The sequence below is a fragment of the Ochotona curzoniae genome, unplaced genomic scaffold (assembly GCF_017591425.1).
Source record: "Ochotona curzoniae isolate NIBS_2020 unplaced genomic scaffold, NIBS_Ocur_1.0 contig_1889, whole genome shotgun sequence".
Lineage (NCBI taxonomy): Eukaryota > Metazoa > Chordata > Mammalia > Lagomorpha > Ochotonidae > Ochotona > Ochotona curzoniae.
Window position 1 is genome coordinate 31230 of NW_024465243.1, and position 72089 is coordinate 103318.

At 44.9% G+C, this 72089-nt stretch overlaps 2 pseudogenes; both read left to right on the plus strand.

The window, feature by feature from the left end:
- The first annotated feature begins 6645 nt into the window (after positions 1-6645).
- On the plus strand, positions 6646-7543 carry LOC121149138 (annotated as a pseudogene).
- A 27185-nt stretch (positions 7544-34728) lies between these two features.
- LOC121149117 lies at positions 34729-35844 on the plus strand (annotated as a pseudogene).
- Positions 35845-72089: the final 36245 nt, after the last annotated feature.

Below are 72089 nucleotides of genomic sequence, written 5' to 3' on the forward strand. Positions count from 1 at the left end.
TGATGCTATAGGTTAAGCTACCACCTGGGATTCTGGAATCACTCATGCTCACTGGTTTGAGTGCTGGCTGCTCCACTTTCAATTTAGCTCCCTGCTAATGCACCGGGGAAAACAGTGAAGGATGGCCTTGGGCCCCTGCACCCACATAGGAGACCCAGATGGAATTCTGTGCTCCTAATTTTGACCTTGCCCAGACCCAGCTGGGAATTCCCATCTAGGGAATAAAGCAGTGGATGGAAGATCTTTGTCACTGTCTCTCTCTGTAACTCTCTCACAAATATATAAACATTGTTAGAAAAAAAAAAAAAAACAGCTCTGAATGCTTTTCTTTGCCTGCTGGGTGCACCTCTTTCAGGCTGAAGGGATAAATCTTTAAAGTATCAAGATACAAAGATGTCAGTTACCAGGCTAGTCCCAGGGCTACAAACTAACAATCAAGATAATGAAGCAGAACTAACATCCTCCTTCATCCTCTCTCCCTTCCTGCCTCCCTTCCTGCCTTGCTCTCTTTTCTGTGAAGGCAGTGGAGGGTGGTGGCAGGGCAGGACATAGCCACACTGTCTAAATTTCTCTGTGCTCTCCCAGACAGAGCTAGTGGCCATGACAGGCCACATGGAGGAGAGGATTTCTAGGAGCACTTCTGATTTATTACTTACCCCATCAACATCATTTTTTTTTTATTTGAGAACATTTGTTTATTTATTTGAGAGGCAGAGAAAGAAACAGACACATATCTGCTGCTTCATTCCCCCAGGAGACACTAGAATACCCAATCCCAGGCCAGGCTGGGAAGCTGGGCGCTCAACCCAGGTCTCCCACAGGAGCTCCATCTGGGTCAAGGTCCTCTGTGTACTGTATCCCTCCTCCACTGCCTCCCATGGGCAACAGGAGGAAGCTAGAACAGGAAGCTGGTATGGCCAGGACTCTAGCCAGGGATGTGCTCAGGCAGTGCTTCTCTGTTGGTCCACAGGAGCTATCTGCCCCACTTTGCATTGTCTTAAGGAGGTGAGGCTGCAGGGCAGTGCCCCTTGTTGGGCAGGTGTAAAGAGAATGGGTCCAGATTTGACTTTAAAGAGCTATGGGCTTGGTCCCAGCATGATGGCCTAGTGCCTGAAGTTCTCAGCTTGAAAGCTCTGGGATCCCATATAGGCAGGGTTCTAATCCTGGCGGCTCCACTTTCCTTCCAGCTCTCTGCTAGTAGCCTGGGAGAGCCATCAAGGATGGCCCAAGGGCCTTGGAACAATGCACCCACATGAAACACTTGGACAAAATCCTGGCCCCTGGCTGTGGATAGGCGCAGTACCAGCCATTGCAGTCACATTGGGAGTAAGTCATTGGATGAAGGGTCCTTCTCTCTGTATATATGACTTTGCAATAAAAATCTAATTAAAAATTTAAAAAGAAAGATGTGGACTGAAAACACCTGGAAGCCTGGAAGCCTGCTCTGTCTTTGGCTGTCTTCAAGAAAACCCTACAGCTTGCACTGCTTGAGAAAGCCCCTCCACATTGGTCATTGGTGCCTCTCTTCAACAACTGGGAAAGAGCTTCTTTCTTTCTTTCTCTTTCTCCCCTTCTTTATTTTCTTTCTTTCTTTCTTTTTATTAGAAAGATGGATATACAGAGAGGAGGAGAGACAGCAAGGAAAATCTTCTGTCCAACGGTTAACTCCCCAAGTGGCCACAATGACTGGAACTGAGCTGATGCAAAACCATGACACAGGAGACTCTACTGGGTATCCCACACAGGTGCAAGGGCCCAAGGCTTTGGGCCATCCTGGACTGCTTTCCCAGGACACCTGCAAGGAGGTGGATGGGAAGCAGGCTTCCGGGATTAGAACCAGCACCCATATGGGATCCTGGTGTGTGCAAGGCAAGGATTTCAGCCACTAGGCCATCTTACTAGGCCCCAATTTCTTTGTTGAGCACCCAAACCTGCTTTCTTAACCACATTTTCTGACATGACAAATGCCCTTGAACGTCAATCTGATGATGACAGAAAGAGATTTATTAGTAGGTCATGCTTGCCTGGACCAGATTGTGGTGTTGCCATCCCATAGAAGCATGGGTTCGAGGCCCGACTGCTCTACTTCTGATCCAGCTCCCTGCTGATGCACCTGGCAAAGCCACTGAGGATGATCCAAGTGCTTGCTCCCCTGTACCCACGTGGGAGGTCCAAACGAGGCTCCTGGCTTTTGCCCCAACTCTAGCAGTCATTTAGGCAGTAAACTAGTGCACAGAAGCTATCTCCCCTGTAACACAGCTTTTCAGATAATTTTTTGTTGTTTTAAAAAATAATTTATATATATATATATAATTTATAATTTTAGAATATTAAATATGTATTTTATTCAGTGATAATATAGAAAATATTTATATTTTTGTTTATATAATTTAGATATGTTATTTGTAGATAGTATAGAAAATATTTCAGAAAATCCTCTCTTGTGAGTATTTATAAATTTTTTTGAAAAATTATGCTGTATGGCTTGCAGAAATGCCTTTTAGATGTGACATTTCTCCTTTTCTTAGTGACTCTTACTAGTTTGTATTAATTTTAACATTTTCTAAGATTTTTTTTTATTGCAAACTCATATATACATAGAGAAGGAGAGACAGAGAGGAAGATCTTCCATCTGACGATTCATTCCCCAGTGACCGCAATGGCCAGAACTGAGAGACTCTGAACTAAGAGAGAGGAGCTTCTTCTGGGTCTCCCACTCAGGTTCAGGGTCTCAAGGTTGTGGGGCGTGCTTGACTGCTTTCCCAGGCCCCAAGCAGGGAACTGGATGGGAACAGGGGCTGCTGGGATTAGAAACTGTACACATGTGATAACCGAGCATGTTCAAAGCCAGGACTTTAGATGCTAGGTCACTGTGCAGGGCCTTTAACCTGCTTTAAAAGCTGGTTTCCTTGTTTTTTTTCTGTGGAGAGTTTTTCAACCAGCGGTTCACTGATGCTTGCCTCCAAACTTACTTCCCTATACTGCATATTCAGGATTGTTGATTGTTTGGGTTTTTTTTTGTTGTTGTTTATTTGTATGTTTGTTCAAGATTTATTATTGGGTTTGTGCAATGACCTAGTTGCTAAAGTCCTTACCTCAAATGCTGTGGGATCCAGTATGGACACTGGTTCTAATCCCGGTGGCCCCGCCTCTCATCCAGCTCCCTGCTTGTGGCCTGGGAAAACAGTTGAGGTGAGCCTAAAGCTTTGGGACCCTGCACCCACGTGGGAGACCTGGATGATGCGTATGGCTCCTGGTTTCAGGTTGGCTCAGCTCTGACAGTTGCAGTCGCTTGAGGGGTGAATCATCAGATGGAAGATTGTCCTTCTTTCTCTCCTCCTTTCTATATGTGAGATTTTACAATAGAAATAAATAAATCTTTAAAAAATTGCAAGGAATAATTCAACAGGATTCCTCTCCCCTTTAAAGAGAGGCAATCTTTGCCCACTCCCATCACCACTTTTATGATCTTTATCTTGTCTCTGTGTCTTTTACCTATTGTGTGTCTTCTCCCACTTCACGCTGATTCATGCTGTATTTGCTATAGTATGTGTAAGAGGATTTTTTTTAAGATTTATTTTTATTAAGTTTTTATTGGAAAGGCAGATATACAGAGAGCAGAGACAGAGAGGAAGATCTTCCGTCCTATGATTCACTCCCAAAGTGAGCGCAATGGTTGATATTATGCCGATCCGAAGCCAGGAGCCTCTTCTGGGTCTCCCACGCGGGTGCAGGGTTCCAAAGCTTTGAGCCATCCTGGACTGCTTTCCCAGGCCACAGGCAGGGAGCTGGAAGGGAAGCGGGGTGCTGGGATAGAACCGGTGCCCACATGGAATCCTGGGCGTGCAAGGCTAGGACCTTAACCACTGCACCACCGTGCTGGGCCCGTATAAGAGGATTTTAATTTTACAAATGGATTAATACTAGAGTGCCAATTATTTACACGGATGTATAACAGGGCATGATAGCCTAGTGGCTAAATCCTCTCTTTGCAGGGACTGGGATCCCATATGGCCACCAAGTTGAATTTCAGCTGTTCAACCTCCCATCCAGCTTTCTGCTTTTGGCCTGGGAAAGCAGTCAAGGACAGCCCAAAGCCTTGAGACCCTGAACCCGAGTAGGAGACCTGGAAGAAGCTCCTGGCTCCTGGCTTCAGATCGGCTCAGCTCTAGCTGTTGTGACCTGTTGGGGAGTGAACCAGCAAATGGAAGATCTTCCTCTCTGTCTGTCTTTCTTTCTCTAAATCTGACTTTGCAACAACAACTAATTAAGTAAATCTAAAAATACAAAAGGATGTAAGACAACTGAAAAATGACTTATTGATACGAATGAGTGATAGTGCTGCACAGGACAACTGGCCCTAGCTGCAGGCACAAATGTGCTAATGATGTCTTTAAAAGTGGCTTCAGTAACTGATTTTTTTAAATGCTTTTTTCCTTTTTCTTGAAAGACACATTTTACAGGGAGAAGGACAGACAAATGTTCCATCTGGTGACACACTCCTCAAATGGCCACAGTGGGTAGAGCTGAGCCAGTCCAAAGCCAGGGGCCTCTTGAGGTCTCTCACGTGGGTGTATGGACCCAAGCACTTGGGCCATCCTCACCTGATTTCCCAGGCCATAAACAGGGAGTCCAAGTGGAAGTGGAGGATCCTGGGCACAAATCAATGCTTCTATGTGATACTAGCACCACAGGTGGAAATTTAGCCTACAGCATGGAACTAACTCAGAAATGACACTTCTGTTTCTATCTTTGATACCTGCATGGTTAAGATGGATGCATGCCCATGGAGGCCTCTGATTTGGGTGAGGCTAGGCTCCTCCTCACAATGGTCACAAATCTCTCCTTCTGCTACTTAAATGTATCATGACATTGTAAGTAGAGACAATGTTGCCAAATCCAGCACCCTAGTGTTAAGATATATGTAACAGTTTTGGAAACAGCTTGATAGCTTAGCAGTTAAAGTCCTCACCCACCTTAAACGGAGATGAGTTTCCTATATTATAAGATATTGATGTTTCCATAGATTGGATTCCAGAATGTGTTGACTTTTGCTTTCTGTTTTAAAATATCTTACCCCTGGGTCTTGCACAGTAGCATGGCAGGCAAAGTCCTGGTCTTGGACTTGAATACACCTGGAATCCATAAGGATGCCAGATCTAATCATGGCAGCCCCACTTCCCATCCAGCTCCCTGATTGTGGCATGGGAAGGCATGGGACCCTGCACCTGTGTGAAAGACCCGGAAGAGGCTCCTGGCTCCTGGCTTAGAGTTGGCACATCTCCGGTCATTGTGGTCATTTGGGAAGTGAACCATGGAATAAAGATCTTCTGCCCTGACTCTCACCCTTTCCATATAACAGACTTTGCAATAAAAATAAGTAAATCTTTTTAAAAAGTAAAATATCTTACCCCTAAATAGTTCAGAAAATCCTTCATCTTGTGTTTGGAATATGCTGTTTAGATTGCAGAACTGTCTTATACATGTGGCATTTCTCCTTTTCTTAGTGACTTTTACTAATCTGCATGAATTTTACTAATCTGTTAAAGGTTTTTTTTTTATGGCAAACTCAGGTATATATAGAGAAGGAGAGACAGAGAGGAAGATCTTCCATCTGATGATTCACTCCCCAAGTGACTACAATGGCCATAACTGAGCCAATCTGAAAGTAGGAGCCAGGACCTTCCTCTGGGTCTCACATGCAGGTACAGGGTCCCAAGGGTATGGGCTGTCCTGAACTGCTTTCCCAGGTCATAAGCACAGAACTCCTGCTGCCGTGATTACAACTGGTACCCATACCGCATTCTGGCATATGCAAGGCCAACACTTTAGCTGCTAGGCCACTGTGCCTGGCACTCCCTTTGCAATCTAACATCAGTACCACATTAGGATATTCCAAATTTCCCTTCTTTCAGGAAATACAGTGTATATTTAGGTATATTTGTAAATTTACATAAGTTGTTAGATAGAAAAATGCCAAAAGTTGGTGAATCTAAACCAAATATTTCAGGGAAATTGTTTGGAATATGAGTTAGCCTTGGCCACTATGTTAATATTTAGAGTTACCTTTTACAAGGTATTCACAGGAGAAATGGATCAAGTTCCATGCTTGAAAAGGCACTTAAGGTGACATATATGTTTCAAAATCTAATCTCAGTTCATGCCTAGCAGTTTGCCTAATTTTAATAAAAAAAAGAATGTCTTTTTGATTAAATTTAAAAAACCCCTTCATTCTAAATGCCAATTTACTTCACAGAAGCTGCTGTATTAAACTGTGCTCATGGAGTGTATATTTTGAGGCTACTACTTTGCATATCTGGTATTATTACACTGCCATCCTCAACTGCTTTCCCGGGCCACAGGCAGGGAGCTGGAAGGGAAGTGGAGCTGCTGGGATAGAACCGGCGCCCATATGGGATCCCGGGCGTTCAAGGCGAGGACCTTAACCACTTGCGCCACCGCGCCGGGCCCCCATGGCAGACTTTTAATAAGCTCTGCACTTTGGATTGGTACAGATACGGCCATTGAGGTTACTTGGGCAATGAATCATTGGATGGAAACTCTTCCTCTCTGTCTTTCCTCCTCTCTGTTATGCTGAATTTGCAATCTTCAAAAACAGCAACAAAAAAAATCTACAACGTGAAGATGGTAAGAACAGTATGGTGTTGGGTGGCATTCTGCACACTCTGGCAGAGGTGACGGGGCACTGCTGCTCCAGTAGTGGCAGCAGCATGGAGGAGGAGAAGGAGCATGCAGGGTGCTAAGGCTGGGAGCTCTCCCAGGGCCCGCCCAGCAGCAATGGCAGAAGCAGGGGCACCTGAGTGCAGGCTGGGCAGCCAGAGAGAGCTGCAAGGTTGGGGTTAGCCCCAGTGTGCTTGCGCACACCAGAAGAGGGCACGATGGCAAGGCCAAGCTAAAGGATCAGTGGCAGCTACACTAGGCCTCAAGCTGGCCATTCTCAGCGTGCTGCTCTGCATGAGCCTGTCTGGCCATGTGCTGTTTGCACTGCTGGTCATGAAGCGCAGGCTGCACCACACCGCATACTGCCTGCTGCTGGACCTGTGACTGGCAGACAGGCTGGGCATGCTCACCTGCCTCCTGGCAGTTGTGCATGCTGCACGCAGGGCTGTGGCCACGAAAGGGGGCACTGCTGGGCATGCTGGCACCAGGCTGCTCTCCTTCCTGATAGCATTCTTCTACTTCCATGCTGCCTTCCTACTCCTCGGCCTGGGTGTCACCCGCTACATGGGCATGACACACCACCACTTCTAAGCTGAGCTGGCTGGCCGTGTACCACCATGCTGGTGTGTGCCTCCTGGGCACTGGTACTGGCCACAGCCTTCCTACCTTTACTGGACCAGGTGGCAACTAGGTCAATGTGCTGTGTGCCCTGGAACAACGGCCCGATGGCATCCCTGGCAGTTGGTTTCCTACACCACCCGCACTCATGGGCATCCTGGTGGCGGGGTCTGGCTGTGGTATGTACTGCCTGCTTGTGCTGGAGGAGTTCAAGGCTGAGAAGTGGCTCTGCAGGATGTTCTAAACCATCATGCTGCTCTTTGTGCTTCTCTGGGGCCCCTACTTTGTGGCCAGCTACCTGCGGGTCCTGGTGAAGCCCTGCGCCCCAGGCCTACCTGATGGCCTCGTGGGGCTCACCTTCCTCAGGCCAGCATTAACCCTGTCTTGTGCTTCCTGTTCAACAGGGAGCTCAGGGACTCCTGTTGCACCCAGTTCCCCTGGTGTCAGAGCCCCCAGGTGGCACAGCCCACCTCCCATGGGACTTGAATGGCAGCGGGCTGTGGGGGCTCCATGACACCTGAGCGCTGGCACATTTGCAGCTCTGCCAACCTCTTTGGCCTGGGCAATGCTTCTGCCAGTATTTTCAGTTTTGAAGCTGCTTTCAAGATGAACAAACACCTGCATAGAAATGCAACTGTCTCAAGGCTATCCTGAAGTCCATGGCCCTGTGGCCTTGGACCATTGCCAGTCATGGCCCTTCACCCACAGGCCTCGACCATGGTCTCAGACTTTTGCCCACTCTGCAGAGCTTGACCTGGGTCTCCAACATCTGCAGTCTGTGAACTCCAGCTGCCAGACACAGACTGGCCTGCTCTTCTTCATCAAGTCGCTGTCACTGCCTGCAGCAGGTGGGTGTTGCTGAGCAGATCCAGGACAGGGACAGGTGTCACGCCACCTCCGGTAGAAGCCGGTTTGAGAAATCGCCGGACCGAGGCGTAAGCTTCAAGGAAGGATGCCTCCCGGAATCGGCTGCATCTCTAGTGGTCTTGGCGTTTCTAACTGTACTCTCTTTGCTCATATCTCTATGACTGGAATAATACTATTTATGTGCGGCAAAGGCTCGATGTTTCTTTATAAATCTATGAAGCCTTCTGACAGGAGATTGGATAAGAATAGCAAACAGTCTGAGATAAAAACTATTAAGTTGTTAGTTTTAGTGAATCTATTTAGGATTAATTTTGAGAATTTCTAGAAGAGAGATTATAGTAGAAAATTATAGCTTAAGAAGCCATATAAGAAGAAAAACAAGAAATATAGGCAAGTTAATATTAAAACCAGTGTAAGGCACAAAACACAATGAGGGCTAACTACTTAATGATTAAAACTGCAACTGGTGCCAAACTGCGTCCACAAGAAATAGCAACTGCAGTCTGTCACCGGGCTGTTAGAGAACAATCTTTGCTCAACACACCTGTTTACCTCCCTGGAATAATTGCTTGTAGAATTGTAACCACACGCATAAACAAAGAAAAATGTTCTTTTGCAATAATCTATTGTATATAAGCTGATGCCTTGCTTTTGCAAAATACACTCAGATGCAACTTCCTTGAGTTGTCGTGTCTGTTTGTCACTCGCCGAATCCTTGCCCACCGTTCCCGGGGTCCTGTTCCCGTCGGACTGATTGCTCCTGGCCGAGCCCGTCCGTCGCAGGTGGCGCCCGAACAGGGACTTGAAAATTCCTCAGGAAAGGTAAGCTTTCTTCTCTTCTTTTACTTCTTATTATTTTCAGGCAAGGATAGGACCTCGTCGAGAGCACTGCAGGCTCCCTGATAAAGGATCATCAGGTTTAGAGGACGAGAAGGTAAAGCATCGTGAGGCATTCACAATCCAGGAGCAAAGAATTGTTCTTGTCATTTTTAGGACACATGCTCAAAAATAGAAGGAGTAAGGTGTCCAAGAAAGTGTGTATAAATGCCTCACCAGCAGTCATTCAAGGAATGACATATGCTGCAGCTATGAGAGGACAACATTCAGGCGCATATATTCAGAATTTGAAGAAAGAAAAAGGCTCCCAAAAAAGGGGGGTCACCTGTGTTGTATGTAGACAAACAGGTCATATAAGTAAGCATTGCCCCCATATAGAAATTAAAAAGGGGTCAAACCCAATGGGGGGCAAGGGCATCCCAAGAGGATTATGCCCTAGGTGTAAGAAAGGCCGGCATTGGAAAAATGAATACAGGTTCAAGTTCCATAAGGATGGAACTCCTCTAACTGAGAAGGAAAAGCCAAAAGACGAGGAGGGGGGCATCCCCTCAACCCTGTAAAAAAAAAAAAAAGAAAAAAAAAAGAAAAACCTTTTAAAACTATAAAAATAGAAGAAAAATCTATAACAGGGTTGTTAGACACTGGAGCAGATAGATCATGTATATCAGGAAAAGATTGGCCCAATACTTGGCCAATTATTAATACATCTTCAACTTTAGTAGGATTAGGATTAGCAACTAATGTGGCACAAAGCTCTAAAATATTGAAGTGGGAATGTGAAGGTAAATCAGGAAAATTTCAACCTTATATTATTATGTCTTTACCTTTTTCCTTATGGGGAAGAGATATCATGCATGATATGGAAATAAAACTAACCACAGAAGATTTGGATGATAGACAAAATTTTTTCTAGGGGCCACTGATGAGTTATATGCAGATAAAATAATATGGAAAGATGACCAGCCAGTGTGGGTTGATCAGTGGCCCCTAACAGAAGAAAAAATACAAGCTGTAGATCAATTAGTGTCTGAACAAGTAAAATTAGGGCACTTAGAAGAATCTAATAGCCCATGGAATACACCTATTTTTACTATTAAGAAAAAATCAGGAAAATGGCGATTGTTACAAGACTTAAGAGCAATTAATAGTACCATGTATGATATGGGAGCATTACAGCCTGGCCTCCCTTCTCCAGTAGCAATTCCTGAGAATTACTTTATCATTATTATAGATTTGCAGGACTGTTTCTTTACCATTAAATTAAATCCTCAAGATTGTCAAAGGTTTGCTTTTAGCATTCCCTCTAGTAACTTTAAAAGACCATTTCGAAGGTATCAATGGAAAGTTCTACCCCAGGGGATGAAGAATAGTCCTACTCTGTGTCAAAAATTTGTAGATAAAGCACTGACTCTTTCAACGAAATAAGAAAATCTTTTGTAAAGGAAATTCAGCTTTTGTGAGGACTAAATCACAGCTTCCAAAGCTTGGCCTCATCTTTTACAATTGTTCTTTTGTTTCTGGTTTGAGATGTTTCTGAACTGATGTGCGGCATCACTGAGAGTGCTCGCCCAAGGTTCACTTCTGCTTTGTCCATCCAGTAAGGCAATTGCTTTTGCAGATCAGGCCATCCTTTGGAGGCAGGGTTAGAATGTGTTGATGCAAAAGTTACTGGCTGTCCTGTCCCTTTTCAGTGAAGGCTCCAAGAGTAGCAGCCTGATGCACCCTGACCAAGAAGGCAGGTGTCTTTAGCAGTGAATGAGGGACCAGGAACCTGACTGTAGTGGAGGCATGTTTGAATATGTCTGCTGCCTGATTCTCCCCTGTGTATTGTTGGGAAGGCTTGGGGCTTTTTCTGGTATGAGGTAAAGAATTTTGGTTTGTTTGTTTTAGTGTGTGTATCTTGAGAATGTTGGTGCTCTGTTAGGCCTAATAACATTCATAGCTCCAATTTGGTTTTAGGCAAAGTTAGATGTGCAATAACTGATATTCTCTCAGCACTGATCCATTAGCACATTCGCTCACTAATGAGCTGTCCTGGATATTATTCCTCCCTTAGTATAACTTGAAGCTTATGTTGTTTTTTTTTTTTTAAAGATTTATTTTTATTATTTTCTCATTGGAAAGAGAGAGGAGAGACAGAGAGGAAGATCTTCCGTCCGATGATTCACTCCCCAAAGTGAGCGCAACGGTCGATGCTATGCCGATCCGAAGCCAGGAGACTCTTCCGGGTCTCCCACGCGGGTGCAGGGTCCCAAAGCCTTTGGCCATCCTCTGCTGCTTTCCCGGGCCACAGGCAGGGAGCTGGAAGGGAAGCGGGGCTGCCGGGATTAGAACCGGCGCCCATATGGAATCCCGGGCGTACACGGTGAGGACCTTAACCACTTGCGCCACCGCGCCGGGCCCGAAGCTTATGTTTTGAAGCCTGCATTCTTCCAATCTGCAAAATCCAAGTCAAGCAAATCCATAGCGGGTGACCGATGCATTCAACTACTTCCTCCCGGAGATGACAGATCAGACTGAGAGGTCATCCACGCAGTGTATTAGTTGGAGCTCAGGCACAGAGTGACAGCAGCTTACCTGCTTAAAAAATTCCTTTAAAATTTGGCCATGTAAGTTGGATGGCTCAGTTACCTTGTGCTTAATGCCATCTGTCAGGCTTGGTGTTGTCTGTCCAACTGATGGTCTTCCTATTTTCAGTGCAAGAGGTCTCCACTCTCTGGGTTTAGCAGATAGGTCTAGTAAGCGATTCTCAAGTCAATCACGCTAAGCTATTTTCAATCAGCAGGAGTCACTGAGCAGGGCGCAGGAGTGGGTGCCACAGGGTCACAAGCCTGTATGATTTGCTTGACAAACTTCAAATGCTGTGTTAACTTATAAGATCCATCAAGTGTCTTTACTGGAAGAAAGTAAGTATTGTATGAGACATACAATTGTATGTTGACAGTTGCATTGAGGCCATCAGGTTAGATTCCCTTTGCTTTGTCTCTTATGGACTACTTCCTCAATCGTTGAGTTTTGAGAGGCATAATTTTTAGCCCTCTTTCACTTATCCTGAGAGATCAATATGTTTTCCTTTCCTCTTAAGGAAATTCACCAGGACTACCGGTTGTGCATCATCTACGTCAAGTTCCAATCCTCATTTAATAACTAGATGTTTCAAACAAGGTTGTTGTTTGCCTCTGGAACTTATAGGAAAGGTCATTTAACTTGCCCTAACACTAATTTAATCTTTGCATCTTCAAATATTGGGACCTGAAATCTTTCCCATTTTACCTTAACAATATAGGTCCAGGCAACCTTGGGATTCACAGGATTATGACATTTTTTGATTAGTATATCATTTGCCCAAAATTCATTGCTATGTTCTCTTTAATGCTCCTCAATCGAGGAGGAAGCTTGAGATTCAACACAAAGTTCTGAGCGCTACTTTTTGCATTTCTTTTGTCCTTGGAATATGGAGGCAAGGGTGGTAGGGGTCATTTTTGAAACTCATCAGCAGACTGACAATCTCTGCAGGCATGCTCTTTTGCAGAGGCGGGCTCCAGATCAGTTCCTACTGCTTTAGATGTTTCAGAATCTGCCTGCAGGGTGTTAGGTTTCATAATAATCAATGAACAGACTGTCCAAACTTTGGTGTCATTTATCCATGCTGTTGGACTCTTAAAGCCAGCAATGTTTTTCTGCCACACCTTAGAGTTTAACACACATTTGTCAGTTGGCTGAAACTGCTGACAGTGCTCACTTACAAGTGAAAAGAGTTCCGCATAAGTATGGCGAGAGATTTTTACACTGAGCACCTCTCAAATGCCCCCTGTAAAATGTCTATGTCTGTTCGCTGACTGCAGATGAGTTTCCCATGGTTTGCCAAGAGTCACTTACTTTGAGCATTCAAACTGTAGTCTCAAGAGTCTCCTGATTTTTCCTCCAGTAGCTTCTTGGTTTTCCTCTGCTGGTAGAGCCTCACATTCAGGTGCAAAATGTTGTAAATCAGAATGCAGAGTCTTCAACGTTTCAGGGAAAGTGGAATTATTATGAAGCATTGTGGCAGCTATCTCACAGGAGAGTGTACCAAACGCAATGAAAAACAAGGTTATAGTTACAGTGAATACACCAAACATCATGCTGTGTGCACAAGAGTTGGCTGAACGTCATGCCACCTGCACAACAGCAGGGTGGTCACTGGAAGCAATCTGTTAATTCTAAAAGCAAGAATATCTCTGCAGACCAAGCAAAACTGAATGAGGTCAGCATGCCTTAGAACAGGAAGTAACATTAGACAGGCCAAAGGCTCTCAGCTGGACAAAAGTCTCACCTGAACTGGCACTTTTGCCGAGTTCATGGTTGATCCTGTTGCTGTTGTCTTAGCTGATTAAATATCAATAAATACTAGTATCTGTCATAAAGTTAATAAATGTGCAATATCATTTGCACATGTGAAATGGTACACTGTAACACACAAAATGAAACTTTCAGATTCTGCAAGGATTGACAGGTTAATACCTTTTCTGAGACAACAGTACTGCAACATTTTTAAGGCCAGAGATAATTCAGTGCTTGAGACAAATGCCAGATGTTATAATGGACCAAGACCAATGGACCAAGACCAATGTAGGCTTCTGTCTCAAAAACTAAACATCTGTGCAGCATACTCCAGTGAACATGCTTCAAAACATGGTAACAAGGTCACAAGGTTTGCATTTATTTTAAAGGTCATCTAAAAACTGCACTTTGGTTCCAAAAGCATTAATTTCAGTAGTGATTCTGCAGGAAGATAAACTTTTATCCATAGAGAATCAGGCTACGATGTCTAGTTTTATATATATATTCTATTGAATTGCTACTCTCCCACAACTTTTTGAATTTTTCAACATAATGATGTACAAAAATAATCTGATGATGGCCTCAGTCAATGAATGTAGCTTATTTTCATGACATGCTGTTTTTGAATTGCAGCCATAATATTAAGTTGAATGTCCTCATTTTCCTGTGCCAGTCAAGAGGTGTCTGCTCAAGAAAATGCCCACTCCAAAGGATGTGATGGATATGAAGGCTGCTGCAAGACTACAGTGTGATCATCCCAGAGAGTGTGAACAGCCACAAGGAGCCTGTGACAGGGCAAGGTGTGACGACTGTGGAGCCACCCAGTCTGTGAGCAGAGCATGGTGAGACAACTGTGGAGCCAGCAGCCTATGAAAATTCTTTGTGCACAGGTTGGTGCATGGTGCTTCAGATCTATGATTCCAAATTCATTTTTTTAAAAGATTTATTTTTATTATGTTTTTATTGGAAAAGCAGATATACAGTGAGGAGAAAAGACAGAGAGGAAGATCTTCTGTCCGATGTTTCACTCCCCAAGTGAGATCAGTGGCTGATGCTATGCCAATCCAAAGCCAGGATCCAGGAAATTCTTCTGGGTCTCCCACGCAGGTACAGGGTCCCAAAGCTTTGGGCCGTCCTTGAGTGCTTTCCCAGGACACAAGCAGGAAGCTGGATGGGAGCTGGAGCTGCCAGAATTAGAACTGGCGCCCATATGGGATCCCAGCACATTGAAGGATGTCGGGGTCCCTTGGCCAGCAAGTCAAACCCAGACACTCATTGTCTTTGTGGAACCTTTATTTTAGAGATGACACAGCAAAACCGGTGCGCAGCAGCCGCGCGGCAGCCACATCGCGAGGTGCTCAGCAGCTACATCTTGGCGAAGTGTGCTCTCTCTCCCTCTCTCTCTCTCATTTCTCTGGCTCCCTTATATTGGGTAACACAGCCAATCAGCATAAAGGTCACCTCTGCACACAGTAGGCAGTCCAATCCTCACACAGATCATGCACTGTCCAAGTGCCATCCACGCACCCCTGGGCCAATCACAGCAGACTTCCTGAGACTTGTTTTTTCTACCACAGCAGGAAGCAGCAGTTCGGCGCCCGTCCATCTAGGGTGTGGGCTGCAGGCGCTCTACAGCTCCCCACAGAAGGTGAGGACTTTAGCCACTAGGCCACACCACTGGGCCCCCAAATTCATTTTTTTAAGCCCCAGTGAGAAAGTATTTATCTTCACCACTGCAATGGCTCTCAGTTACAAAGGTTGCATGCACATATTATGCCTTTTGTCTGTAAAGTGTTATTATATTACATGATCAGAACTGAGACCTGAAGGTGTGAACATCTGATCAAGTGCTACAGTTCCTAAGTGTTCAAGATGCAGTTTGAACAAACATATCCTCATTGTTTAGTCCCGACTTGTTCCCACACCCTCGCACGGAGCTAATTAAAGAAACTGAGTGTGGTTTAAGAGTTGGAACTCAAGTTCTTAGTGTCAAGTCTCCATTCTCTGAGGGACCAAGGACATCATGATAGAGGGAGTCCCGGGATAGAACATTCTTTAGTAACGAAGAGGGTCTCTGTAGGAAATAGTTAGGCTTACTGCTTGTACCAGATAAAACACTTTTGTTCACTGCACGTGAAATAGGCACAATTTCTCCTAGGTTTGAATATCTGAAGTTGTAAGACAGAGTAGCTGAGTCAGAATGTTTCTAGTGTTCCTTGTTTAGGAGAAATGTTGGGGCCACTCATAAAGTGACGGGTATGGCAGGACTTGGTAGAGTGAACTACTGGGCTGCCTACATGAGGTATTCCCAAGGTGTGCTGTGGGCAGCGTCAGGCCCAGTGAGATGCTCGGTTTCCTGCATGATGTGCTCCTGAGGTGTGGTGTGAGCAGCGTCAGGCCTTGCTGCAGAAGCTTCATTTCCTTATATCTGTCTCATACCCTTAGGCTGATTTCTGTCTTACCTAAAATTGTATATGCAACTTCATGAATGTGTGTATCAGATTATGCCCCTTTTTCTGTTTATTTGAGTTACAGAGCTAAATGAGAGAGAGCTGCTGTGTGCTGGCCCACACCCCAAATCCTCACAGTAGCTGAGGCTGAGTGAAGAGCCACACCTGGGCTCCCTGTTGTTTTGGGGGCCTGATCGTCTGGCCCTTCACTTGTTGCCTCTCCAGGTCTTCCTCAGCCGTGAACTGGAAGCTCAGACTGTTACTTGGATGGGATGCAGTGCTCCAAGTGTTGTCTTAACCACTAGGTCAGATGATTGATTCACTGTTTGTTAGTAAAATGAGAGTAGATTTTCATTGAGGTTGTGATTCATCTTGGTGAGATATCCTAAATTCATTAATTGGATTGCCTTACAAAAGTATGATACTTTGCTGCCAGTGCCGTGGTGTAGCAGACTAAGCTTTCCTCTGCCACTAGCATCCCATGCGGGCTATGGTTAAGTCCTGGTAGCTCTACTTCCATGAGAGTTTCCTGCTAACATATTGGGAAAGCAGCAGAAGACAGCTCAAGTGCCTGGGACCCTGCACACATGTGGGATACTCACATGCAGCTCCTGGCTCCTGGCTTCAACTGACCCAACACCAGCGATGCGACTCTGGGGAGTGCACCAGCAGATCAAAGATCTCCCTCTCACTGTCTCCTTCTCTCTTTCTGTAACTCTAATATCTTTCAAATAAAAATAATAAAATTAAAAAGAAATATGGTATATGAAAATGTACAATATATAACAATAATTTGTTTAATATTTTTAGAGTCAAACAAAGACACATTATGTCTTGGCATTTTTTTATTAAAAGGTACTTTTGTTTGGCAGGGAAAGAGATCATTCCAACTCACTTTTTGCTACTTAAGGAACACAGTGCCTGGGCTGGCCCTGAGACAGAAGCCTGTAAGGCAGGAGGGTCCTCCATGTAGGAGGAGTGATGCAGCTTCTGCCATAATCACCCTCTACTCCCCACGGTGTGCAGCAGGTGGGAAACTGGAGTCAAGGGATACCAGCAGTCTGTTATGCAATGTGAGCGGCCAAGGCTATGCCTGAAGGTTAGGCTAAAAATCTACTTTGGAAAACTCTTTTAATTGGAAAGTTTGGATAGTTTTCAGTAATTTATATAAGAATGTTATTTTCACAGCCAAGACAATTTAATTAAGCATGAATGAATTCCAAGAGGATGGCCAGCTGGTGGTGTGCGGACAGAGTGAACACAAGGTCCTGGTCCCTGGGGCCAAGGTGGCTGGGCAGAAATGCAAGCGTGGAGTGTGAGCAATATAAGTCATGGGCTAGAGGATCTCTCAGGAGGCTGCAGTGGGTTTCGGTCCTATGTACACAAGGGATTAGCAGAAACCACTTTAAGTATCCTTTGTAGGGCAGGTTTGGAAGAGGCATATTCTTTTAAGCTTTCTTTACTTTGGAAGAATTTTATTTCGTTTTCAAACAAAGAGGAAAACTTTGCTGGGTACATTATCCTGGGACGACATTTTTTTTTTTTTTAAGGATCTGGAATATGTTACCTCATTCTCTTCTGACCTGTAGTTTCCTGTGAGAGGTCTGCTGTGAATTTCACCAGCATTTTTTTTTTAATGTGTCAGTTTTTTTCATATTTAAATGTAAAGATGTTTTTCCTTATGTTCAATTGAAGAGAGCTAGATTATCTTGTGTCGTGGTGAAGATCACTTTTGGTGAAGCCTGTTGGGAGATCTGTGCCCCTCCTGGATGTTGTTTCATAAATCTATGTACAAATTAGGCAAATTTTGCCTTACTATTTTATTTAATACATTTTTTAAGATTTATTTTTGTATTGAAAAGTCAGATATACAGAGAGGAAGACAGACAGAGAGGAATATTTCCCATCTGATGATTCACTCCCCAAGTGAGCACAACAGCTGCTGCTATGCTGATCTGAAGCCAGGATCCAGGAACTTCTTCCGGGTCTCCCACGTGGGAACAGTGTCCCAAGGCTTTGGGCCATACTCAGCTGCTTTCCCAGCCACAAACAGAAAGCTGGAGGGGAAGTAGAGCTGCTGGGATTAGAACCAGCACCCATATGGGATCCCCGGCGCGTTCAAGGTGAGGAATTTAGCCGCTAGGCCATGCCACCAGCCCCTATTTTATACATTTTTAAACCCAGCTTCTCCTACTGCACCTTCTGGGACTCCCATAACTCCCACCTCCAGCTGTGGCCTCGTGTCCGTCTTGGCCTTTTAACAGTGTCTTTCAATTCTTGAGTATGTGTTTTAGCTTCACCCAGCTCTGCTTTCAGCTTTTTGTTTGTTTTTCCCCCTGGTGACAGGAAATAGCTTCCAATTCAGAGATCTTTCATCTGCTTCCTTCGTTCTGTTTTGGAGACTCTTCCTTTTCACTCTCTGTCAATGTCAGTGTTTTCTTTTTATTTCCTCTCTGCTTTCTTTATTTACCTTTGGGTGACCAAGTACCCCCTCTCCCCTCCCCCCAAGAATGCCCTGGTAAGTCAGATTTATCCAGGTCACAGCAGATGCGTGGTCACTCACTACTACGACACGATTCTCCCAATCCAAACCATAAGCAGAGAGTTTGATCAGAAGTGGAGCATGGACCTTCTCTCCCCCAGTCACAAACCATAAAAACATATTGTTCTTGGCCAGGGTTGACCTGGGGGGCAGGGTGGTAGGACTTTTGGCCTGACTCCACGGAGCTGGCACTTGAGGCTGAGCCATGCCATCTTGTGTTACATGCACTGAAACAGAATGTTAACATTTCACCAGTGACAGTCACAGCAGCATTTGATTATAAATGAGAGGCAAGGCAAAGCAACCCAAGGCAAGGCAAGGCAAGGCAACTGACCTGGCCGTCGGGACCAGCACCCCTTGCCAAAGTGCAGCAATCCAGAAACAGCCTGCAAGGGGAGGGAGGAAATGACACACATTTCCCTGCCTATCTCAGATTCATCACCTGGCTGCATCTAGTGGGCTGTCCCTTTGTTCCTTGGTGCTGGCTGTTGGGCTGCCCCTGGTGGCAGCCTTGCTGTAGCTGTAGAATGCTCCTGAGCCTGCAAAGGGAAGCAGGTGGGTGGAGAGCTTGGTGCAGGGTGTGACAAAGTCCCCAAGCTGCAGGCAGGAGAGTCCCTGCCCTGTAACTGGTTGGAGATTGGGCCTGGAGGCTTGCATGTGAGCAGGCAGGCAGCAGCAGGGGGTGGGTAGATACCAGTCAGCTTGTTCCTGAATGTAACCAGGCTTGAGAACCTCTAGAGTACATGGGGTCGACCAGCACACCCTTTATCACTGCCACCATAGTAGAGGACCGGATGGAGCTGTTGACCATAGTGTAAGGCTTGGCAATTCCTGTCGCTGCTTAATGAACCTGTGGAAATCATTCCTTCTTGCTGTCCTCAACCCCTTTCCCCCATTGGGGAACCATCAAATGTGTTTGTTTTTCACACTCCTGGGGTCGACCAGGTGGCCACAAGAGCATGCCCTGTCACAGATGGATGTGTTTCTGGGGGTTTGTGACTGGGGCCCTTATCTGAGGGTGGCTGTGTTCCCCGTGTCCCCTGGGAGGACATTTATTCACCTGCAGTTGCCATTCTGGATCTGCAGGTAGGTGCTGACACATAGTTTCCTGGCAACTATTACTAGAAGAGCTGCTCCCCGCCCCCCCGGGTGTGCATCTGGGGAGCAGGGGAAGCATGATGGCTGCTGGTGGCTTGGTGCTGCACGGTGTCTCCCCTGCCCATTCGCCGAGCTGCCTGCCTGCCTGGGTTCGTGCAGCAGCTTTGGTGCATGTCCAGGTTTAGCCCTGCGATGGTGCTGCCATCTCTGGCTTATGGATTGTCCTGAGAGCAGCAGGGGTGAGGATTGGCACTGGGTCCTATACTCACGTTTGCCCTCTGCTGCAGGCTGTCCATTCCGTAGCGGTGGCCGACAGTACACTCTCAGAACTGTGAGACTGAGCTGCTTGTTCTGTCTTGTGGGTTCCTTTTTCCCTTGCCTCGGTGTGGTGGGAAAGGCCAGGGGTGTGGAAACCATCATGATCTCTGCTTTCTCTGCCTTCTGCTGCATTGGAGGTGCGTGGGCCAGCCCCACCCGTGGTGGTGTGGGGCACTTGTCTGCCAGAGTCTGGGTCTGTTGGACTCTGTGTGGTTCTCCTGTGGCAGTCTTCTTTGTTCATCTTTCGGGTGCCTGAAACCGAATGGTGGTGTCGCTCCTTTGCTCCCCCAGTGTCCTTTCCCTGGTGTGCCACTGCAGCCTGCTGGTGTGTGCTGCCTGCTCAGTGGAGTCTTTGTAAGGTTGAGGTGGTAAGGAAAAGGAGGTATGGGTGTAGCACCTTGCCTTTTGGGGAAGGGAGGCTGCTGCTGCCTGTGTTTTGCCTGGCTTTGTGTCCCTGTGTGTCCGTGGGGGCAGGGTGGCTTCCTTACCTCTGCTGCAGACCCCTCCACCGTCTTCAGACTTGACCTCTAGGCTGGTGTTCCCCTGTCGGCCGGGTGAGAAGTGCATGGTGAGGTTGGTGGAGTGACATACTTTCATTGAGAAAAGTCTTCTCTAGTGATCCAAGGGATGTGCCATATCCCCCGCCTTCTGCTGTTTCTCCTTCCTCCTGTATGTGTTGGTAGCCACACTGCTGACAGCGTGGATGGCTTGGGTTGTGTGTTAGGTGGTAATGGTTGCTTATGCCCTCTGCCCGCCCCTCTGGTGGGGTGCATGGTGGTTATGTCTGGGCTCTTCTGGCCCCTTGCTGCTGGGGGCTGGATGCTGTCTCTTGCGCCTCTTCCTTGCCACAGCCTGTGCCTCCCCCATCTGTGTTGGGGAGGGTCCCACTGGACTGGGTGTCCCGGTGCCTACAGACCTGATGGAGAGGGACCCTGTGGTCACTTGCATGTGCCCATGTGAGTGTCTCTGGTGTGATGCCTTCTGTGTGCTGCCTGGGGATTTGGGGTGTGTGGGGCTTGTTCCATGCTGCTCCTATGGCCCTGGTGCAGGGTGGTTCTCTGCCTGCTTCATGCCCTGGGCTGCTGTGGCCATTGGCCAGGCATCACTGGTAATGAAGTGTGGTGGTAGGACCTTGGGTTTGGGCCTCTTGGGTCTCCACTTGGCCGTATCGGCCTTGGGAGTGTTCTCACAAGGTTGTGGCCTTCTGGACTGGGGAAATGGACATTGGTGGATGGAGGCCAGGAGGTGACTAGTATGTGGGCCTTGGTGGTGTCCCAGTGGAGGAGCCTCAGGTGCATGTCAGGGAGTTTGTGCGGTTGCTGGAAGTGTGCTCCGGTGTCCCAGGTGTCATGGGACCACCCTAGTGTGTGGTGGCATCCCATGTCCATTTTCCTGGTGGACCTTGCTTTCATTGGCTCAAGATGCATTCTCTTGTGGTTCCCCTTTATGCTCTGGTGCCTCTCCCTCACGGCCCAATGCGCCCCCCCCCACAGGTACCCCCTCACCTCGAGCTGTGGCCTCATGTTTGGAGCATTTGTCAGGGTTGGGGGTCGGTTGGCTGTGACAGGTGGCCTGTGCTGTGTGGAGCTGGAGTTTTCCCCTTCGTTGGAGAGGTGTGTGCATGAGAGGAGTAGCTGAGTTGCAATGTCCCAGCTTTGTGGTTGTGTCTGGTGTCTCCCCCTTCCCCATGTGGGACTGCCCTTATGCTCTGAGGGTGCTGGCAGTGAGATCCCGCCTGGTGTGGGGACTGGCAGTGAGATCCCACCTGGCCGCCATTCAGGTCGGCAGTCTGTGTTGAGGAGGCCCTCTTTTCCCATGCCTCTCCACCTCTGGGTCCCAGGTCTCTGCCATCCCATTGTTCTACCTGGGTCTTGTTGCATCTGTTGGGAAGACACTCTGGCCACTTCTGAGTCACACGTCTTGCCCTGTCAGGCAGCGCTGGTGGGTGGTGGTGCCATGGGTCATTTTTTTAAGTGGAATGTGTGAGGGTTGAGGTTGGCAAGGCCGTGGCGCTGGCAAGGGCAGTTGGTATCTGCTGCTCTCTCTCCTTCCCTCCTCCTTCCCGGTGGCAGTGTCAGTGGTCTTTCCAGACCCCGTGTGGTGCCCAAGGTTGGGCTTTTCCTGAGGCTCTGGCCTGTTTCTGTCGTGAGGTTGTATGGGCAGCTTGGCATCTCTCTGTGCCCATTGTGTGTGGGGGTGTTGTAGGCCTGGGCCTTGTTTCCCCCTTTTCTCCACACATGTGCTTTCCTGCTCTGGGCCCGCCCAGATGGGGAAGGTTGTCCTGTGGGTTTGGTGCTGGGAGAAAGGAGCTGTCTCTCTAGATGAGCTGTCTTTAGGTTCCAGTGGGCCTGGGGATCATGCTGGGGACATCGGGGTGGCACACTGTGCTGCGGCAGTGATGGCGGTTGCTCTGTCTTCACTTCGGAGTGGTGTGGACCCTCTGCTCCGTGGTGTTTCCTTGGTGGTGCTGTATGTGTGTGTGTCTCATCTTTGGCTTACCAGGGAGAGGAAGGTGTGGGCCGTGTGTGTCTTGCATCAAGGGGAGCGGGCAGCAGTGGGCTGTGCTTGTGTTGCTGTGTTGTACAGGGCTGTGACTAGGGGCCAGGATTGTTGAGGTGTTGGGGGTGGTGGTCTCTGGGCTGTGTGTTGTGCCTCTCTTGATTTTGGTGTGCCTGTCTTGAATCCCTAGGCCCTGCGGTGGTCCAGGGGCGTGGTGCCTGAGCCGTGGAGGTTCTGGCAATCTCACACCGCATGGCCAGCCCCATCTCAACCCCTGCCCTGCCTTGCCTTGCTGTGCAGGCCTGTGGCAACCACGCTCCTCCCTACTTCTGTCCTTGGCCTCACATCCTGTCCTCTCTGGCTTTCTCGCTCCAGGTACCTAGTGTGTCCCATTGTGAGGAGGTCTAAAGACCCCTGGGTTTTATGCCCATTCACCTCTGGGTCAGAGTTGTGGGCCCATGGGGGTCGGGACTGGGGGGCCAGACTGGCTGGCCATCCTGCCCCTTCTGGCTCTGCTCCCTTGCCCTATGCTATCCTTCCTCCCTCCACATTGCCTGCCTCCCTCCATCCCATTCATCCATCCAGGGGTGTGTGCCTCCCTTCTCCTGGTGTTGGTCTTGTAGTGGTGACTTCAACCAACCCATGGGCCTTGGGGCTGAGGTATCATACCCCTGCACCGTGCTTGGAAAGGTGGGTTGGGGTTCGTTGAGGCTGTGGGGGTGGAAAACCCCGGTGCCTGTCGCATCCATCTGTGTCCAACCCCATGGGTCCTGCCACTGCCTGGTGTCTTTCTGAGTCTGTTGGCCAGCCTGGGGCACCCCTTCCCCTATCTGGGTTGGGAACAGTGCCATCCTTGCAGCAACTTGCAAAAACTCAGCCGGTGACTCACCTGACTTTGAATGCACTTGCAGCCCTGGCTTCCTCCTGGGGTTATGCCTGTCTGCCTGTCTGGGTGTGGCTTGACGTTCAATTACCCTCAGAGTGGGGGGTTGGTCTCTGTCCTTCCAGCACCCGGGTCATGGGGCTAGGATGTTTGCTCGCAGGACCTCTCTTTGGGGGCTTTCCCCCAAGTGCAGACCAGCGGTGGGCTCCACTCACCAGTCTTTCTGGGCTCCACAGTGCTACAGTTTGTCCAGGAGAGGCGTTGTTGGGTATACCTAGGAGAAAAGAGGCATGAGTGCAAGGAGAGGTGTGCTCACCAGGCATGCTGAGGAGGAAGGAGGGGGGACTTTTGGGGTTGGTTGGGAAGCAAGCCTTGAGGCTGGTAGCAGTGCAGGCCCTCCGGCCACAGTCTGGTGCCTGCCTCACTGTTCCTGCCATGTATTCCTAGTCTCTGCCCGCTCCTTGCATCCTTCTTCCCCTGCCCTTGGGGAGGTCGTTTGTGCCACACACGTGGTGGGTTATTGGGAGTGGAGTCTCTTGCCCTGTTTTCCTGGTGCAGCTTGCCACTCCTTCCTCTGCAAGAGACCTAGGATGAAGTGCTTTCCGCACTGTGCACTGATCCCAACACCCAGCAGGGGCGCATGAGAGGAAGGGGGGTACCGGCTATCCGAGGCCAATGGAAGCTCCTTAGGTGCTGCAGTATTGTCTGCCTGCCACACCTTGGGACCGGTCTGGTGCAGAGAGCCCTTCCTTCTGGGAAACAGGGCGTGGCTGGAAAGGGAGCCCTCTTGCCCATCACACAAGGCAAGTTCGTGGGGAACCTGCCGCTAAACCATCCCTAGGCAATCTGCTTCTGGGTCAGGATTTTGTAAATAGCAGAGCAGCTCCCTCCATGAGATCCATTGAATCAGCCCTGGACACAAGGGTTTGTCTAGGTGCCTGTTGGCCCGCATCCCACGGACTGGCTTGCAGTGCAGCTGGCTGCGCGTGGTGGTCCAGCCTTGGTTGATTCACTTTTTTCCTCCACCTCCCTGGCCGGCAACTCCGGGCGAACCCCCAGGGCCACGCACCCTTGCATGCCTGTGGGGGGCGGGGTGGGATGAGAGTGGTTCGCCTGTGTGAGACCTAGGCTGGGAGGGGCAGCGTGGGGTGGGGGTGGGGGGCGAGAAGGCATTCTCCCCCCACTGGGAGTTTGGTCTTTCCACAGGCCCGCAGTCCTCTCCGGAGGGTTGGAGGGGCACAAGCCAGCCCTTCTCCCTCAGGGATGGCAGAGGAGTGCTCTCAGAGGAGGCGGGGGGGGGGGTTGCGCTGGCACCAGGTGCATCCCTTTCCCCAGGTGGGCACACTTGTGGCTTGGAGGTCCCACCAATTCTTTCCCTCTCTCTCTTCTGAGTAAGGTGGTCAACCAGCTGCTCAGTGACACTTAGTCTCACATATACCGTCCCGCCGGCCACTGAAGGTCCACTCTCGCGGGCATCTGTGGTGGTAGACCAGCTGCCCTGTGGCATTTGGCGCACACAGATGTATGCACTGTTGCCACTTGGTGTTATTGTTGACCTGTTTGCTTTCTGTGTCCTCTTAGTCTTCCTAAAACTTCACTTCCCCCTCTCTGCCCCCTACTTTCCATCTCTCCACCTTTTTTTCCCTATTGTTTAGATGTTCAATTTTAACTGACTTTCTTGCTTTCTTTCTGTGTTCTTGGGGAGTCTTGCTAAAACTCCCTCCCCCTATCTCTTCTACCACCTCCTTTCTTTGTCTCCTCCACTTTTTTTTTTTTCAGTTTTTGAGTCATGTGTTACAATTTAGTATAGACTAGGATTTCCCTCCAAACTCTCAATCCCGACAGATTTTCCCCATTTAATACACTGGTATAATAATTTCAACAGTCTCTTCTTTAAGTGTACCCTAACATTGCTGGTACTCTTCTTTAAGTTGTACCCCAACATTGCTGGTACAGAGTCACACAGTCCAGCATCCCATTGTCTACGTTTGTCCAACCGTTTCATTAGGAAGCTTTTTTTCTTTTAATTTTTACTTTCCTTTTCTTTCTTTCTCCTTCTTTTTGCTTTCTTTCTGTGTTCTTGGGGAATTTTTCTAAAAACTGTTTAAATTTAATGTTTTGGCTACCTTATTGACTCACGCATTTATTTTCCCCATTTCTTTAGAGAGAAAGGAACACTCGGTCCACCACAGGAAGCTGGGCTCAGCGTTGAGTGATGATCCGCCTCTGCTGGCTACACCTGGGGCAGTACAATACTGCCTGCAGCTCCTTCCTGCCCGGTCTGCACGCTAATCAGCCCAACGCTACACCACCAAGATGCTCAAGTGTGCTGCGTCCCTGAGTAGAAAAGAAATCCGGACAAAACGGGTGGCTGGGGCCGGGGCCAGGAATGGGGAAGAATGATTTAGCGACCCGTGCTTGAAGGGACACACACATGTATATGACTATGATTATTGCATGAGTTATACTTAGCTTGAGGGGTTTGATTTGTGTTTGAGCTGGGGATGCTCTTAGTAGTAGAAATACAGTCATTAATAGGTCTAGTGGTTTGTTAGATAAGGTAGAGAGCTTGGCTTAGAGTTATAAATAGGGTTGGCGTTAGTGGCAGGGTTTGTTTTAGGGTTAGGACTAGGTTCAGGATTAATGGAAACTTTAGTGTTGTGTTTAGGTCTGGGGTTACACTTGGGGTAATGACTGTGGTTGGTATTATGTTTAGCTTTAATACTCATATTTCAGTTACATTTTAAAAAAAATGGGATTAGGGTTTGCCTAGGATTAGGGTGAGTACTAATAGTATAGATGGACAAGGAATAGGTGTATTGTTTGTGATGGGTTAAGAGAAAGGCATAGGTTTATGATAGGTACTAATGTTAGGGTTAAGATTAGAATTAGGGCTAGTTTTACAGCAAGAGTTAGGATTAGCATAAACATAAAGGCTAGAGATTGGACTGACGTTAGAATTAGGATTGCAGTTAGAGTTAGGGTAAATTGCAGTGTTATGTGTGTGCTAGTATTAAACATTGGGCCAGTGCTACAGTTGGCAGTAGGATTAACATTAGTGTTAGCATTAGGGCTGGGGTTAAGGCAAGGGCTAAGGTTGAGATTAAGCTTAGAATTAGAACTAGAGTGATCATTGATATTAGATTTATGGTTAAGGTTAGTGTTGGGGCTGTGATTTGGTATTACTCTTAGGGTTAGGGTTGGCTCAGGTTTGCGTTAGAATGAAGACTGAGATTAGTTAGGACTATGGCCGTGATTGTTATTCATGTTATGATTAATATTTGGGATAGTTCAATGGTTATAGTTAGAGAAAGGTTAGAAAGCATTAGGACTATGGCAAAGGTTAGTGCAAGGATTTAGAGCTAGGATTAGAGTTAGGGCTAGGACTACAGTTGGTGTTACTGTGCAGATTAAGGTAAGAGCTAAGGTAAATTTTAGGGTGAGTGTAAGATTTAGGACAGGATGAAGGTTATGTTCTAAGGTTCATTTAGGATTAGGGTTAAGGCTATGGTTAGAGTTAAGACCGTATTTAGGTTTTGGGTAGGGTTAGGGTTTGACTTAGGGCGTGATTATTATGAGGATTAGGGTTTGAATTGAAGTTTGGGATAGTGATGGGATGAGAGCTACAATAGGCCTGCAGTTTATTATAGGATTAGGGGTTAGGATTAGATTGAGAATCAGGGCTGGATTTAGAATTATGAATCAGGTTAGTGTTACTGTATGGATATGGTTAGTGTTCAATTTAGGGCCAGATGAGAGTTAGGATTATGTTTGTGGCTAACCCAAACCATAAACAGAATGATCTCAAGAGCTACCCCTAGTTCTAAATCTGACCTCAGCCTTAAATTTCATCTTAGCCCTAAATCTACTTCTAATCCTAAACCTAAACCAATTACTAACCTTAGTATTATTCCTAATCCTAGCCCTAACTATAACACTAACTCATTCTCTTGACTTCTTATAGCCAAGCTGGAAGTATAGTCCTAACTCTAACCTTCACCCTAGTCCTAAACTCAACCTAATTCTGATACTAACCATAACCCTTGCTCTAACCCTACTCAGAATAAGCCAAACTGTAATCATAAAAGCTAACCCTGAGATAACTCTAATCTTAATCCAAATCTAGCCCCAGACCTAATACTAACCTAGCTTTTAAACTAACTATAACACAATTTAAAACCTAGCCAGTAACCTAACCCTAAACCTAAACCTAGCTCTAACCCACACCCTAATTTGAAGCCTAGCCATAGTAACGAACCTCCTCCTAGCTGCATTTGTAAGCCTAATCCTAATGCTAACTCTAATCATCACCCTAATTATAACACTAAACCTAAGTCAAAGTCAGCGTAAACCTTAATCATAAACCTAACACTGGATTTTGATCTAACTTTAATCCTAGAAAAAAACTAACGCTAGCATTAGCCCTCACCCTAACATTACTCTGTCTCTAAGCATAATACTTCTGGCATTGACTATAACTTAACCACAATACTAAAATCAGCACAAAACTTCTTAATCCTAAATGTAGCCACAGCTTTAATCCTAACATTAATTGTAACCCTAACTCTATTCTAATGCCACACAGTGGAAATACCCTCAATCTAGCAGTAACAGAAAACTAAATCTGAACCAGAACTATAACATAAACTCTACATCTGGTATTAATCCAAATATTAACCTATCCCTAGCATTAATTCTAATTCCATTCCTACTTCATAAAATAACACTAACCTTGGACTGTTCCTAATCCTATTTGTAAGTGTAATCCTAACCCTATTCATAGGGCTACCCATAACTCAACTCTCAATTCTAACTTACTACTAATCCTAAACTTAACATTAGCCCTAGCACTGACTACATCTAATCATCTCCTAGGTCTAAACCCATTGCTAACCTAAAACATAAACCTAAATTTGATCCTGACACTAAAGTTAGACCTAACCAAAATCTAGGTTTTGGCCTAACCATAACAATATTCCTAGATATAATGATAACACTGACCCTAACTCTGCACCCAAACACATCAATAAAACTAACCATCAAACTGAAGTGTCCTCTTTTACAATATGGTGACTCAATTTCATCAAACTGTATTCTATTAGGGAAAAGTGAGAGAAGTGATAGGATATGTGAGTTGCTCTGCATATGGAAATCAGCTTGACTTGGCTTTTCTCCATGACATGTGTTTTTCAAAACACCACCTCTAATGAAGAGCTAGGATCAACTTGGCTCCTTAGAGATAAACAAATATTGTCACTGATGGAAAAGTGAAATGCTTTCATAGTAAGGGTTTTCAAGAAGCCCTAGGCTTCACTACATTTTCAGCAGATTTGCACACACCCACTCAATAGACACCCAGCCCCATACACTCACCATCTACTAGCTTCCACGGAGCCTGAACATCCTCCCTGGTGGGGCCTGTGGGGAGAAAGACCACAGAAAGCAGAGCTCGAGCCACTCACCTGCTTTCTCCAGCAGGCTGAGGAGCCTGTGTGTCACCGTGGTTTTCCTAGAATGCTGAGGCTGCCAGATTCTGAGCTGTTATGACCAGGCAGCTGCTGATTGGACAGCTTACATGGCCACACAGCCCTGTGAGGTCAAAGAGATGCAGCCAATCAGAATGTTCCCTGTCACCAGGAAGTCACATGGGGTTATGTGATTGAAGCAAGAGTGAGGGCTGAGGCCAGAGCTCAGGTTAGGAACTTGGACCTTTGACTTGTTTCTGGTTCATCAAAGTTGGTGTTCTGTCACCTTCTTCTTGGTCCAAATCACCCATCCACATGCCTGTGATCATCCTGTGATCTGGAGCTTGACACAACCTGTGGCAGCTGGCTTACAATCCTATGAGTGTCAGACTTCCACAATGGTCCGCCACACCCTTCTTTTGCACCTTCTCTTCATACTCTCCCCCATTTGGAACATTATGCCACGAGTGTTACTTGCAAGCTTGTTGTAAAGAATGCTTACATAGATACATCTTCTTTTGTTGCATGTCACGTTTAGTGTCTCCCTTCCTAGTGTCCCCAAATTTTCTTTTTGATGGAATGGCATTTTGTGTTTGTGTTTGGTGCCACTGTGTCACTCTGCAAAGTGTAATTCTTCCTCCTTTGCATCCAGCCCTCATGTGAATTGATTGATTTGGTGTTTTGATTATGTAAGGTGTTCTTTGCCTTATTCTTTTTTTTTTGTTTTTTTGATAGTTTTGCTTTCAGGAGTTTCTAAGGCCCTGAACTTTCTGTTGGTTGTCTCCATGACCACATTTCCATTGTAATCCTGGAGCCTGGTCAGGAGAAGATGTACCATGTTTGTATACAATTCAAGGGGTAACATTTTTCTATATTGCCTTGTTACTTGTGCCCTATGTTGTAGGTTTATTTGTGACAATCTGAGTGAGATTAAGAAAGCTAAATTTTTATATTTTAGTTCTATTCAATGTGTTTTCTGTATGATTGTAGGAATGGATTCAAGAAATGATATTCTGTTTTTCTTTCTTCCTTCCTTCCTTCCTTGTTTCTATGATATTCTTAGGCTGCTGTTTTCCATTTGTTTGATCTGGTATTCTTGCCATTTTGTGGAAGATGTGTTTGGATTTTTTAGTGTACTTTCTGCCTTACTGATTGATTAATCTATGGTTTAATTCTTATTTTTACTGTTGCTTCAAAGTGTATTTGCAGCCCTTGTGTTTTCTGTTTATTGATGGTTTTCATGTCCACATTTGCAGTGTTAACTTGCCGTGCTGTCCTGAGAAATACAACCCAGTATGTCTGTCAGGGAAACATTCATAATATTGTATGCTATAGGATTAATTTTTGGAATAAAACTGGAGTCAAATCTCCTTTCCTTAGAAAGTAACCCTGAAAATAAAAGTAACCAGGAGCTGTGAGATAGATGGGTTTTATAGAAAGAGTAGTTTATACTGTCATGGAAATCAGGTTGGGCAGCAACAGGAGGTTCCCATGAGACGATATGTAAACAATTGGTAGGATATAGCAATCACAGGAGACTGTCATGGAGGCAATGGGTGAGCTCAGGTAGCCACAGGATCCAGTTATAGTAACAATGAATGAATAAATCCTACACTATTAATTGCTAGAACTGAGGGCTACTAGCAGAGCCTGCTAGCTTATGAACTGGCTCAAAAAATGGGAAACTGGCAAAGCATTTTGTGTGGAACCATAAAGAACAGGTTAGCAAATTTACGCAGGCCCAAACCAAAGTGATTCCATTTTGTGACCAGAGTTTACACAAGTAGATTGACCAATATCCCCATGCCTCTAGTTTACCCACCACTCTGCCAATTGCTCCTGGACCAGACAGGCTCAGCCAGTGTCATGGTATGTGCAGCAGGCCCCACTCACCTGCTTGTTCCTCCAGAGTCAGTTCTGCTCACCTTGTGCCCACTGTGCATCATTCATGCCCACCACAACTGCTAGTTTTGGGTCATGTTAAGGGCTGTGTTCTTCCAGGGGTAGGTCCTGTTCCCAGACCCCACCACCCCCCTGGGGTCCAGGGCTGAAATCTTCCAAGGATCTTGCTGCTTTCTTCCCTCCCAACTTCTCCATCTCTGTCATCACCCATTGGAGTTAAGCTCTACAAGGGGTAGGTCCAGCTTCCCTATGTGTAGTTTCTTCTGATTTTGCTTCATGGCCCCAGGATTTGCTGTCTCTGTGCATGCCTGGATGCAGAGATTTGTCAGCCTTACTCTGTTAGTGGTTGCAAGATGGCTTCTTGGTGCCATTTCCTCTGTGACTTCATCCTACAGCTTCCAGTGACCAAGCACAGGGTTTGTGCCAGGGCCAGCTGTGCACTCTTCTCTGGTTATTGAAGGTATGGCAGATGTATTGGTTTGAAAGGTATGGAAACAAAGGGAAAGCGATCTTCCTTCAGCTGGTTTTAGTGGTCCAATGGTTGACACAGTCCAAGCATAGGGTCTCCATTCACCCAGGTATTTGTTGTCATTGTTTGGCTGGGATAGTTGTCCAATTTGTTGTGCCCTCCTCAAACTGTGAAGAAGGCTTCATCAGGACATGGCCACACTTGCCCACCCCTCACCATCCATGGTGAGTTTCACAAGACAACACAACATGGCAGCTGTGTGTACCACGAGGCCTAACACATGGCCATCAGGCCCATAACAGAAATTTGCCACTCATGTATCTAGTCTCAATTGCACTGTTCCTGTGATTTTATTGATCTATCTCAAAGGCAGAGTGACAGAGAGAATAGTTAGAGAGATGTATGGACTGTTTCACTCCTCAAATGATTATAGTGCCTGATTCAGTTCTTTTTACTTTTTTATGAAATTTAATTTTAATAATGATTACATGCTTGATCAGGGTGGGAAGGACCAAGATTTAGGGAAAATTATGTGAATTCATTGCTTCCAAGTTTCCTATTTCTTCTTGTTGTTCCTGGGGGAAGGGCAGAGAAAAGCAGGATGCTGTACAAGACTTCCCACATGTCCCAGTACCTAGAGATGAGGAACCGCCACCTCATATCACTGCTGAGTCTCAATGTGTACATATTCTGGGTAGTTCTGAAATGCTGCCGACTTCACCAATCCAAGCATGTCACCCTTCCAATATTCACAGGCTCCAATCCCTGAGATGTTTTGCTGTCATCATTTATTTGGGATGGTTGTCCAGTTTGTTCTGTTCTTTCTTCTGCTATAGCACCAAATGTGATGCTATATTCTCCTTTTACGACAGGGTCTGTGTCCCCTGCTCCCCCATTTTCATTAAGTAGGTCATGGACATATTTTTTTTTATTGATTACATTGCATTATGTGACATAGTTTTATAGGCACTGGGATTCCCCCCACTCCTCCCCAAACCCTCCCATTATGGTGAATTCCTCCACCTTGTTGCATTACCACGGTTCAAATCCAGTCAAGATTCTTTCTTTGCAAGCATTTGCCAAGCATAAAGTGCAGCATCTTATTGTCCAGATAAGTTCAACGATTTCTTGGGGAGACCATCTCTGGTCTGAAGGTAGAAGTGGCAAAGCATCATCTTGATGAAGTAAAAGCCCTGACATAACATCAGTAACAATTTATAACATTAGGGAACTAATTAACATGGTATTGAGTAACCAATATGTTAAAATTAAAAAAAAGAAAAAAGAATGCAAGTTCTGAACCACATCCTGTGACTTCTTCATTGACATTTCAATTATTGGTTTATACGCAACTGGGTTTTATACACCTTAAAATGGCTATACATTACTATTCAGCTGTCTCATGTTTATGTTAATTTTAGTATTTAGCAGTTTATAGCATTGAAGCATGATTTTGGCTTTTTTTTTTCCAGTAGTCTAACATGGACATATTCTTACAGGTGAGTCCACGTATGTTGGCCAGGCATCACAGCATTGCCAGAACCCCCAAGCCAGGGGTTCACAAAACCGACACCGACTATGATGCCAAGTTATAAAATGGTCAAGAACCTTGCTGCTGTGGACAGGCCAAATAAACCCTGATGAGACCCCGACATCACCATCAGCCATGAGCAAACAAGGCATGCCAGGCTGACTCTGTCATTGACAGGTCTTGCTTGTACCGTTTGTCCCATAAAATGAGGATTGAGAAGGTAGCACCTGCAACCATGCTCTAGCCAGACAACCCAGCCACGGAAACACACACAGACAACTTGGATCTGCCTCTGTCCCACCCACATCATCAATGGAGGAGGCAGACACCTGAACTCATGCCTGAGGGACAGAAATGGGGGCTGGAGTCTTCTCTGTGCTCCACTGTCCTGGGAGACGATTCTGTCTTGGCACCCACCAGCAGCCAAGAGGCCGCTGGAAGTTTTTTCTACTAGGCATCTAATTACAGCTTCCCATTAATAAATATGACTGGTTAATCCTGCCATATGACCCAGGTATCCTGCTCCTAGGACTACACCCAATAGAAGTGAAATCTGCATGTGACAAGGGGATTTATAATCCTATATTTGCAGCAGCACAATCTATAATAGCAAAGACATGGAAACAATTCAGATGAGCATCCAAGGGAGATTGGTTAAAGAAACTGGAACATCTACTCCATGAAATATTTTTCAGCTATTAAGAAGAATGGAATTATTATATTTATCACCAGTTTGTCCCAACTAGAGACCGTTACGCTCAGTGAAATGAGTCAATCACAGAAGAACAAATACCATATATTCTCTATTATATAAGGAAATCAACATGGAAAGTGTAACTCCAATAGTCCAATCCATACTGTTTTTTTGATTGTTTGTTTGCTGTTTTGGCTATATCCCATGTGTTTTGGTGTTTTTTCTTACTTCAGTTTGGTTCATTCCAAATAATCTCTTTTCTCTAGTCAAATTCATCACGGGCTCATGAATTATATGGTGGCATCATTTTTCCAAGGGGGAAAAAAAAAATTCCCTTTCAAAATTATATAAGAGAGGATATCGGGACAAATGGTTGTAATATGGAGATCATTTATACTAAGATTAAACTAATATCTATAGTCATCTTTCCAAAAATACGCTGTACTGAAAATGAACAATGGTCAACAATGAATGAGAATCATCTGCTTCCTTCACATAAATGTTGCAGTATGTGAATGCTTCAATGGAGATCTTGCCTGTGTAAAAACATATATTTCAACCCATATTCATTAGAGCTTGTATAGTTAGAGTTTTTATAGTTTTCATAACGCTTAGAATCTTGGACCAACCAAAAAACTTAAAATAGCATAACTTATGCAAATTTGTATAAAATTATAAAAATATAAATATGTTTTTAAAATTATAAAATATAGTTACTCATTTAGTTTATCTGAGTGACAAAGAGAAATGCCAAAGCCTTTCTTTAGGCTTTTGGCTATATCTACTAGAAGGATTGAATGGAGAGTGGCCTGAAATGGATATTGGTATAGGAAGGCAAATTTGGACCATGTGCAAATCAAAAACTTGATTGAAGGCATATTTAATTCTGTGCCTGGCATGTTGGCCTAGCAGCTAGAGTCCTTGCCTTGAACGTGCCAGGATCCCATATGGGCACCAGTTTCAATCCTGGCAGCTCCACTTCCTATCCAGCTCCCTGGTTATGGCCTAGGAAAGCAGTGGAAGATGGCCTAAAGCTTTGGGACCCTGTACCTGTGTGGGAGTATTGGAAGAGGATATGGGTTCCATTGCGGTCACTTAGGGAGTCAAGATATTACTCTCTTTCTTCCTCTCTGTATATCTAAGTTTGAAATAAGAATAAGCAAATCATAAAAAAAAAAGTTCTAAAGTGAAGAAAGAAGGGTAAGAATCATATGGTGTTGGGCAACCACTCTGTGCACTCCAGCAGAGGGGAGGGGGCTTGGCGGCATTGGAGGAGAACATTCTGTCCTCAATGAAGTACTGGGTGCCTGGGGCTCAGGGGGGTGGCCACAGCCTTTGTGCGCACCATTCCTGATATGGCAGCAGCCTGGTGGTTGGGGCTTAGGAGGCCAGGGAGGGGCTTGGAGAGCACCTGTCCTTGGAGCTGGCTCTCAGGGCTGGTACTGAGGCAGCAGCAGCAGTAGCAGCAGCACAGGAGCACTAGAGGGGGTCGTCAGAGAAAGCTAAGGCAGGGGGGTTAATCCCAGGGCAGAGCGCCTGTTGGAAGTTGCCATGATGGGGAGCATGAGCAAACTGGTCAGCAGTGACGGCGAGGTGGCTGCTCTGGGCCTCAAGCTGGCCTCGCTAGGCCTTCTAATCTGCGTGAGGCTTGCCAAAACATGTTTGTGCTGCTCCTTCTGTGGGAGCACGCCCAGCACCATGCCCCATACTGCATGCTATTCCAGCTATGCCTGGCCAAAGGGCTGTGTGCACTCATCTGCCTCCAAGCAGTTGTGCTGGCTCTTGGTTGGGCAGAGGCCCCCATAGGGGTGCTGCTGGGCACACTGGACTGCCGGCTGTTCACCTTCCTGGCCACACTCTTCTACTTTCAAGCTGCCTTCCTGCTCCTTTGCTTGGGTGTCACTTGCTACCTGGCCATGGCACACCACGGCCTCTCTGCTGAATGCCAGGCCAGCTAGCCATGCACCACCATGATGGTGTGATCCACCTGGATGCTGGCACTGGCCGTGGCCTTCCCACCTGTGCTGGATGACGGTGGTAAAGACGGGGATATCCCATGCGTCCTGGAGCAACAGCTTGACCTCACCCTTGACGTGCTCAGCCTCCTGCTTCTGCTAGCCTTGGTGGTGGGTGTTACAAGCCTTGTCTAAATCTACCTGCTCTTCTTCATCCATGATCACTGCAAGATGAAGCCGGTGAGCCTAGAAGCCACCATCAGCCATGACTGGACCTTTCACGGTCCCGGTGCTGCTGGCCATGCAGCCGCCAATTGGCTAGCGGGCTTTGGCATGGACCTATGCTAACCACATTCACTGGCATCTGGGCTGCAGGGTCTGGCAAGGTCGTGCTGCCTGCTCCTACTGGAGGACTTTAAGATGGAGAAGAGACTGCAGGATGCTCTGTGACACAACACTGCTCGTCCTGCTGCTCTGGGACCCCTACATCCTGGCCAGCTACCTGCAGATGCTGGTGCGGCCCAGCACCACGCCCCAGGCCTACCTGTCCGCCTCAGTGTGTCTCACCTTCATGCAGGCTGGCATCAACACCATCATGTGCTTCCTGTTTAACAGGGAGCTCGGGGACTGCTTTTGTGTCCAGTTCCTCCACTGTCAGAGCTCCCAGGCACTGCAGGCCACCCTCCCTTGCAACTTGGAAGGCATTGGGCTGTGAGGGCTCCATGGAACCAGGGTGCTGGCATATACAGAGCTCCATCAAACTCTTTGGCCTGTGTTTCATATTACTGTGGCTTTGGGTGAGCAGACAAGGGAGTTAGTGGGAAAGGCCGACTTTTTTTTTTTTTTTTTTTTTTTTTAAACGCAGGGAGTAAGTGACACTGGCCATTTTTGGTTCTGTTTTTTTTTTTTCTTCCTACTGCTGAAAACTCACTGAACAACTGTTCTCTCTATTATATCCATCTCAAGTGGCAACATTTCTGTAACATTGTGGCTTGTAAAAGAGTAACAAGTGTCTTGGTTAGTGGTGGTGTGGGGGTAAATATAGCATCGCATGGGGCTGTGTGGTCCTGTGTGTTCCTGGTGGTTGGGTCTTGGACTGGGAGGCTCTGGGAACAGAATAACGAATCAAAAGCTTAACTAAGGCTTTTATTGGAGGGGGAGGGAGGGTCGGGCAATAAATGATTAAAGTGATTTTATGGCGATGGCTAGTGGTTTGAGAAGTCTGGTTGTATTATGTCATCTGAAATGAATTTGAAAATTGTTCTGTTGTTCGTGGTATTGATGAATGGCCTTGGCAGGTACCCCAGTTTTGGGAGACCAAGTGTTCCCTTAAAGTGTTTTGCTAGGTTAAGCTGTGCTGTTTGTTCTCCTGAGGGTTGTTTGAATTGAATATCAAGAACTGTAATTTTGACTGATTATTTTTGCTAAAAACTATCATTTTCAACTGAAAGAATGAATTCGGCAAGTACTATACAGTTTTTAATTAATTTATTTATTTATTTATTTTTTGCTTCTACTGCTACATTTTTATTGATTTATTTCCTTCTTTGAGTATTTATACCGGGATTTTCACTCTGGAAGAGAAAGAGAACTGTGTTATGTTAAGGGAATAACTTTACGAAGAAAACATTTGTAACTATGTGTGTGTGTGCACGTGAGTATATACATCAAATAAAATGTGTCCATTATATTTTATGTATTAATTTCAATTTAAAAAAATTAATATATTCAATTAAAAACTGTTAACTCCATGAAAATCAAATTAATTATGACTCTAACTTAATTATTTCAATTTGAAATCTCTAACTTGACTTGATTAAAACATTAGATTGCTTGGTTTTATTCATTTTAATTAACATTTATAAGTATATATTGTGAGCTTATACTTACCTATTATTAATTTTCCCAAAGGAATGAAAGTATTTGGATTTTTTTTTCCTCTTAGGCTTAATTTATTGGGTAGAATGAAAATGCTGGTGAGTAGTTGAGAAAAGATAACCAAAAATTAGTCCCGTTAGTATGGAAATCAACATGAAGATTTCTTGATATATGAACAGTCTTTATCAAAGACCTCTGCCAGCATTGTGCACAGGGAGGTGTGCTGATGGCAGAGATGGAGATCCTGGTTCCTGGCTTTGGCCTGGATCCAACCTGGCTGGTGTGGCCCTTGGAGGAGTGAACCAGCAGAGAGAAGAGCTCTTTTTTTCTTTACCTCTGTCTTCCAAATAAACAGATTGTTTTTATAAAGAAGATATAGATGTTTCTGTCATAATTGTATGATTTTTTCTTCTTTTCACAATCTTATTTTCTTACTTGGGACTAAAACTTAATATCACTTCCCAGCTTATAGTCTGTGTTAATGTGCTCAAGTATCTGAATGAATTTGTTTCATTCAACTTTATTTTGTTTTTCATACATTTTTAAAAGAAGATTTATTTATTTTTATTGGAAAGGCAGATATACAGAGAGAAGGAGAGAGTGGAAGATCTTCCAACCAATGGTTCACTCCCCAAGTGATTGCAATGGCTGGAGTTGAGCCAAGCTGAAGCAAGGAGCCTCTTCCAGTTCTCCCCCATGGGTGCAGGGTCCCAAAGCTTTGTGCCATCCTCGGCTGCTTTCCCAAGAAACAAGCAGGGAATTTGATGGGAAACGCGGCCACAGGGATTAGAACCAGCGTCCAAATGGGATCCTGGCGAGTTTAACACAAGGACTTTAACTGCTTCGCTCACTCTGAACTCTCATACATTATTTATATTGTAAATTATTTGGTCCATTATCTAAGGCCCATTAGTTTATTAAAGTAAAAATTGTCACACATGCAAACATATGTGAAATGATGGAATAATTATTTATATTTGCAACATGTGGTCTACGAAATAAAAAGATGTATAAGAAAGGAAGAAAATTAGTGGAAAGATAAATTATGGCAGAAGAAAGAGGAGAAGAATGGAAAGACCAGGAAAGAGAGAGAAGGAGAAGAAGAAATCCTAGCTATAGCAGGTGTAGCCAGCACACTTCATGATTTATGTTCTCTGCTTCCTCAGGGGACACAGGACTGTAGTTACCCCATGGAATTGAGTTTTACACTCTAACAATGTGTCATGAAATGTGAAGGCAACCAGCTTTGTATGTTAGAAAACCATTGCTCAGGTTTTCTTTTCTTTTCTTTTCTTTTCTTTTCTTTTCTTTTCTTTTCTTTTCTTTTCTTTTCTTTTCTTTTCTTTTTTTTTTTAAGATCCATTTATTTTTATTGAATAGGCAGATATACAGAAAGGAGAGGCAGAGAGGAAGATCTTCTGTCTGATGATTCACTCCCCAAGTGGCCACAATGGTTCGAGCTCAGCCAATCTGAAGCCAGGGGCCTCCTCCAGGTTTCCCACACAGGTGCATGGTCCAGTCTTGGGCCATCCTTGACTGCATTCCCAGACCACAGGCAGGGAGCTGGATGAGAAATGCAGCTGCCAGGATTAGAACTGGAGCCCATAAGGATCCTGGCATGTTCAAGGCAAGGATGTTAACTGTTACGCTATCATGCCGGGCCCTGCTCAGGTTTTCCTGTTTTTTCCAGCCATACCCACTGTGGAAGTGTATGCTTTTGTGGAGATGCCATAAATGGAAGTATTCTAGACTGTTCCTGGGAGCCCCCTAAAGCTGCAGTGGGACAGATACACTGTGGTGGACTGAGCTGCTGAAATGTTTGGGTTAGCATCACCAGAGAAGCATTTAGATTATGGTGATTGATTCATGGAGAAAGATAGAGAGGTAGATAATAATTAAAAAGGGAAATGAAATGGTAACTCAGGAAAATAATCCTAACTGAACAAAATACAGCTGTTCCTAAAGAGAATAATTAGCTATTTTTGCTGTATAGTCTGCATTTCTAATTTTCTGGTGTAAAACATTATCCAATGTAGTACGCTCACATACTCTTTGGGTTAGGAGTTCATGAATGTGTTAGAAGGAGTGATTTGCCTCTAATCCGTGTTATCTAGCACTCAAGTGGAAAGACTCAAAGGGGCAGATGCCAATTCCAGGTGACATGCAGATGTTTTACCTTCATGTCTGGCAGCTGATCCTAGAGACTGCCCCAACTCTCATTGGGACTAAACACTGAAGCAGTTGTGTGTGTCTTGTCTGTGGTTCTGGGCTTTTTCACCTTGGGGTGACCTCAGTAGTCAAACTCACATGATCATTCAAGCATTCACAAGAAGACATTAATGAGATATGGGTACAAATGCATCATATTTTGTGACCAAAACTTGAGGAACAAAGTGCATCACTTTGAGCCCATTGCAGTAGTCTAGCGGCTAACGTTCTCACCTAGCACTTGCCAGGATCTAGTGGGGGTGCCGATCTATGCTAGTGGCTCTGCTTCCCATCCAGCTCACTGTTTGTAGCCTGGGAAAGCAGTCAAGATGGCCCAAGCTCTTGATACCCTGCACCCACGTGGGAGACCCTGAAGAAGTTCCTGGTTATTGACTTTAGATCAATGCAGCTCTGACTGTTGCAGCAACCTAGGGAGTGAATCAGTGGGCAAAAGAAATTCCTCTCTGTCTCTTCTCTGTGTATATCTGATTTTGCAATAAAAATAAATACATCTTTTTTTTTTAAAGAAAAAAAAAAAGCATTAGTTTTGACCCAGCACAGTAACCTAGTGGCTCAAGTCTTTGCCTTGCACAAACCAGGATCTTTTATGGGTGCTGGTTCTGAATATTAAAGCAGAGTGGTGATGGTGGAAATTTTCCCTGGAGCATGCCAGTGACTGATAGAAATACCATGCCAGGAGTTGGCATAGAATGCCTCCAGTGATCATATTTGGGGAGGATTTAGGTCCAAGTGAAAAGTGCAAAATGGAAAATCTGGTGCCAGCATCAAGAGGAAACTTGACTGCCCATGAAGCCACACTGCAGAAATCCAGGTCTCTTAAGTATGAACCCTGGTGGTGGGAGCCTGGGCGCAAGGTCCTGGGATCCATCACTGAAAGACCTTGCCCAGTTGCCCTGCTCCCAGGAAGCTGAGGAATTCAGGCTCCAAGTGTCTCCCTTTAGATAGGATGGGGTCTAGGAGGAGGCTTCCTGCCCCATTGGCTTAGACTGACTTAGCTAATATATTCCTGCTTCCCTAGATAAAGCAATCTCATTGGCATCAGTTCCCGCCTGACAGGGCAGCACCCACAGCAGCCAGAGAACAAGCCAGGGCTTGTTTTTCTGCTTTTTCCCTTATAGGTCTCAGTTATTGTGTGTGTGTGTATGTGTGTGTTTTTTAAGGATTTATTTATTTTATTGCAAAATCAGATATACAGAGAGCAGGAGAGACAGAGAGGAACATCCTCCCTCTGATGATACAATCCCCAAGTTACTGCAATTGGCCAGAGCTGTGCCGATCTGAAGTCAGGAGCCAGAAGTTCTTCTGCATCTCCCAGGGGGTGCAGAGTCCCAAGGCTTTGGATGGTTCTTGACTGCTTTCCCAGGCCACAAGTAGGGAGCTGGATGGGCAGTGGGGCTACTGGGAATAGAACTGGCACTCATATGGGAGACTAAGGCCAGAAGTTTAGCCCCTAGGCCACTGAGCCACGCCTGGAAAGGAGGCACATAGAGAAAGATATTCCACCTGCTGGTTCACTCAGCTAGTGGTCACAGTGTCCAAAGCTGAGCATATCTGAAGTCAGGAGCCAAAAGCTTCTTCTGGGGAAGCTTCTATTAGCACCCTTCTTCCACGTCCATGTGGATGCAGGATCCTAAGGCCTTGCTGTCATCCTCTACTGCTTTCTCAGGCTGGATGGGAAATGAAGGAACCAGGACTGGAACCAGCTCCTGTATGGATTCCTTGCAGATGCAAGGAAAGAATTTAGCCACAAAGCTATCACCCTGGGCCATTTTTTTTTTTTTTTGAGATTTCATGTTTTGTGGAAAGGCAGATCACATTTATAGGGAGGAGTATCTTTCACCTGCTGGCTCACTTCCCAAATGGCCAGAGCAGCTGGAGCTGATCTGATCTGAAGGAAGGAATGAGGAGTGTCTTATGAGTCTTCTACATGGTGCAGGGTCCCAAAGCTCTAGGTCATTCTCTAATGCTTTCCCAGATCGTATCAGAGTTGAAAGGAGAGTATAGCTTTTGGATACAAACCAGTGCCCAAATGCGATGCTTACTCTCACAATGTGAGGTTTCAGTCATTGAGGACCAGGCCCTAGGATATAAAAACAGTGTGATAGAAACAAACCAGGTACTCCCATAAGGAATGCAAAAATCTCCAGCAGTAAAAGCCTACTGTACTAAAATGCTTAACCCAATCTTCACTTTTTAAAATAAAATTTTCAAATGATAACACTTAGAGGCAAAATATAATTTTGCTAGATAAACTTATTTAGAAATTTAGTCAAGATGCAAAATTGACCTGTGGTTTCAGTAGAAAAATATTTCAAGACCACTTGGAATGTCACTTTGAAAAATGATTTTCCCAGGACATCAACCAAATATAATTTTACCAGACATCATATTAAGTAGCAGAAGTCCAAAAAGCTGGTGCTCTTGCACAGCAAGTTATACTAAAGGCTATAATGTAAATTCCACAAGGTAAATTCTTTAATTGATTTCTCTTTTTGTAATAATACATTTTCTTTTGGATGGTGTTTACGTAATTCAGAGGAATATATACCCATGTGGACCACTGATTAGTGTGGGAAGGGTCAAGGAATGGGGAAAAGTGGATCAGACAACTACTTCCTCTATCCTTTTTTCTTTTTGCATCTTTGGAAGGTGGGGAGAGACAGTGAGAAGGCTGCTTCTAGCAGGTCAATTGCATCAGTACCTGGGATAGAGGGACTGTCACCTGAGGGACTGCCACCTGAGGTCACCCCAGGTTTCCTGATATGGAGCACATTTCAAGGATACTGCTTAAGTGGTTTCATAGTTCTGAGATGCTGTTGATTTCATTCCTTCAAGGTTGAGGCAATCATTTCAATGTCCATTGGCTGATAGAATCTTAGAATCTCCACTTGTCAGATAGTTGGCTGTCAAAGATTGGTCAGGAGATCTGTTCTCTTCATGCTGCCCTCCTTGATATTAGGTGTTCTCTGTATATCTCAATGAACTGGTTGTCGTGTCTCCCATGAGCATCTGGGCATGCTGTCCACTGCACAGAATTCAGAAATTCAGGAGACCTAGTTGTGATGCATGCTCTCCACGATCAGACCACAGATCCTCTGATTTTTCACATGGTGGAAGTTCTGAATCCAGTTGTCCAGTTTTGTCCAAAGAAAACTCGTAAAGGTGATCCCCAACTGGACTCCTATTTTTGACAGCTAGTGTGTCTTCCAGCTCACTATATCACCCACAAGAGTCTACACACACTGGTGGTTGCAGTCATCTGGTCAGTTCTGTCCCAGCCCCATCTTAAATACAAACCGGTGGATATTGATGCCTAGCCTAACTCTCTTCACCACTTACTCTTGGCCCTCAAAAAGACCACTGGGAAATGCAGCCTAGTCAGAGTGACTCCTTATAACTCCCAATATAACTCCCAATAGGCTGGTGCACAGCCCTGGTTCTAGCACATGACAGAATGTACAACAGACTGTTTCATTCTGCCCAGAATTTCATTTTGCTCTCATATACATCAACAGGAGTCAGAGCCTAGCTCAGCACAACCTACCAGACCGACCAGTCCTCACTCATGCTGGCTGGTGCCACTTACTGTCCAGCTAGGCCTGGTAGTAACCCTGCTTCTCGTGCTCACCAGTGGGAGCTGCAGCTCATCAAAGGGTTGCCCACAATTTTCCTACCAGGCCTACTCTTATCCTTAAATCTTGGACTTTCCAAGTGGTTATGTTCTAGCCTAACAGGATTTGTCCCCAGTCCAAGCACCTGCCAGTCAATATTGTGGTAAAGCCCAACAGCCTGCACTTTGATTCATGCATGAGCCAGTGAGTATGATCGCTTATCCCAGCCTGGCTCTCCCCCTAAATCAGCTCATATACAGGACAGTGGGCTTTGTAGCCCTATCCAACTTGGTCTTTCCCTAGTCCCAAATCTCACACTCACGTTGGGAAGGAGCAATGATCCAGCAGAGGAGCCTTGCAGCTCCCCTACTGCGCTTGTCTCCCACACCAGGTCTTATGTGTGTTGGTGGAAGCTGTAGCTTAGACTGGCATGGCTCACCTCACCTCAGTATTCAGCAGTGTTTGCTGCAGCCCAGCCCAGCCCAGCTCAGGAGCCCTCACGCTCTTGTAAATAACTGTAAATCCAGGCCCGACGCAATAGTGTAATGGTTAAGGTCCTTGCCTTGAACGAGCCAGTATCCCATATGGGCATCGGTTCTAATCCCAGAAGCTACACTTCCCATCCAGCTCCGTGCTTGTGGCCTGGGAAAGCAGTAGAGGATGACCCAAAGCATTGGGACCCTGAACCCGCGTGGGAGACCTAGAAAGATTTTTTTGACTTCAGATCAGTGCAGCACTGGCCTTATGGCGACTTGGGAAGTGAATCATCGATGAAAGATCTTCCTCTCTGTCTTTCCTCCTCTCGAAAAAAAATAAAGAACTGTAAATCCTGGCTTAGTTCTCTCCTAAGCGTTAGTGTCATGATCAGCCTAACATTGCCCAACCCCTTCCCGACTTCACTGGTGGCTATTGTGCTCGAGCCCTGCCTAGTGGACCCTCAAGCCATGGTTTTCATGTGCACTGGTAGATGGCATTGCTAAACAGTCCAGCTCAAGCTTTTCACATGGGCAGGTGTATTAGTTTGGCCCAGAGAGTTTTTCCCATTTCCCTCCTATAAGCAACTCAGTTTTACCCACCTCATGTACCTGCAAGTGTAGTAGGGCTTATTGGTTAGGACAATGCATGAAAAAGGGAGTTTTGACAGTGCACAGAAGTAACTGGTTTACGCGGGTGAAGAGAAAGTGGGTGGTTGTGTTTGTAGCTCAGGTTACTGGGAAGGCTGGCCTGGAATGTCACAGAAATGATGTTAAGGATGTGATGAGGGCTGGGCTACAGCTGACAACAGCAGTCCACATGTCAAACTTCAACTACCCTTCTTCCTGTTCTCCCCCAAGGACTCACTCTTTACTGTCATGTAGTGTGACTCTGGGCATTCAGCACTCACAACATTTTATTGTGGCAAGATGTGTTTGCTTAGGAAGATAGAATTGTGTGCTATCTTTGTAGTTTGTGTTAGGCAGTTTCTAAAACCTAGCTTTTCTGCAACAGGGTCAGCAGCCTCTTTGCAGGAAAACAGACTGCTGAACCAGCTCACCAAGGGATAGTTTAAACTTACAGATCAGTTCAAGCTCACAAACCTCAGAAGTAAAGGGACTTTATTTGGTATTTCAAAGGCTACAATGTTGAAGACACAAATGTAATAACTCTGAACCAATGTTCTGGAAAAACAGGCAAAATAGAGGCTTCTTATGAGAAAACATGGTTGTTTCATTGGAGACTAGTAAAAATTCTCTTGCTGGGAGCCTTCTGGTAGAGTTGAGAACAGGGGCTGTGTAACAAAAGACTCATGTGAGTGTTAGGATTTGCAGGGAGGAATGTGCATGCCTAGCAGAAATGCCAATAAAAAGAGAATCCAGGGCCTGGCACTGTAGCCTAGTGCCTAATGCCTTCACCTTGCATACACCAGGATTCCATATGGGTGGAGTTTCTAACTCTAGTGGCCCCGTTTCCCAGTCAGTTCCCTGTTTGTGGTCTAGGAAAGCAGTTGAAGATGACCCAAACAGCTTTGGGCCTCCCTGCACCCATGTGACAGACCTGGAAGGAGCTCCTGGCTATTGTGGCTACATGGGGTGTGAATTTGTGGATGGAAAATATTCCTCTCTGTCTCTTCTCCTCTTTGTGTAACTGATTCTAAAATAAAAACAAACATATCTTTGAGCCTGGCATGGTGGCCTAGCAGCTGAAGTCTCTCCTCCTCTGTGTATATCTGACTTTGCAATTAATTTTCGTTAGAGAGAGTGAGAATATGGTAACATTTGATACACATCTTGTGTCTGCATGTACAATGGAAGGATCAGTTCAAGATGCCTATTATCAAAATTGAAATAGCAACCATTCATGTTCAGGCAGCAGCTGGAATCATGTGTAAATCTTCTGACTTAATAGCCCCCAACTCCATTCTCAAAAGTCCTTTCAATGTTATTTGTACTAACATTTTTCATGCAGCTTTTGAATTCTGTTTTTAAAATTTATTTTTTATTGTAAAGTCACATGTACAGAGAGGAGAGACAGAAAGGAAGATCTTCCAACCACTGGTTCACTTCACAAGTAGCCATAATGGTCAGAACTGAGCTGTTTCAAAGCCAGGAGCTTCTTCCAGGTCACCCACATGCGTGTAGCATCCCAAGGCTTTTGGTCATCCTCAACAGACTTCCCAAGGCACAGGCAGAAAGCTGAATGGGAAGTGGAGCTGCTGGATATGAATTGGCACCCATATGGGATCCCAGTACATGCAAGGCAAGGTCATTAGCCACTAGAGTATCACCCTGGGAACTATTAAATACTAACTATTCAAGAATTTCTTGCACAGGCAACTTCAGGCTGTGCCAATTTATCTTAAACAATTATTTCAGGATTTCTTCCCATTTCACTGAAAGATATACCTGGAACCAGAGCACTCAAAAGTTATAAATATCCCATTTTGTCGTTTTCTTTGTGAGATGAATGAACAAGTTGGAGCCCTCTTGTTTGCAGGTCTACCTAGCTTTTCATGCCCATCACTTTGGAGAGTCAGCAGTTGGTGGAGGTAATGTGATCTGGATCTGTCAGCCAGGGAATGATGGAGCCCTTGTTTCTGACTGACATGCTGGAAGGGGTTGGGAGACTTCCAGTTCTGAGTCCCTGGAATGATCTTTGCCATCATCCTTCACTCACAACTCTTCCCATAGTGGACAGTCATCTTCCTGAGACAGCCATCAACCATTCGGTAAATTACTGTGAATGGATGCGGCTCAGCACAAGGGACAAGGGATGCAAGTTCCCTCACTTACCAGCTGTGTGATCTGAGCAGGTGATGTGTAGATCATTCATTTTGGAACAGAGTCATAGGTCACAACTTCATGGAAATGGTGACTAATGAGGGCCAATGTTTATCAAGTGTGTGACATAGAGCAGTTGTTCAGTAAAGATGTGTCAGCACTGCTCACTTACAAAAAAACTTAATGTCTGCTTCCATGATGTCTTCTCCCTTGTCAGTCACCTCACTGTTGCAAGAAGCATGGGCTAGTCCCAGAAGACAGACAGATCTCAAACTTCAAGGAAATTAAGTTGTACATGCAAGGCCCTCTCACGGCTTTCACTTGAGCCTTCAAATCAATGGATCTGGAGCAGCAAGCCTAGGCCTAAGATTCTGTTCCTTCGTCTTGGGATTGGAACTGAAAACCTCTTCATTCTTTAAGCATGGTTCCTGCCTCAGCGAGGAGAGGGTTGTGGAAAAGAAGTTGGAAGCCTTGGATCCACCCAGAAGCTGCCATTAGGGGAGTGAAAGTGTGAGTGGAAGGGCCTCTTTATCTTTGTTTACAAACTCTGCCTTTCCATAAAATAACTAAATCTTTAAAAAGGAAAAGAAAAGAAATTGGCTCCCTAAGCAGCAACTTACCTGGGCCTTCATGGCAAGGATGAGGGGCCTGTCCAGGATGTAGCAAAGGGAAGAGGGGAGTAGCATTCTTGCTTAAAACATATATTTTTGTATATTACCTTTTCAAAAGCGTCCATCTTTCCTTGCACCTCTCCTTCTCTGTTGTGGTCTGGGTCAGTGATTTCAGTGTGACAGATGAGCTTTCCACCAAAACCCCCTGAAAACAAGCTGTGGGTAGTGAACTGTCTCAGATCCTCTGCCTCTCTTTCCTGAATCCTGAATTCTTGGTTATAATAGTATGTGCACATTTTTAATCATCCACAGGTTACTTATAGCACTCTTTGCCAAGAAAAACCCTGTACATAGGAATTGTATTATACTGTATTGTATTGTATTTGGGAGTAAAGGCAAAGAGATGCGTTTTTCCTTAAATATTTTCATCACAGATTGGTGGGACTCACACACTCTGTGAGGATTAGAAGGCTGATGAAGAAACTGCCACTCACCATGGGGATGCTGGCAGCCTCTCTGGGGCCCTGTAAGTGACATGTCCAATTACCTGTGGTTGTTGAGGTGAGCTACTTGCACATGCAGACACGCAGTACATGTGTGTGCACACACACACACACCCCTGCACATTGGCCCTTACTGACAGTGCCCTTTTATATTTACTTCCACAATGTACTCTGTCTCCTTACCAGTACTTGGCAGTTTCTGTGCTTTAGGGCCAGAACTCTCTCCTGAACAATGTTGTTGATATGGTGCAATGTTTGATGATACCGAGTGTCTGTTCATGTGCTGGCTTGCCACTTGTCTACCCTATTCTGTGAAAAATCTCTATGTGTCCTCTTCTCAGCTTTGTATTAGACTGTCTTCTGCTATGGCCTCAGGGATTTCTTTGTATGGTCTGTGTGCTGGCCTTTCCATAGATAATTGCATGGACATTTTCCCTCCCAGTCTGCAGCCATAATATCTGTCACATGACGAAGGTTTTAAATTTTGATGAAGTTAGTTTATCAGTTTTTCTGTGATGAATGCGATTTAGTGTTGAGGCTAATAATTCTTAGCTCTCGCTCATATTCTGAAGTGTTTCTTCTATGCTTTATTTATTGATATATTTGATTGAAGAGGCAGAAAGGGAAGGAGAGAGGAAGCAGGATGAGGAGCCCATTATCATCCTCTGATTCTCTCCATAAATGCATATGGTGGCTAAATTCAACCCCATCCACACAGGAACCCAAGCACCTGGGCCATCACCTGCTGCATCACAAGGTTCACATAGACAGGAAGCTGTCATTAGGACTCAGAGCCCAAACTCAAACGAAGGTACCTGGATATGGGATGTGTGTGTCCTAATCTGCACCCCCAACCACTTGTCCTAACACCTGCCCTTCTTATGTTTTATAGGTTTCTCTCCTACTTTCCACCATCCCTCTCTTCCTTCCTCCTCCTTTTCTTCCTTGTTTCATTTTTTCCTGTCTCTTTTTCATTCCTCTTCCTCTCTATAAAAAACCCAAATTTCCTGTGTTGCATATATACAGTGTTAAGTATGTGATGCTTCCCATCTCTCATTTCATCCTCCTTTTCTGCTTTGTTTTTAATCTTTGTGCCAACATAGTTTCAATTTACTTTGTAAATACAGTTCTAATGCTCCATTCAATAAAGAATTCTAAGTAAATACAAAAGAAACCCACATTAGCATAGGCAGGGGGTGCAAATAAGAAACAAACCACAAGATGTTAATTCAACTTTGGTGTATTGCACTTTTTGTACTCTGTATATTAGCTACCATAAATCAGAGAAATTTGTGATACTTATCATTTGAGGACATGCTTGCTTCCCTATGCATAGTGGTCTGCAGTTGAACACACTATTTCAAAAAAAAAAAATATTGGTACCTAAGGTATACAGAGAGAAGAGACAGAGAAGAAGATCTTTCATCCACTGATTCACTCCAAAGTGATCACAGCTGCTGGAGCTGTGCCTATCCAAAGCCAGAAGAAGGAAGCCTCTTTCAGGTCTTCCATGCAGGTGTAGGGTCCCAAGGCTTTGGGTTGTACCTGACTGCTTTCCCAGGCCACAGGTAGGGAGCTTGATGGAACATGGGGCTGCTGGGATTAGAATTGGCACCCTATGGGATCCTGCTGTGTACAAGATGAGGACTTTAGCCACTATGCTACTATGCTGGGCCTGAATTCATTATGTTTTAAAAGACAGAATTATATTCTTTTTTATGCCAGGGTAGCTAGATAGATATTGTATATATGTAAATATATGCATATATCAAAGCTTCTTATATAGGCATCAGTTTATGAATTTCTACCATATGACTCAGCAATCACATTCTTGAAAATTTACCAAAAGGAAATGAAATCATCATAAGGAAAACTCATCTCTATTCTATATTTAAAGCAGCTCAATTGAAAATAGCTGAGATGCAGAATCAAGTTAGAAATTTTATGGTTAATGCTTTATGTTTAAATTCATGATCCATTTAGAGTTGATTACTCTCTTTTTAAAATTTTTTTTAAAGGCAGATATGGAGACAGGAGGAGAGACAGAGAGGAAGATCTTCTGTTTGATGATTCACTCCCCAAGTGACCGCAATGGCTGGTGCTGCGCCGAGAAACAACATCTTAAATGTGTTTGAATGCATTAATCATAATTCTCTTAAAATTCGCATCTATAACTCTATGCAAATCAATTGTAGGCTTGGTTCCTTTTTCTCCTTTTGATCCTGTCTTTTGTAACATATTTGTTTGTTGTGGTTTGTTGATATTTGTTTGAATTCTGCTCTTCATAAGTGAAACATAGTAGTGGCACCAAGGATATTTTTCTTCTAAAAACATATACCACACCCCCAGTAGTGGTCCTACTGGATGAGGCTACAGCTCCATATTTTGTAAGGACTGCTTTGACTTAAGAATAAGTTTGATGCTTTGTGGGATTAGATTCAACGGCACCTCAAATTGTAGAGTGATTCATTGATAGATTCACTCAAACTCAATTTCTTGAGTTCCAATTTTCTCAGCATTGATATCTTTGGTAAATCATACTTCAAATACTTTTTTTTTGGTTAATTTCTATTTTGTTTATCTATCTGAAAGGCACAGTGTCAAAGAGAGGAAAAGGACACTGAGAGGGAAATCTTTCATTGGACCCACTTCCCAAGTGGTCAAAGTAATCAAGTTCATGCCATTCCAAAGCCAGGAGCACAGATCTAGATCCAGATATTCCATGTGAATTGAAGGGTGCCAAGCACTTGAGTCATTTTCTGCTGCTTTCCCAGGAGCATTATAAGGAAACTGGACCAGATCAGAAGCTGAAGTGTTGGGGTTTTCACTGGAATTCCAACATGGGTTGAGCGAGTTATAAGGATTGGCTTAACCTGCCATGCCACTGCATGGACCCCTCAGAATCTTTTTATTTATTTATTTATTTTTGACCTTTGGACATTCAGATATCCGGAGTCCTCAGTTACATTTCATAAGTTTCATCATCTGATTTGTGCTGCTCTAACAAAGCACCTCAGATGGACACTTTATAAAGAAAAGAGGTTCATTGGTCCAAAGTTCTGATGAGTACAAAGCCCAAACAACACGGGGCCTGTATCTCCATCCAAAAACTTCCCAATGGGTCATTCACAATGGGGAGAGAAGTGAAATGGTATTACCTGCATTTAGAAACCATCCAAGTGTGAGTAAGCCAAGACTGCTGGAGTGAGAATTAACTCACTCAGAGCAGCATTAATCCTTTCTTCTGAGGGTGGTGCTATCATGACTTCACAGGCTCTTAAAACCCTACCAAGTGCACACTATTACCTTGGGTACTAAATGTTTTGTACATGAGCCTCTCAGGCAGAGAAACATTCTACAATGCCAACTTTTCTCTCCTCTGGTGCATGATAATGTTGAAAGTGTTTTAGAGCTTTGAGATCAACCTAAGTCTACACCCTGCAGCCTCTCCCCTGTGCTGTGTGGACTGGATGCCTGGGACAGGACACAAGCTATCACCTGTGCTGTGTGGACTGGGTGCATGGTATAGGACACAAGCCTATCCTGAGTATTTGGTGTGCTTATGGTGCCCCTACTCTGAGGCCCCAAAACATAGTTTTCCTTTGTGCGCTTGTGTGCTTCCTGTTTCTAGTGGTTTTGCAAGCTCTGGTTGTTTGTTGACGGCCTCTCTGGAGACAAAGGTCCATGTAATTCCTGAAGCTTTCATTTTCCAGGAAAATTCAGTCTAATGCCAGTGCTGATGATATCCACAGAGATGCATGGATATAAACAGACCAATTTGGAATGCAGTAAATTTTACCCAGGGGTCTCTTACTGTTTACAAACAGTTACTCTGAGATCATTTTTGAGGTCATGATCTAAAACCCAATTATTTTCTCTCTTTTTATTGCTTATTTTTATTAAAAGTCAGATTTACAGAGAAAAAGAGAAACAGAAACTAAAATTTTCCATCTACTGGTTCACTTCCTAAGTGGTTTGCAATGATGATGCTGAGATAATCCAAAGCCAGGAGCCTCCTCCAGGTCTCTGACATGTGTGTAAAATCCCAAAGCTTTGGGCCATGCTTGACTGCTTTCCTAGGCTGCAGACAGGGAGCTGAATGGGAATGGAGTTGGTGCACAAACTAGCACCCACGTGGGATCCTGGCAGATGCAAGGTCAGGATTTAGCCACTGAGCCATGGTGCCAGGTGCCTAAGACTCAATTTCAAATGAAACAGGAAAGTGTCACTGTTTGGGCAGCTTGGTTTTTCCTCCTGAGTTCTGGCTGGCATCAGCTTTCAAAGGCACCCAAACCCTGGCCAAATCCCTTCTTTAAGATTCTCTGGCTCTCTCAGGATACTCAAAGCCTGGATTCTTGCGTGGCATCCTGAGCCAATCTTCTGCTTAAGATGTCAGCATTCCATATAGGAGGGCTGGCTCCAGTTCTTGCTGTCTTGCTTCAGATTCACCTTTCTGTTAACACACCTAGGGATGTAGCAGGCGATGGCCTAAATGCTCGGGCCTCTGTCAGCCACACAGAAGACTCAGATGAGGTTTCTAGTAGCTGGTTTTGGCATGCCCCAGCATTGACTGCTATAGTCATTTGTGGAGTGAACCAATGGATAGAAGATATTTCTCTCTGTTGCTTTTTTCCTTCAAATGATTGCATGTGTCAAAAGAATGGTCACCCCTCCTTACCACAGGCCTATGTCTTCAGAGTGTGATGTGTTATGTCTCCCATATTGCCTCCTTTCTCCAGGCTAGCCCTGCTCAGTGAAGAAACAGCAATGCACAGAGCTGGGACAATGGGTATATGTGCTCTCTATACCCCACTATCCCTGTGCTTTATGTCAGTGTTCTCCCTGGGACCAGGGCATCCATCCCCTCCCCTGCCCTCCTCACTGCCTTGAGAGTCTCAACGCATGTTTGTTCCTGGCTTCTTTGAGTCTCAGATAATAACATCTGATTACCCATGCCCTTCCACACAGCTACACTCACGTTTGTGAAGCTTCTCTTCTGCAACCGTTTACGTTCTAAACCCCAACACACATTTCCACCTCCCTGCTAGTACCCCAGCTCTCAGATGGGTGTCAGACCAGCTCAGAGAAGCCTTGCTGGATTTCCTCTGTGGTTGAGTTGGAGACAGTCATGGATGGGAACACACCGTGTCTACCATTTGCAAAGACTGTGTTGTGTCTGGGATTTTGCATTCTTGCACTGAATGTTCCTGTCTATCCTGCTGCTGAATAGAGCCAGTGACTCTGATGGGATAAGTAGCTTGTTTGAAGAGCTGGGCCAGGGATCCCAGCTGGTTTCAGTGGACAGGAAAGAAGGAAGCAAGAATGGATGCTGGACAGCAGTAGCATTGAGGTTTGAGGCATACTCCTTAAACTTAAAAATGCATTGTCCTCATCCCCCTCCATCTCTGTGCTCAGGTAAGGAAACTGAGATACTGGGACAGCAACCGGGAGTTGAGAGCTGACCACAGCCCTGGGCATGGAATAACCACCAAGGACTCTATAATTTGATGTGGCAGGGGTCCCTGACTAGTCCCAGGAAAGAACCTGCAGCAAACTGAAATGGCCATGAAGGTGCAGGGAATGATCACAGAGTGGAGAATGGCTTCAGGTGTCCATTTAAACTGGCAGTCTAGGAAGCAAGAGGACACAGAATGAAACGGAGCAGGAGGGGCAAGGCTAGAGGCAAGGCCAGGGGACTCCCTAAGGACCAGGTGACCTAATGCTTATGGCACTTGGGGTCTATTTTCTGGTGCTCTCACCGAACCTTAAGCTGACTTTGATCTCCCATGTCTTACTCTCAGAGACAAGGATCCTCATCTCAAAGCCTCAGACTGCTCTGTCCTCTTCTCTGTGGCTGGGAGAAACAATTGAAGCCTGCATGGGCTACCACATCCAGGGGTCAGGACCAGTGTAGCAGGAGGAGGGCTGTTCCTGTGGAGGAGAGGAAAAGGAGAGACATGTATGACCCTGTGTGAAGCCCAGCAGGAAATGCATGACAACATCACGTTGAAGAAGAGTTGCTACTTTAATGTGGTGTGGGTCTAGGGAATGTGCTGAGGGAATATGATCACCTAGACGTCAGAATTTCTGGGTGGTCACTGTCCTGATAACCTCAGCGTGGAAGGGACTAAGGGAGGAATTGCTGTTGGTACTGCAGATGGCTGAGCTTCTTGACAGCAGCTGTGGTTTGTGTTCATTCCCAGGACCAGCAGGTTTATATTCTTCCTGTTGATAGAGAGGTATGGCAGGCATTCCAACCAAATGTACTCCTGTGGCCTAAGTTCCTGTGGCCTTGGGCCAGTGCAAGCAGTTGCCTGGTGATCTTCACATGCCAGGGTGCAGGAGGTGCAGAGTGCGTTTGTGGGGAGTCTTAGGGGACACGTCAGCCACGGGTGGTGGCATCATGCCATTGAGGACTAGTGCCATCTTCAGTGCTGACCTGAGTTCTTGGTCCTTCTACGTTTGAGCATGTGTGGCTCATGCAGATCCATGCTGGTGATCCCACTCTGTTATGGAGGCCAGGGCTGAAGTCTGTGCTATTCCAGAATGGGAATCCTGGAGCTATGGACGATTCTCCTTTGTTCATAGCTTTTTTGCTTCCTCGTTCTTCGTCCTGAGCCACAAAGTATAATATCTGGGCTAGGAAACAAAGTGGAGGTCGCCCAGCCAAGGAGCAGGTGTTACCTTGCTTGGGGATGCTACAGCTTGGAGACATCATTCATCCACCTGCAGCTATGGCTAGGAGCAGCATCATGCTGAGATCCAGAATCCACTTGTTCTGCTAGTGCCTGACTGGGGCTGTGGAAGAAGAGCCAGGTTTGGAAGCTGGATAGAGCTGCCCAGCTTGGTCACCTATTTACAAACACTGAGAATCTACTCTGTGCTCATTCAAAAATGAGGGAGGAAGGAGGGCTGCACTCTGGGAGGCATATGTGGACAATGATAGTGCTGCATCCACAGGAAATGAGACAGGCCTCAGAGAAGAGATGAGGTGATGACCAGGAGAGCTGGAGAGCTCATCGAGAAACCGAACCTCTCCGCTAGACTTGGAATGACAGAAGTTCACTTCTGAAAGCACAGTTGTGTTCCAAGTGGTGACATGCTTTGAGACAGGTGCTTGGAGTTGCCTGGCTGGCTGGGTGGTTGGACTGTCATAGGTAGTGGGCATGAGTAGTCACTTCTGAAGCAAGGTGTTGTGAGAAGGCTGGACTGTATCTGAACAGTTAGGCAGCACTTTTGTTTCTTGACAAATACATTGCAGGTGGCACCAAAATGGGTTTGGGGTGCTTTTAAAGCACGCTGGCCCCAGGGACCAGGAGACAGACCACCCTAAGGATCTAAAGCTGGAAGTACAGGTCAGGAAATCCAGAGGAAAAGCATGAGCATAAGCTTGGGTCTGACAAGGAAAAAGAGACAGAAATCACAAGGACCCCAGTGTGGAGGGGAAGAACAGTGGAAATGCCTAACCTGGACACAGTGTGGTCATCATGGGAGAGGAAGTGCATCCTGCAGTTGGCACATTCTGTGATTTCCAGTGGTGTGTGGATGCCTAAGGGGAGGGACAGCAGGAGTCACAGAGGAGCAGCACCTTCCTTCTCTGCTACCTGAGCTCAGTGGCCAAGAACACTGACCACAGGACTCATTGCAGGCTGATTGGAAGGGCAAGATAGTAGAGCAACTGAGTGAACTGAGCATGGAGGAGGCAGGAGGAGCTGAGGGTGGTCAGGGTGTGAGTGGGACCTGCACATGGCAGGTAGGAATAGGGACTTCTGGGGAAGGTATGGGAGACACCGCTGAAGCCTTGGGTCCTTACAGGCAGCAGAGGGCTGTGCGATGGACCCAGGCAACCCCACCTCTCACCCCTTTGCTCCAGCTCCTCTGACCTCTCTGTCAGTTTCTTGGCCAGCAGACATTTGTACATGTTGATCTCTTCCAGCAACAAGGTCTTGTCTGGGTGGAAGAAAGGATAGTGCTTTACCTTGTGGTTTGCTTAAGGTTGAACTTTCATCCCAAAATTCTGCAGAGTACACACAACTCTCCTATTGCTATGTCAATGTCTGCGCAAACCTCCTTGCCCCAAGGCCACAGGTCCACAGGGAGCTACCTGGAAAGCTGAGCTTCTCCAAGCCAGTAGTTATGCCCGGGACATCCCACACAGCTTCCTCACTGCTTCATAACCTCTTAATGGCTTTGTCTAATTGACTGAAAAAAAAAATTGGCTGTGGCTTCTTCCAGATGGTCCCGGTCTGAGGGCAAGGAAATGAGCAGAGTAAGGGTCAGGGTCAGCTCCAAAAGGTGCCACAGGGCCAACCCTGTTCTCCTGGCTGTATCTCTCACCAAGATATGAGGTTTTGGCCAAGGTGTCATCTGTCAGGAAGATCGACTGGAGGCTTTGGGACAATTCAATGGGTGGGGCTAGGGCACCACAGAGGATTTGCAGGTAGTATTCCAGCAAGGCAGGCAGTTCTGGCCAGCAGCAGAGGCAGCTGTTCCTACAATCTGAGGGCAGGGGCAGGTGAGCTGGAGCAGCAGCAGCATCTTCTGGGGTCCTCCCCCTGTGACCTACTGCTCTCCCTGACAACTACATTTGGAACACAGCAACTGCTCCCCCTGGCAACTGCATTGCCATGGTGGTACAAAGGTAAATTCCACAGGCCTAGGGGAGGGCAAACTGTGGTGAGGTTGGGCTTTGTTATTCAGAGTCAAACAGGAACCTCATCCTTTTGTCTGACTACTCAAATCCCAGTCCTTGTGTCTGGTCCCAAATCAAAACAACAAGAACAAGGCTCTAGGGTTAAGGAGAATTTAATCTACAGACAGATTAGAGGGCAGTGACCTTCTAGTCTTAATAATTCCCCTCCCCTAAAGAGAGTGTTTGGGGGTTCTTAAAGGGCAAAGGAGGAGGTGGCTAGGAATAGGACTACAAAGGACAGAGTTAGCTGCTCATTGGTCTCTGGCCTGAATAACAGAGACTTGTGCATTTCTGCTCTGTTTTGTAGTGGACTCACCTGCAGAAGCTCAGATGAGGAACAAAGACAGGTGCACCTTAGGACATTGGTGAGTATGAAGCAAGCTCGCCAGCCCTGAAGCATGTACATGGTGCTCTGCAGCTCCCCTCACCACACCAGATGGTTGTGATGGCCACATGGGCTTCTGTCATCCTGGGGGACACTTGCAGGTGGTAGCTGCCTTCTACCCTGCACCTGGAGTTCTGCTGCTCAGACCTGAGATTCACCTGAATGGAAGGTTGAACATCATGCTGTCTGTCAGCATGTCATCCTCTGCAGAAGCAAATGACCTTCTAAGTCTAGTGATTAGCATATTGTAGTGCTGGTGACACCATTCCCTCACTGCCTGGAGTTAAGCCTACAGGGCCGGCTCAGATACCATGGCCCAGGGCTACCCACAATCTGAATCAGAGGCATTGTTTAGGGGCTTGGGTCCAACTCCTCTGAAAATGGTTCCTCCAAAGCCAGGTGGAGAAAGCTGGAGAAGATGGATCTGATTGCCTTTATCATGTTCTTGCTTTCCAGGCACATCAGCAGGAAGCCAGTACTTAATGCTGACATTCCAAAGGAGATGCCAGCAACCCACATAGCAACTGTACTCACCAATATCCCATGGAATATTATCTTCCATGGAATAGTCAAATTGTGCCACAATTCAAGAGATTAAAAAAGAGCAACACCCCAAGAGGATTATGAGAATACAATCTGATTGTAGATGTAATGAATCATCCCTTCCTTCCCTCTCCATCAGTCAGCCATATGGGTAAGGAAATTGTGCCTTCCCTGTGTCCCTCATTTGGGAAATGAGTTAGCTGGAGGCAGAACTGAAATACAGGCATAACTACCTGGCATTAGCACAGACATTAAAGGCCAAATCCAAAGTTCTTCACCAACTCTCTCCCCGCCACATGCCAACCACACAGTCTAGGGTTCCTAGGCCACTTGTTTCTTGGACAAGTGGCTACAGACCTGGGGAATAGTCCTCAGCTCTAGGTTTGATGATTCACCAGGCCCATGCAGAGAACTCAGGAAAGCATTGTGCATGTGAGGATAAAGGATACAAAGGAGGACCAACCAGATAGACACCTGTGACCAGTCTATTAGCATGACAAATGTATGACCTCCCAATGTGTCATTCTCCCAGGACACTGATGTGTATCATCAACCAGGTGCTTGCTTGAGCCTTTATATAGAATCTCATCACAGAAATGTAATTGATTGGGGAAATCTCAGACCCTATGGAACTGTATCATAAAATTCAAAATAATTTGTAAAAATATAAAAACATATATATCTATATATCTATACACACACACACATATATATACACACATTTTTTAAAGAAATATGATTGTTTAAGTCAACGTTCATGTGATTGACTTTGATGTCCAGGTTTGCTCACATCAGAAACTCAGCAGAAATAAATTGCCTCAAAGCTTCAAGTATGCAATCACACAATATTATGGTGTGTCCAGTCATGTTATTAGCATTGCTGCTGAGAAGCGTGGAACAGGTTGTTGTGTTTGTGCATGAAATAGTTCAGGCATTACACGAGAGAGGAACGAATGATGAGCAGGGTAGCTAGGACTGATGGGGCAGGGCGTCTGTCAGTTCTCTCTGCTTGTTTACTTTTTAGTTTTTTTCAAACACCTTTTTGTTTTGTTACATTTGCCCACAGGTCATTTATGATCTGCTCAAGGAATTGTGTGAGATGTTATTTTCCTGATTCTGAAATCAGAACTATTATCTGGCTGCTTTTGCAACAATATTCAGAAATATTATGCAGAAAGTTTGACATATGTGATGAAAGTCTTAAAAATAAGTCTAGTGACTGAGAATTTTAGAGGCAAATGCAAACATTTCCAAATGGAAATCAAACATTCTGAATCACTATTTTTGGCAAATTAATAGTTCCGTATAAAATGCTCTTTTGCTTCTGCTAAAAGCCATAACTGTGCTATGTCAGGCTGAGGTAAGGACTCAAGGAAGTCAAATCTTGTAAATTCAGAAGGCAACAGAAAACTTGACTTTAGGTCAGAGAGTGAATGAGACATCTGTAAATTCTTAATTCCACAGCCTCAGAAAACTTTTAAGATCACTTGGAACCTCCAGCCATCAGGCAGACAGAAAAATTAAAAGAACACAGAGGATTCTGCCACAAAATGTAGATGTCCTGTGATTGAAAAGGCCTGTATTAGGAACTTGTGCTAATACACCACAAAGTGTTATTCTGATCCTCTTAAGAAACACACATAACACACGCACACAAATGGATTTTTGGTGTGGCTTTAATTTCTTCTGAAAATTTTCCAATTTATTTGATAAGCAAGGCAGTGTTGCTAATCTTCCTGATAAGCGTTGAAGTAACTGGGTAGGCATAAAACTTGGAACTGCGTCTTAGCCAACTGCTCAAGAAGATGAAAAAAAGTTCAAAAAAAGTTCTTTGAAGTTGTCAAGTGTGAGGTAAGGCATAATTTTTGACTACTTTTCAGGGTAGATCATGGAGGAAGAGGTTTATAGAAAATCTGAGTCAATATTTAACATTGAAAAAAATTTAAATGTAATAAAATAATGTGATGACACATTTATTTCGCTAGGAGTCCTAATTTTAGATGTTCTTAGACAATGGTATGTTTCAACCAAACATGGAAAATTATCAGTGAATATTACTAATATTAACCGAATATGACATTATTTATAGCACAAAGTTAGTGAGAATACAGCCCAAATGAATCTCATTATTTTTCTTTTTACTTTTTTTGTTTTTGTGTGTTCTACTTCTTCCTTTTTTTTGTTATTTACATTGTATTATGTGACAGTTTTTTTTCCTTTTTTTATTGTTATTAACATTGTATTATGTGATACAGTTTTATAGGCAGTGGGGATTCCCCCCACCCCTCCCATACCCCTCTCCCCATAGTGGATTCCTCCACCTTGCTGCATAACCACAGTTCAAGTTCAGTTGAGATTCCTTCATTGCAAGCATATACCTAGCATAAAGTCCAGCGATGTGACACAGTTTTATAGGTACTGGGATTCTCCCAACTCCTCGGCAAACCCTCCCCTCATGGTGGATTCCTCCACCTTGTTGCGTTACCGCAGTTCAAGTTCAGTTGAGATTCTTTCATTGCAAGCATATACCAAGCATAGAGTCCAGCATCTTATTGTCCAGATAAGTTCAATGTCTTGTTAGGGAGACCATCTCTGGTCTGAAGGTAGAGCCAGCAGAGTATCATCCCAATCAATTAAAAGCTCCAGCATAACATCAGCAACAATTTATAACACTATGGAGTTAATTGATATAGTATTGAGTAACCAACATGTTAAAATGCAGGTTCTTAACCACATCCTGTGACTTCTTCATTGACTTAGCTTATATACAACCGGGTTCTATACACCTTAAAATGACGATAGATTACTATTCAGCTGTCTCTTGTCTATTTTCATTATACTATTTAGCATTTTAAAGCGTTGAAGCATAATTTTGCTGAACCTGTTTTTTTTTTTTTTCAGGTAGCCAAGACTGGATTATAACTGTAATAAGACATATGTCAACAGTTTAGGTGCAGAACAGTTTTAGGAGGGGTGTGCAGAGAAATCTTCAATACCCTAGTGAGGAGAAACTAATATTTGTGTCTTACCTAGTAAGGTATAAATGAATCCATGCTGACCGTTTCCTGTCTAAGCTTTCCTTGTTGTTCTCTGTCTATTCTAGATTGTTTATCTGTTTGTTTGTTTTGAGGGGTTTCCAGAGTGATCCTGATGGTCATTGCAAGAGAGGATGGGGATCAAAAGTTGGAACCAAGAGAGGACCAGAGAAATCGCCCCTCCCAGGTCCTGAAGCAAGTTTACTGTTCTTCGGTTTCTGAGGACTGCTCAGGAATCCTGGGTGTTGTTCTGATGCCCTTGGATCCTACAAGGAAGGATTTGGACTTCTTCCATCCCATGTGGTAGATCCAAGTGGGAGTGGATGACCTCAGAGTTCTTGACCTCCAAAGAAACTCCAATTCCCCGTGGTCTCCTTGGCAGTTGGGATGTAGTCTCATTATTTTTCTTTCGTGAAAGAAAGAAATGAATAACCGAAAGTAACAAATAATTATGAGAGTTCCTTGGGATATCTTACAGCTGTGGGTGACAAAATAAAACAGAACACTCAGAAATTCTGAGATGAAGGCATAATGATTTTAAACTACCTCTGGGACCTACATTGCAGCATAGGCAATTAAAATGCCCTTTGTGACACCCTCATCCAATGGTAGAATGATGGATTCAACTTCTTCCTGCTCCACCTCTGAGTCATCTTCATGCTAGTGTATCTCTGTGTCTGTGGGAGACCTGGCTCAAGCTCCTGAGTCCACCTTCCCAGCCCAGGCGTTTCTGTCCAGTTAGAGAGTGACTCCAAGGATGGACGACACCTCTCCTTCTCTTTTTCTCTCTGTATAACCCTAAATGAGTCAATAAATGACTCTTTCAAAAAAAATGAAACAAGTTATGATAAATGTTTTAGAAATAATAGACTGCAATAGTATTATTATCCCAGTATTGGTTTATTCAGTTTAAATGGCATGTAATAGAAAAGATATTACAGAAGCATGGTAAGCTGGTTTCAATAGTGGCTCACATGTTGTTTTTCTGAGTGTACATCTTTCTGTTTTTTCTCAGGAAGTTTCTCATTTCTACCACAATTTACATATTTCTCATGAGTCTGTTGTCACTGACCCAGCTTCTCATTGTAACGTGAAAAAGGAAGAGGAATTGTATGCAAGCAGTAAATTTCCTAAAGTTTAGGAGAAGTGTCTGTTCTCTCATTGGGAGAAAAAATATGGTAAAAATGTAAATGGTCTCTTCTGATACCACTTTACTTCTTTGCAAGAAGGGAAACCCAGCTGGTATCTGGTAGTGTAGAAGGAGTCTGCAATTTTCTGAAAACATGGATTTTACATGAGAACTGTCTGCCTGTACTGTGGATCTTCATTACAGAATGCTTCCAGTGGCTGTCTGAGTTCTGGGCTGGTGTGCTGGTGAATTTTAGGTGACAAATTTATTAAAATCAGAAACTTCCCCCTCAGCATCTCGGTTCCATTTCTGGGCTTTTGTCTCTCTCTACCAACAAGCCCTTAGCCTTGAATCACAGGGACTGGATGTTCACCAAGATGAACACCTATCCACACTGACTCACCCAGATCGATGACATTGCCCATGTTGCTGTGAACTCCCCCTCCCAATGAATATCCCCCACCTTCTTCTTTGGCAGCCATGAAGCACCCTTGCTTGGACAGAAAGACCTGCTCCCCGACAGGTGCAAGTATATGTATGGCAATTCTGATCAGAAGAAAGGCTTCAGTGAGGGAATGTGGCTATCCAGAACAATTCTCACATGAGCAACAGCACTCCTACTAATTCTTTAAATAGTGAGGACCCTGAGGCCAGGTTCCTGGGCAGGGGCGACATCAAGGACAACAAGGACCGGAGTCATGACTGTCACTGCCACAGCCTCCAGCAAGAGGACTAAGAATGACTGAGAGAAGAATACCAACCACGCCGCCTAAAGTGGAAGACGTCCACCAAAGGAAGTTAGTCTCCAAAGAGCACTCAAGGCCTCCAGAAACCTGGACCAGGCTAGTGTGTCCCCGTCTGAAGATGATGACTCAGAGAGCTCCCTGGGGAGACTTCACTTCTGAGAAGCAGAACTTCACCTTCAAGAAGACAGCCATGTGCCATGCACCATAACGGGGGCTGCTGAGAGGACAGATGAGAATGAACATACCCTTGGTCTGAAAGGCAGGTTCAGATGGGGTCCAAGAGGATCCTGCAGCCTCAGCAGCAAGTTCAACATCATTATCATTGTCCTCCTCTGCAATTCAGACATCTCTGTGATGAACCCTCCTCTGTGTGGATGAGAAGCCAGCTGAGGAGCCCCCCTAAATCCCTGTATGCAAAAACCAAGGTGGAGTGGGCCCTATCCAGCTTCAGAAGTGACAGCAACCGTGGCCAGGGCTACCTCATTAGCGAGTACATCTCCCAGAATGAGGATCAGTTGTGGTAGCAGGAGGAGGTTTCACGGCTGCGGGCATAGGACAAGGGCAGCAGTGCGAGTGGCCAGGTGCCTCCAGCAAGTGACATCAGCGGAGCTGAGCTCAGGGGGAACCAATGAAGAAGCCAGGGCACAAGGACCCTGGTTGCGGGCCCTATCCTCTGACTGGGAGACCAAGCCCAAACTGCAAAAGATGCCATGGCAGCAGCTAAGAAGCTACAACCTCCAGCACATTGTTCTTGAGGAAATTCAGCCAGAAGAGAGTGGCCAGAGAAGAGGCCACTGCCAAGCAGTGAACATAGAACAAAACTGGACACAGGTAGGGTTGTGAATGGTCCTGGAAGAGAATGGTGCTTGAAAGATTGTCCTGAATAGGAAGATGCACCCTCAGGCTAGCATTCAGTCAGTGGAGGGCCTGACTGCAACAAAAAGGCAGGGGAAAGTGAATTCTCTGCCTTTTCTCTCTTTTTTATGACTCATGAAAATCAGTCTTTTACTGTTCTTGGGAATACAAGTTCTCAGGCTTTGTCCTACAGTGTCTCAGGTTTGCCTTCCGATTGAGAATTACACTATCAAGTTTTCTGATTCAGAGCCTTTGTGATTTGGCCCAAAAAATCCTGGGATTTTTCCGGGATTCAGAAGACCTATTGGAGCATTTCTCATCTCATAATCAATTCCCCTAGCCAATATCCTCTAATTATCCTCTGTCTCTCCATCCATCTGTCTTTGCTATTTGTTAGGTTTTTCTGGAGAACCCTGATAGAGTAGAAAAGTAGCAGTTAAGGAATGGGGTGTTTGGAAATCCAGTTTTGCCTATAGAATTACAATGATTTCTCCAGTTAGTATTCTTTGTAATATGAGATGATCTTTAGATCCTGTATCTGTTTTATTCTTTTTACTTACACATTGGATCTGAAATCAAAAAATGAGAGTGCATTGACAATGAGAATATGTGTAACTCTTACATTGAACTTGTTTGCTTCCACACAACTGTGTCCTAGTTCACTGATGGCAGAATAAAGTTCACCATCCTTTTCAAGCAAAGCATATGATTGACCTGTTGAGAGAATTAGCAATCAAAATGGATAAGCAAAAAAAAAAAAAAAGTTTATAGGGTATGATGTTAGCTTCTGAGCTCTACTTTTCAAGCTTCCTGTAGCTGGGATGTGCCAGTAGAACTTTCACATTCATGAAATATTGTTGTTTGTTGCTGTTTTCTGTTAGTAGTAATATGTTTTATGATGCAATACATTTTTCTACAAAACCTGAGACCTGAGAGGCAGGGTCAAGAAGTTTCCAGGGAACTAAATGTGAACCTGCAGGCCTGTTCCAGTTACTGCCCGTTCGCACAAACAAGTGAGAATGTGAAACAGGTTGCTCCATTTATACCACCAATGGGTGTCAGCCACTTGGGGTAATGTGTCCTCTGTTTGGCAGAGAAGGTACTTGTGAAGTTTGACAGCTAGTAAGGACTGGGGAGAAGAAATAGATGCTAAGCCAGGAGCCAGATGGACACTAACAATTCCTATTTCATCTAGACAAATTTTAGATTGCTTTTTAAAATCATGGATTTCCTTTCTGTGTGTTTTCAGGGAAATAGCCATGTAAGGTATTTCCTCTACTCAAACACAACAGAGAGGCCATGCCTGGTAGCCTAGTGACTAAAGTCTTCACCGTGCATGCGCCAGGATACCATATGGGTACTACTTCCTTCCATGGTGACCCCACTTCTCATCAAGCTCCCTACTTGTGATATGGGGAAGCCATGAGAATAGCCCAAGGCTTTGGATCCTGCACCCACATGGGAGACGTGGATAAAGTTCTAGTTCCTGGCTTTGGATCAGCTCAAATCCAGTCATTTTATCTACTAAGGGAGTGACCAGCAGACAGAAGATCTTTCTATCTCTCCTTCTCTCTGTAAATCTGACTTTCCAATAAATATAAATAAATCCTTTTTAAAAAGGCAAGCATTTTTCATCACCTTGATGGCTTTCAGTCAGCTAGATTATCTATGTAATGGGTATTCTGGTATTATTTAGCTAATTATTATACCTCTTGCAATACATGGCTGCAGCTGCAGCTCGTGTTTGATGGGCATGGGGCGGCCGTCGCATCCAGCGTCCTCTGTGTCCAGGCCCCAACAGTAAACTTCCTTCTAGACTAGGGAGAGGAGCTTTCTCTGGTTCTTGCCTGGTGCTTACTTTGGGTCCCCACTCTCTCTCGTAATGACCACCAGGATCACTCCAGAAACCCCTCAAAAAAACTAGCAAACAAAAAACCTAGAATAGATGGAGAACAACAAGGAAAGCTTAGAAATAGGAAATGGGCAGTGGGGATGCACTTATAAATCACTGGGTGGGACACAAAGATTAGTTACTCCTCACTAGGGTATTGAAGATTTCTCTGCACATCCCTCCTAAAACTGTTCTGCACCTAAACTGTTGACATATGTCTTGTTACAGTTATAGAGTTAGACTACCCGAAAAACAGCCAGGTTCTGCAAAATTATGCTTCAATGCTATAAACTGCTAAATACTAAAATTAAAATAGACATGAGACAGCTGAATAGTAATCTATAGCCGTTTTAAGGTGTATAGAACTCAGATGTATATAAACTAATAATTGTAATGTCAATGTAGAAGTTGTAAGATGTGGTTCAGAACTTGCACTCTTTTTTTTCCTCTCTCTCTTTTAACATACTGGTTACACAATACCATGTCAACTAATTCCATTACATTATAAATTGTTACTGATGTAATGTCTGGGCTTTTAATTGATTGTGATGATACTCTGTTGGCTCTATCTTCAGACCAGAGATGGTCACCCCATGAAACCGTTGAACTTATCTGGACAACAAGATGCTGGATGGACTCTATGCTTTGTAGATGCTTGCAAGGAAAGAATCTCAACTGAATTTGACCTGTGGAAATGCAATAAGATGGAAGAATCCACCATGGGGGGAGGGGTTTTGGGGAGGGGAGGGGGGAATCCCAGTGCCTGTAAAACTGTGTCACATAGTGCAATGTAACCAATAAAAAAAAAAAAAAAGAAAGAAAGAAAAAAGGAAATAGTCTTGAAGTTCAGGCCATTAGACCAGCCTCTCATAAGAAAGGCTGCAGTGAAGAACCATGGCCAGGGCTAAGGCTGGGTGTGTCCACATGGGTCACACTCCTGCACCTGCCTGTTCTGACAGAATCAAATGCCCAGCATCCTCTGTGTGAAGGTGTAGGGAATTCCCCTCATAAGGAATTAAAAACCCCAGTCCTGCAGTGCTTAGCATGCATTTCCCAAGTCGAAACTTGGGGGACAGTTTCATAACAGGGCCATTGAGATTGAGCAAGTACTCATGTATTTAACGCTATTCATCAAATACACTGCACACACACATTACACACACAGTATGCGCCCGTGTTCGCTAAACCCACCACAATCATATTACATGCACAACTCAAATACACACACAAATCAGATTCACAATACACAGTAAGCACAGTATACACATGTGCTCAGTAACCCATTGGAAGCATAGAACACACACATCACAAATATATGCATCGCTCACATAATTCAGAGCCATCATACACACTACACACATAACATACACACATACTCACTAGACCCACTATAAACATACTACACAGATAGTATTTATATACATCAAACACATAATACAGACCCACAATACACACTACACACAATATACATACATGCACAATAAAACTACCAGACATACTATACACACTAAAAACATATTTAAGAAAACATGATATAGAGACTGACTACTATACATACTCTACACATTCTATAAAACAGACTCCAAAAGGATCAAAGAATTAAACAATACATACAAAATGATACAATTCTTAGGAAATGAGACAGGGCAAAATCTGGCTGGCCTTGACAATGAGGTTATTTCAAGATTTGTTTATCTGAACAGAAGTTACAGAGAGAACGGATAAGATAGATATCTTCCATATGCTGGTCCGTGCCCCAGATGGCCAGAACAAACAGGGCCAGGTCAAAGTCAGGAGACAAGATCTGGATCCCGAGCTCCCTTGAGGGAGGGCAGCAGGTGTTGAGACACTTGGTGCTTCTCCACTGCTTTCCCAGGTGCTTTGTAGGTAGCTAGGTCAGAAGTGAAGCAGCTGAAATTGCAATTGGCAGCCAAATTTGCCAACCAATTTTCAGCATTAAAGGGGGACTGACTTATGGGTATCACTTGGTGATGATCTGAAAACTGAACAACAACAACAAGTAGTCTATGTAAATTGCTTAGACCAAAGCTTCAATACAGGCAGATTTCTTTGGTGGAGAGTAGCATGCAATATAGCATAGTAGTAGCTTGCATCAATTATCACCATGGTATTTTCAATGAATGATTTGGGACAAATTCATCATTTCCTATTATGTGCAAGATTCCTACAGGTGTTTGGAATGGAGCAGTAAAGGAAGCATATACACATCAATGCTGAGCATTCATTTTTCTGTTATTCATTCTCAAGCTTTCACTCCATTCCAGGCCATGTGTAATAAGTCAAATCATAAGGGATTATATTATCTTAAAGGTAGCTGCCTTTGGGGATACAGTGCTAAATGTAGAATTTTTCTGCAGTAAAGTTCATGCTTGCAAAGATTCTTTGTAATGGCAAAACTGTGAAGGTTTCCTTGTGTATTTAAAAGCTGCTGAAGAATGGATTCTTTTGGGGGGGTTGTAAGATTTTTGGACCCATGATAAGAACATTGTTGGAATACTGGAATATCATAGAAGAGTGTCTGAGTTATAGTGTTGTACAAGATCCTAATTACTTTTTAAAATATAACTTCTTAAAGGTGTAAGCCTAGGGATTAGTTAGTTTGGTCCTTGGCCCATGCAAAACATCTGAACTAATCCTGGATCATAGCTTTTTTCTATCTAGTTCCAGCCATTAACATCTCTGGGGAATGAACAAGCAAATATACACTCTATAACCTCTGTGTGTCTGCTTCTTAAATGAATGCATTAATATAAATTATACATTAGTAAGGATGGAAATGTTAATTAGCTTGGCTGGATCATCTTAAAATGAACACATGAATCAAATGATGGCATCACATTTTAAAAATACACACTATCCATTGTCAAATAAAATTAATTTATTAAATGTTGCTTAAGTAGCAGTAAGTCCTTTAGGTAGCCTAAAGTATCAATGCAAATCTCAAAACGTATATTGTACTACTTCTGAATACCAATTCCAGAAAGCATCTAAAATTGAAAAAATATACAAACAGTCTTTATCACATACATGAATTTCATTGCATCCTAAAAAAATGTTTTATTATATTCCAGTTAAGATTTTCACATAATTCCACACTTTATCAGGCATGTGTTTTTGTGCTCAGGGGGTGACTTGGCCAGGACATGTGAGAACCTGCTCAAAGTAAAATAGTGGCTAAATTCCTCATCTTGCACACACTGTACTCCCATATGGGTGCTAGTTCTAATCCTGGTGGACCGATTTCCCATCCAGCTCTCTACTTGTGGCCTGGGAAAGCAGTGGAGGACAGCCCAAAGTCTTGTGATCCTGCACCCACATGGGAGAACTGGAGGAGGTTCTAGGCTCCTGACTTCTGGTTGGTGCAGCACCGGCGAGTGAATTATCAGATGGAAGATCTTCCTCTCTGTCTCTCCTCCTCTATGTATATCTGACTTTCCAATAAAATGAATAAACCTATAGAAAAAAAGAATGTTAGAAAATGTTGGGAAATTCTCTGTTGTTCATAGCAGTTTTATGTGGATGAAATAACCAATTTAAGTATTATGTAACTAGTTAATTGATTAGTTTGAAAAAAATGTTTTTGTTACAATTCAATTGCATTAAATTTATGTCCTTCTAATATAGCTTCAATTTAACTTATTTCTTTCAATTAAATGTTACCTAATTAAATGGACCAAACCTGAACTTATTTAGTTATGCTTTGGTGATATTTATTTTGTTCTGCAGTTTACAGATATTTTAATACATTTTAGAACATTTCACCACTTTTTCAGTTCATGGATACATAAACCATGTCACTGTTCTTAGCAATTATTGATACTGTTTTTAGCAATCAGCCATGAAAATTTCTGTTATAGTGTGTGTTGATAACACATTTTTCTGCCATAAAATATACACAAATACTGTCTCCTATTAACATGAAATAAATTATTAGCTTTTATATAAATTACATCAGAGTAAGCAGCATAAGATCAAATACTTCCTGTTTTTACATATTTATTTCTTATTATTGTAAAGGCACATTTATAAATAGAAGACGCCCCTGAAAGAGAGCTATTCAGTCCCCAAATGTTTGAAATTGCTGGAGCTGAGTTGACCTGAAGGCAGGAGCCAGGAGATTCTTCTGAGTTTCCCTCTGGGTGCACAGATCCAAAGTTTTAGGCCATCCTCTGCTGCTTTCCCAGGCCATAAGCATGTAGCTATGAGGGAAGTGGGGCATATGGGATGCAAATAGGCATTAATATGAGATGTTGGTGTGTGCATGTGGATTAGCCAGTTGAGCCATGACATTGGCCCCTCAAATACTTTCTTCAAATAATTTCAAATTTAGTGTTCAGCTTTCCAAAATAGCAATCTTGTAATAAGGAGAGAGAAATAATTTAAAATACAAAATAGAAGTTGTATTAGTGACAAAAATGATCACTGCCATCAATATCCCTGTCTTCCTTCAAAAGTTTTAGGTTGAATTTGATTTAAAACTTGTGTATAAAAAGCACCTTTTCAATTTCGGTTTAGTTACAAAGATATCACGACCTTCCCACTAGAATTTTCTAATTTTAGTGACAATGGTATTCTAGTACTTAAAATATTTAAAATGGGGGGAAATTAAGAAGCATGCATGATATTGTTTTGAATGAAATGGAGTGAACTGAAAGGATTATCTGCTTAGGGATGCACAGGTGTAACCACTGGAGAAATGTGACTAGCAGAATGTCTTTCTTGATGTTGCCAAATATGGAACATCATGTCTTAAATTTTCATTTTAAATCTTTGCAATCATGGATTAAGGAGGGTGAAATTCAGGTGTCCTGGACACTGTGGGCCTGATTTAAGAGCAAGCAACATTGAGCATAATACTCATTTTTCTAAATTCACCATTTGATAGTATGTAATAGGATTATTGCTTCCTTATTGGAATGATACACAAGTAGGTTTGTGATTAGCCATTATTTTTTTTTTTTTATGCTTTGCTAGTTTCTACTTGGTTCTAATAGTTTTTAAATGCACTTTTAGGGAGCAGTTTTGAGTGTTGCCAAATCAATTTTCTGAATTTTCATTGTCCTTCCATAGGTTTAATCTCCTACCTCTGCATTGATCTTTCTTTTTTTTTTTTCTTATTAATAAATTTTATTTTGACAATCTTTACATAGTTAATTAGGGTAAGAAGGGTCAAGGGCTACAGGAAAGTGGACAATACTAGTATGTTTTCCATATTGTTAGCTTCATATTCAAAGGGGGGTATTTAAGGGAGAAGCCCACCCAATTTCCCACCCTCCCCAGGTCCCGGATATAGGGCATGCTCTGAGGTTCTTGCTCAAGTGGTCTTGATATTGCAACAGTTATGAATCACTGTCAATCTTGCCACTCCAAGCACTATGAGATTTTTGAAAAATCCACTGATTGACATAGTCCATCATAGCTGAGATGGTTGGTTGACCTGTTCTGTCTTCTCTCTTTTCTTCGTTAGGGTTCTGAGTCCAGCATTTAGATTAGGAAGATCTCCAAAGAAACTTCTTGTATGTGCTAACAAGTACAGGGCCTGGCACCGTCCATCGCTCCAATCAGCTGGTGGTTGCAATTCCTGGGTTGGTTCTGTTTTCACTCCCGACTTCCACTGGAACCAATGGGTGTTGCAGTCCAGCCTGGTTCTGCCCAGCACATACTTGGCCCTCACATAAACCAGCGGGAGCTGTAGCCTAGGTTGGAGCGACCCACAATAACCCCAACCAGGCCCACCCCCTACCCTGGTTTGCCAGTAAGTGTAGCAGTAATCCAGTCTGTCCCACATCCCATTCCACCCCAGCCGCTGTCTTAGTTTTATGTCCTCCTGTGGAAGTGGTAACCCAAGAGGGATGAGCCCACTATTTCCCTCCCAGGCCTCTCCCACTCCCAGATTCCAGTTGATGCTGCCCAAACAAACCTCGCCCACTTTAATTTTGTTTGCACCAGTAGGAATAATCCGCCCAGCCTGGCTTTTCCCTGATCTAGTCCACATGAGGTGTACAGGTGTGGTAGCTCTGCCTAGTCTGGTATACCCCCATCCCAGCCCATGCTCTCCTGTGGAAGTAGCTGTCCAGCAAAGGAACCCTCCCTTATTCCCCTGCCAGCTCTGCCCACTTCCTTTCTTGTTCTCAGGCTGGCTGGGCGCTGCGGTCCCTTCTGGTACAGGCAACCTCACCTCGGCATTCCATAATGTGCACTAGTCTTTGTTGCGACCGACCCTGGGTCGACCCACACTGGTGCCTGGATTTGCCAGTGGATGATGTGGACAGATTCAGCCTGGTCTTGCCCCCACATCTGCCAATTGTATGCCAGTGGGTAGTTTTCCATGGCTTTTTCTGGGCTGTTTCCTATCATGTTTCTTGCGTTTACCTGCTGGGTCTGTGTCCTGCCAGAGGAGTTGCCCAGGCTCCTCCATCAGAACCTCTCCCAATGCCAGGTTTCACGCTTACCAGTGGGTCCATGAGCCAACCCTACTCAGTCCACCTCCTGTCATAGCAGGAACTGTGGCTTTTCCTGACTGGCCTTCAACCCAATCTGGTTCTTGCTGTTGGATGTTCCAGCCCAGACATGGTTTGTCCATACCCACGTATGGCTCACACATGGCTCAGTAGGGGTTTGAGACCCTGCCTAGTCCATCCCACATCTGCCCTGGTCCTCCAGAACACCAGGGGGAGTCGGGGTCCGGCCCAGTTCGGTGCATCCAATCCCAGTCCACACTTGTGCCAAGGGAGACTACAACTGTTTCCAGATCAGAACGCAGCCCCCTTCCAGGCCACGCGCCTCTTGGTGGGAACCTCAGCCCAGCTAGGGTTGTCCCCTTTGCTCCCCAACTGGGTCTGTTCTCAGCCATAGATCACATGCCTGCCAATGGATGCTCTGACTCAGCTTGGCACAGCCCCTCCCCTGTCCCGAACTCTGCCTTAGACACTGTGGCTTAGCGTCCCAGGCTCCCACAAACCAGCAGGTACAAGAGCCTAGCTCGGCATGACCTCTGCTCCCTCCTGGTTTCTAGTTTTACTTGTGGGCTAAGGTTTGCTCAGTCGTGCCTAATCTACTCTGTTCCATTACCAGTTGACACATTGGCCAGCTGTTGGAGCTACTTGTGCAGGACAAGCCCCAAGCCATAGCTTCTGCATGACTGGTATTTGGTGCTCAGCATTATTAGTGATTACAAGTTTTGCTAAGGAAGAGTTACTGCCTGTTTCAGGTCCAAGAAGCACAATGGGTTCAACCTGGAGCTAATTAAGCAGCAACTCAAAAAACCAAATCCCCAGAGCTCCCGGGCCGGGCGGCCAGCAGGCACAGCCTGGCACCAATGGCGCACTGGCCGCCCGGGGAGGACGGCTCACCATGTGCCCATGGCGGCCGTCCGGGATCCAGGCATGAGACGCCCCGTCCTGAGACCCACCAGCAGCCTCCTGGCAGCTGGAGGTTTAAATAACCCAGGCCCAAGGTCGCGCCCCTCCCAAATCCCATTCACCGCCCCATGAAGGCGGCGGGTGGGCCCCGGACCTGCCCAGTCCCGGAGGCCTCCCCCCCTCGGTCTACTCACCCCGAAGGAAGCGGCCCCC